This window comes from Bidens hawaiensis, unplaced genomic scaffold, assembly GCF_021521415.1.
Source record: "Bidens hawaiensis isolate Kalapana, Puna unplaced genomic scaffold, B.hawaiensis_p1.1 tig00007801_1, whole genome shotgun sequence".
Taxonomy (NCBI): Eukaryota; Viridiplantae; Streptophyta; class Magnoliopsida; order Asterales; family Asteraceae; genus Bidens; species Bidens hawaiensis.
The window spans coordinates 5819-77907 of NW_027491542.1; the positions used below are offsets into that span (position 1 = coordinate 5819).

Genomic DNA, 72089 nt, shown 5'->3' on the forward strand with positions numbered 1-72089 from the left:
ACCACCGAATCCGAATATATAGCTGCATCAGATGCTGCTAAGGAGGCTGCTTGGAAGAAGAAGTTCATCACCGATCTCGATGTGGTTCCGAGTATTCACAAACCAATCGAGATATTCTATGATAACACAGGTGCTATTGCTCAAGCCAAAGAGCCAAGGTCTCATCACAGAACCAAGCACATTCTAAGGAAGTTCCATCTTGTTCGGGAAATATTGGAACGAGGTGACATCGTGATAAGCAAAGTAGACACAGATCAAAATCTAGCTGATCCGTTCACTAAGTCGATGACTGAAGACAAGCATGATCAACATAGAGATGCTATCGGGCTTAGACTTGCTAGTGATTTATTTTGATTTAGTATTTGGATGTATGGACGTTTAATCAGTTGTACTTCTCTGATCACTTTTGATTTAATGGTTAAATGCAAACATTGAATAATACAACTGTGTTCATTTTAACAAGTTTAATCCGTGAATATTGTATTCTAAATTATCCGTAGTCAGTCAGACTCGTGGGAACGATTCTGAATTAAGAATATTCTGACTTTGGACTCAAGCAGTTGACTTCCAAACTCACAGACCTCATTATGAATGATGTTGGATGTAACTCGCATCAAATCATCTTCATGGATCTTGATCATAAGATGTTTTGATAATAGTATGCTCATTTAGTATCCTTAGACCTGAGATACATATTAGAACTTTCGTTTACCGAGGAATATTCTTTGACCGCTGTTGCGTAACTGCCAGCCATAAAGGCATTGGTTGGGAATGTTCTGGAGTTCAGTGGGAGTTGTATGTAGTCAAGATGGGATTCTGTACTCTTACATTAGAATGTAACAGTTAGACATATTGGCGCCCCCGTTGATTCAAACTGGTAAAGTGTGAGGCCTCACCCAAACTAACTGTGTGTTTGATTGGACCACTTTGACTATATATCGAGAATTACAATAACTGAACATTATATGAGATTGATATGATCCATGTCTCATTGTTCAATTAATGTCTTATACAGAAAGGATAGATGACAACGATTACTATAAATTCATTATCCTGCAATAAGGTATTCCAAAATACTTTGGTTATGAATTTAAAATGTCACATTTGGTTGGGGACAGCTATGTGTAGCTAGAACGCCTTTAGCTGTTAGCGTTGTAATACTTGACCCAAATCCGTCCAAGTGGGAGACGGTTGGATTTAATGGTCGGTTCGGGTCAAGTCAACGTGGACCGACCCCAATGTGACCCGGAATGGGTTACACCGAGGGTAACGAAATGCACCCCACTTAAATGTTAACTGGGCCCGACACAATAATTAATATGATAAGATGGTGGTTAAGGCTTCTTGATCTTTGGGCTTGAAGCCCAATGGGTTTATATTTGGTTAAACCCTATATCACTTACCATATATAGTATACTATATATACTTAATGATAACCTAATACGAAAGAGAAGATAAAACCCTAGCCTCCATCTTCATATTTTCCGGTGCCGTTTTCCGGCCACCGGAAAACCGCCGCTAGTCACCAACCATCACCCACGGCCCATTAGTCACCGGAAATACCACCACCACACTATACAAGCTCAGACGCCATCCAGAACCCCATCGCAAGCTTCAAATAATTTTTCCGGCAAGACTTGGAGATTCCGGTGGACCCGTTTTTCCGTTGACTTAGATTCCGGCGAATAGTGGTCACTGTTGGGTGCTGTTGTTGCTGTCCACCTGCTTGTCGAGCTCTGCCGTCGCCGTCTGCTGTCCAGCCACCGTCACCGTCGCTGTCAGCCACCGCCGTCAGACTCGCCGGAGTTGCTGTTGGTTGTTGTTGTGTCAACGTCTAGCTTCTTTTTCGTTAGCTCGCGGTGTGTCGTCCCGGTTTCGATAACCGAGGTATATCAAAAACTAATCTATGGTTGTTTATTATTGTTTGTCGTACTCGTATTGTTGTAATCGGATCCGGGTTCGGGTTTCCGTTTATGGTTCGTTTAAATCGTTTATATCCGTTGCGTTTTTATAACTCGTTTATATCTTTGATTATTAATATTGATTAATAACTATTAAACGATATCTTTAACTAAAACGGGTTAAAAAGGTTTGTCCGTTTTCGTTCCGAACCACCGTTGAAACCCAACACAAGTTTATAGTGCATTTTGGTATAAGAGGAAGTTTGGTGGCTACTTTATGAGATTTGAAACTAAGGTTAGAGTTGAGGACAAAACACAAAACTATCACCATTCACCAATTCTCACGGCCACTACAGCCATGAATTATGGCCAAACAATATCTTTGCCTTTTTGAACCAACCATTGAAACATCACTAATGTATGAAGTATGAACGTAACCATCAAAGTCATTGTTTGTTGCTTCGTGTACACATTTTAAACGTTTTTATTGCACTAGTATCTATCATTGGATAAAGGTCTTTTGTTTTCGGCTTTGTTCGGTATGTAGTATGAACTCCTTTATAGGTTTTGATTCGTGCTAGTTTTGTTTCACTTTGAACGATATCTATGTTTAGTCTTGAGAGAGATTAATATTATTTTAGTTTGATAATTTATATGTAATGCATATGATAATGGAAATTGATTTAAATACTTGTCGTGTGTTCAATATTAGATTTGTATAAGGATAGTGTAATATTTGATTTCATGTATATGTGATAAATTATGTTAGACGTGTTATGACATATTTGGATATGATGCAATGAGCTTTCATTATGTTTCATGTTGAATATGATGCTCGGGCCTTCCCAACCTATGGGATATCATAGGCACATCATTGTTACATTAAGGGGACAGGCGTCTTCGGGTACCTCCTCATGGGTATGCGTAGCGGAGCGGGTACACCACCACCACCATTGCAGGCATTCATTGAAATGAATGTTTCTAGATTGTGATACCTGTGAAAGTTTGAATGGTGTGTTGTGTATATTTGTAATCTAACACCAAGAAATCAAATCAAATAAATAAACATGGAACTTGTATGCAATTGTAGATGAAGAAATTAAAAAATGAATCATTTTCTGAGTCGTTTAATCACTAACGGATAAACCTATTTGTTTTTTATACACGTACAATGATTTATCGGATTAGACATGGAATATCGATCATGAAATTGAGATTTGATAGGAAATGTGAATGTGTCGATGATTTATGTTGTAACCATCATTTGTTTATACCATTTTTCTCCATCGTTTATCCCGAAAAACTTTTTGGACTTCGGGAGAGCAAGCATAATCCCGAAAAACTTCCTGCCATCACCCCCATTACCCACCACCCTAACACACCACCTCCATCTTCGCCTCACAGCTCCACCGTATCCTTCCCTTTCCGTCTCCGCCTCTCACCCACCACAGCCACTGCCGTTACCCCCCCATCTCCACCTCACTGCTCCACCCTTATTTTGCCACCGTCATCACCCATTCTCGGTTTTTGCTTATTTGGTCTTCTAGCAATTCATTTTCTAGGCGATTTGTTTTGAATGACATTAGTTTAGAGGTTTCGCTAGTAATGCCCGCCAGGTGTTTGATTAAATGCCAACACCAAATTTTATTTTAATTTCCTTTGTTTCCAAAAACAAAAAAAGTTTTAATTTCTTAAGTGATTTATGAGGGCCTGTGGTGGAGAGCCCGGTCCTAGCTCGGGCACGGGGATTTGGTGTTGCCCCTTTAAAAATTTTTATGTTTGCAAAGATGGTATCCCGGGATACAAGGGGTACTCTAGGTTACTCATGCATTTTCAGCGGGATCACTTCAATGTAAAGGAAATGAGAGATCAGTTAAAGGAGCGTCTTGCTTCGGACTTGGAACTCTACAATGACGTTGTCGAAACCTTGCGCTTGCTTAAGAACTGGTTATTCGGGGAGTGCATGGCCCTGCATGCCTTGAATAGGCCTTGTCTGCACGGAAAAGAAGTTGTTAAATGCACCCCACGTGTAGGAGGAGACTTTGATTTTATTGTGGGGATCCCTTAACCCCGCGATTCGCAGGTGGAACTTGGGAGTGGTCAGTCTGAGACGTTTGTGGTAGATGTCGCTCTCCTTGAGCGCGTCCTCGCCATTCCTATTGCCACTGTCAAGAGTATCCCGCCCGCGTGTCGCATGGCTTTTGCCCAGGCTTTGTCAGGGAGGCTCCGTAAAGTGGTGGATGCCCCGAGGTCTATTGAGGCTTGGGTTAAACTTTTGTTGTTGCCTCGTTGCACGTTACGTGTTGTCAAACCGGCTACTAGGCAAGAACGAAGGTCCGGTAACAGGAAATCGCTTCAATGTAGCTCTATTATGCGGGCTTTGGCTGTTTGGAAAGATGGGGGAGGTTTAGAAGAGTTGGTGCTACCGCTCCTTGAACTTCCAGTGATGTGGGATTGCCAACATAAAGAAGAGGGAGGGGGCAATATCAAGCAGTGCCTCCAGAAGGTAGCGGACGGCCATTACACAGCAGCGATCAAAGTCCTGTGTTCATCCGGGGTCGTGTCTGCCGGGGGGGATACTTTGAGAGCATTGATTGATAAACTTCCTGTGGTGGACCCCCCGACCATGCCCTCCGTCGTGCCATCGGAACCAGCCTTGCAGGTGGACGGTGATTGTGTGTTGGAATGTATTAAAACCTTCCCGAAAGGTACATCTTGTGGGAGGGATGGTTTGCGGGCCCAACATATTTTAGACGCTTTCTGTGGCCAGGGGTCTCTGACCGCCTCCGGGCTCTTAAAGGTCATCACTGATGTTGTCAACTTGTGGCTTGGGGGGCTTTGTCCAAAAGTTCTAACGGAGTTCATTGCTTCGGCACTGTTGACTCCCCTGTTGAAGCCTGACAATGGAATTAGACCCATCGCGGTGGGGGCCATTTGGAGAAGATTGGTGTCGAAATTCACTATGCGTAAAATAGGGAAAAATGTGGCTGCTTATCTTGGGGATTTCCAATTCGGGGTTGGGATCCCTAATGGGGCAGAAGCGGTATTGCATAGTGCTAACAGATTTTTGAGCGCGTTTCATTCTGACAGGTCCCTGGCTATGCTCACTGTTGATTTTTCTAACGCCTTCAACGAGGTGGATCGGACGACCCTTCTCAGGGAAGTTAGCTGCATATTCCATCCATCTTCCCATGGGTCCAGTTTTTATATGCCCGCCCGCCCGTTTATATGTGGGGGATACTCATATCGGGGCTTTTACTGGGGTGCAGCAAGGGGACCCCCTTGGCCCTCTTCTTTTTGCGTTGGTCCTTCATCCGCTCATCCTTAGGGTGCAAGGGACCTGTTCCTTGCCCTTCCATGCTTGGTATTTAGACGATGGCACTATTATTGGTAAGGCTGAGGAGGTCGCTAGAGCGTTGGGCATTATTCGCTCAGAGGGGGCGTCTCTAGGGCTTAGGCTTAATATTCGAAAAACAGAGGTTTTTTGGCCGTCATGTGATGATTCGAAGAAAGTGTTGGGTTTATTCCCTGGAGAGATTAGCAGGCCTGCGATGGGAGTTAAACTCTTGGGGGGAGCGGTTAGTCGGGATGAAGGGTTTATTCGGTCTTTGGCAACTAAAAGAGCTTTGAGGGCGGTTGAACTTATGAAACGCCTGCCGGACCTGAGGGACCCCCAAAGTGAGCTCCTTTTGTTACGCTCGTGCATGGGGGTTGCTAAGTTAGTGTTTGGGCTTCGGATCTGTCAACCTGAACATGTCAAAGAGGCTGTGTCAATCTTTGATGCGGGCCTGCGGGGGGCAATTGAAGATATTGTTGTGTGTGGAGGACCGCATTTTGGGGACCTCCAGTGGAGGTTGGCTTCCTTCCCTATGCGTTGCAGAGGCTTAGGAATTTTCTCGGCTGAGGATGTCTCCGCATATGCATTTGTGGCTTCCAGGTCTCAGTCGTGGAAATTGCAGGACCACGTCCTGCGAAACGCTGGTGTTACGGGGGTAGATCCTGACTACTCTTTTGCACTTGGTAATATTGGAACAACTCTCCCGAACCTTGATATATGTGGTTTTACTGATAAGGAGACCGCCCCCAAGAAACCTCAACAAACCTTGGCGAGTGCTCTTTATGGTAAACACGTACATGATTTAGAGGAGCGAGATATGACCCCGAGACAAAAGGCAGTTTTAGCTTGTCTCAAGGGGGCTCATGCCCAGGATTTTTTGACTGTTGTGCCCATTGAAAGTCTTGGGCAACGGATGTCGGCAGTTGAATACAGAGCCATCCTTAAATACCGGCTTATGATTCCCCTTTTCCCTCCAGATGAATTATGCCCCATTTGTAAAAAAGCTTGTTTGGATAGATTCGGTGAGCATGCCCTCCACTGTAAGGAATTGCCGGGATTCAAGTATCGTCATGACTGGGTTAGAGATGTGTTATGGGATGTGCTTAGACGTGCCGGGATCTCAGCCAAGAAAGAGGCACCTGTTAACTTTTTGACTGATCCGCGTGAGGGAAGATCTACCCTGCGTCCTGCGGATGTTCTTGTGTTTGGCTGGGCAGGGGGTAAGCATGCGTGTGTTGACCTCACTGGGGTGTCCCCGTTGGTGGGGCTGAGAGACAGTCGCTTCGTACCGGGACAGGCGGTTTTGAGAGCGGAGTCTAGGAAGGTTGCTAAACATGAGACATCGTGTTTGGAGAATCAGCACGTGTTCATTCCATTTGCCTTCGACACTTTTGGATCCCTAGCTCCCGAGGCGGTTCGCTTCTTGGAGCGGGTGCAAAAGGTGGTCCACAGTGACTCGCAGAGCCCGAGGAACCAAGGATTTATATTTAGCAGAATAGGCTTTGCGATTCAAAAGGGGATAGCGGCGCAGCTTGTTGCTCGCTTACCCATTATCCAGATGTAGTTCGATTTGTGTTATATATAAAATGATCAACGTTTATTCTCACATGAGCCCAAACATTAATTAAAGCTCACTTCACATACCACTTAAATTCAAGTAAATAAATACTCAAACCCAAGTATAAAATACAATCATAAAGCCCAAATGACATTAGAATTAAACTGAGCCCACACTCACGTGTCATCTAACTCGTTTTATCTATAACTTTATTTCCTCGATCGACAAGTTAATCTAATATACTAAAATACATGTCGATAACACTAAAATTCCCAACATTCCTCCCACATATTAGTGATATCCATGATTAACTTAGCCATCCTTACAGAAACATAAACGAAAATATCTTATGTATTGAATTTTCATTTTAGTATCTACGTGATACAATTATTAGAATACAAGGGCGTCACAATGATATGAAAGAAACTTGTAAAAATTTATACAAATAAAAATATATACATTAACATTATATTGTTATCTTCGAATTCTAAAACAACAATTTCAAAAAGCATATTGTAAAAAATTCTCTATGCAAGTGTCCCGTGATTTGCCTACCGATCAATGAGGTTGAAAAGAAGATGATCCTTATGCTTGTTAATTACTCGTAACATTGTTGAACACAACTCGATGACTCGTATACATAACTAAATGTAGAGGTGCATAAAATACCCCGTTCCGGACCCGAACCGGTGTACCTGATCCGAAATCGAAAATACTCGCTCAAAACCCGCCCCGACATGAAACGCGAAAAAAACCGGAAAACCCGGTCAAATACCCGACTATATCTGGAACTGGTTCTTACCCGATTCGGTTTTGACTTTTATCGACCATACCCGATTTTGAATAAAAAAAAAACGATTTATACACCTCTAACAAGACGACTGTGAATGAGGTCGTGAGTTCCGGTCTTCCAGACAGGTGTATCCCAGTTTTAAAATTTTGAACTTGGGCAAATTAAGCCATCATTCACCAAAACCAAAACGACATCGTTTGCCCCCAAATCCAGGTTTTCCCTCGCACATCTTAGCTAGCTGACTCCCATATCTTTCTAGGGTTTATCTACTTCATAATACTCAAATCTTGATTTCACAATTTTATCTCAATCAACCCAGTTTTCCAATCAATTCTTGTAAATTGGGTTAAAGGGTTTTGTTAATTGCAGCAAATAATGGCAGGAATGGTGAAGGCCCAAAGTGGGTTTGTAATCACACCACATAAAGTATCAATCTGCATTCTTCTTCAGGTTTATGCTCCGTCTGGTCAACTGTCCGTACCATTCCCATTTGACTCCATTTCTCAGCATAATCGTCTTGGGCTGTTCTTGATCGCACTTACTAAGGTAAACCCTTTATTAATTTTGCCTAATTTTAAAATATTTTCGGTGTTTAAATTGATGGGTTTTTTGGTTTTTGGAGTAAAACCCTTTATTTATGTTGGTCAAGTTATAATCTTTTTGGTGTATAAGTTGATGTGTTTTATTAGTTTTGATATTGGAGTAATACTTATTGTTCTGATTTCATGGTTATGTTGGGTTGGGCTGGGTTGGAATGATTGGTTTTTAAGAACCGTGTAGAAAAATGCCATAAGTTAATTAATTATAGATGTATAGCTATAAATTGCAACCATTATTTTCAAGATGATGGCAAAAGTGATGTAGATGTTGTGTTAAACAAGCAAACGTACCGGTAAATTCCGGTCATAGTAAGAGACCGATAGGGTTTTGGGAGGGTAGGATGTGGAAAACCTTACTTGTATCGTGGAAGATAGAGAGGCTGCTTTTGCTGAGACCTCGTCTCCCCCCCACCCCCACCCCACCCCCACCCAAAAAAAAAAATAACCTTTTTTTATATGTGAAGTATAGTATCTATATAATATAAGTTATGAATATGAATCAAAACGAAAACAAAACAAAATGTAATAAAAATAATGAGCAAACTATTGATGATGCAAGACGGTGAGAAAACTACATTAGCTATATATAAAAGGGCAATACATGACTACGGTTGATCTCGTGCTAACAAGTACAGCATGTCAAAAATGACTTATTGAATATTGGAAAAAATACTTCTCTATTTGGTAACATGAATTTTCATATATTTCTTTCGGCTTTGATTTCTAAATATTGGAGTTATTTCCCATTGCCTAATCAGTAATAACTAATAATAGATCTTTTCAATTACACCATGTTAGATTCACATAAGAAAGTTCATGGTAGATCGTAGAGAAATTCATTTGGAGACCTTTGTTCATACCTCAGTGTGCTTCTAATATTTGTGGCACGTAAATTGAATAATCAATCTATCAGCTTTATGATTAAGTTCATCGACGACACGTCATTGTTATTCTTTACTTTTCTTCATGTTTTACTTATAACGTCCTTTGATAAACTGGTTTTTCTCAATATTTGAACTTTCTCTGTTTATCTTGAAGTCGTGTGATGATATTTTGGAGCCGACATTGGATGATTTCTTGAAGCTATTAAAGGAATTTGGTGGATTATTATATAACTGGTTGACTGATCATGTAACCGGTAGATTATCTTCAATATCATCGCCAGATGACCTCTTTTCTCTTTTCACTGAGTTACGAGGTGAGAAACTCTTTTATCTATAAATTTAATCTTACTATTTCTTTTATCTTTATATTTTTTCTTTTCTCACTTCATACACGTGGGCCTGTAAACAAACTGAATGTTCAGCAAAAAGTTCATGCATCGTTTTGCGGGAAATTTAATAAACAGACAACATAGACAAAACCTTTTTGTTTATTTAGTTAAATAAACGCGCATGAACACATGTTCAATCAGATTGATATTCAAATTTACTTACAATTGGTGTTTGCTCAATTATGTTCGTTGATAATCGATCATCTATGCTAAGTTATACTTGTTCGTTCATTTTTTGTTTACGTTCGTGAATCATTTATTTATACTATTAACGAACGGGCATAAATGGACATGAAAGTACTCATTTTTCTTAACGAACAAACGCAAACAAGAAAATCATGTTCGTTTAATTGTCTGTCTGCGATCGTTTGTTTGGTTAAAGCTAAACGAATGAACTCGAACATGTTCTGTTCGGTTCATCTACAGGCCCACATACATGCACTATTTTTATCTAGTACATAGTTTATATTTTACATTTTGTAGTCAGTTTGACTCTTTTATTTAACTTTTCCACTCTTCGTTTTTTAGTTTTATGCATTTGTATTTTATTCATTAAATTTTTTTTTTGCAATGCCGAATTGTGCATGTATTATAGGCATTCTTGCGGGCCTAGAAACAAGCATTATTGATGACGATCAAATAAATCTGGATCCAAATAGTAATCTTGGATTGTATCTTCGTCGTTGCTTGCTCTCCTTCAATCATTTGCCATTTGAGGTATCTGTTTTCTTTCAACCTATTGTAAAGTTAATATAAGAAACCTTTTATAGTTCTTACGTATGTTTATAATGGTTCTTTACATATAGGGCATGTGCCATCTTTTAACAAATATAAAAACATATTGTAAAGAAGCATTTTCTTCATACGGAATGTCACATTTGGATGATGCTAGTAATGATCCAGAGGCACCATTAGAATATGAAAACATGGATTTGGAGAATATTGTGCTTCAGAATTTTACAGAAGAACTCGAGTCAAGAAAAAAGTCAACCGAACGGGTTCCTTTTCATAATCATTCATCAAAAGCACTTCTTAGTTTAGTTGAAGGTAAGATTGTTTTTTTATATAATTTTATGAAAATGGACTAATGACCTTAACCTAGTAAGAAATGTTATGTAAATGCAGATATCACTGTTTCTCCTGGTCAAAAAGTCAAAAAGAGTCTTAGAAGGGAAATGCAAACGCAGTCAACAAGTGTTGAATCGTCTGAAGTGACCCTTCAACGCACAAACTGGCAGATACAAGGATTCTTGTCAGAGAAAGCAGAAATGATTGAAAAGCAAGTTTTTTCATATATTTTACTGATATTTAATTACATATAATATATAATCTATTAATAATTGTTTTTATAGGCTTGGAAGCTCTTTTCCTATGAGTGCATTTGAATCTGTTTTAAAGCTTCTTCAGAAACTGGCCCCCGAGTTGCATCGTGTATGTTACTTTGTAATCTGTATTATTCCTGTATGACAATTTTAATTACTAAATTATTTTAACGTTTACAGGTTCACTTTTTACGTTATTTGAATAGTCTTTATCACAATGATTATCCAGCTGCTTTGGAGAATCTTAACCGTTATTTTGATTATAGGTATTATTTCTCATCTTTTACTTCATTTATGCTTGTTTTTATAATAATATGATACCTTCAACTGAAGGTGGCAAATGGGCTGGCTCGGGTTGACCTTAAAACATTTTGTTGTCTATTTTGTATTAATAGTTAATGTTATTGCTGTAAACATTAAATATCACCTTGGGTAACTTTCAATAAGGGTGTGCATTGGTTGGTTTTGGGCTCAAATTGAACCAAAAATCAAATGTTCGATTTTTGGGTTTATTAGAAAATCATTAATTTCGGCTTTTTCAGATTTTGTGTTTCACAATGGGTTCGGTTTTACCATTGAAGCTTGAAAGTTTTGGGCTGAAAAAATGTTCCAAAGTGATGAATCTGTGCTTGACTTTGGGCCTAAGTATTTTTTTGTTAATTTATGATTATTAATATTTCGAACTAAAGTATATGCGCTACACTGTATATTAATTTTTTAGATATTACTTTAAATCGGTCTTTTTTTTGGGGCTCAGTTTGGTTCCAATTGGTTTGGTATGGTTTTTTGGTTTATAGCAACATTGGACAGACAAATCATTTTTTTTTTGAAAAACACAAGCCAAATTGTCGCTTTTTTGTTGCGTTCGGTTACATTGGTTTCATGCACATTCTTAAATTCGTTCAGTTTGGCCCATTTGTGTTTTAGCTAATTTTTGGATTTGACCTGATAAGGATAGGGCCATAATCTAAAGGCAGGCACCACTTTCACCTTTTAACATTTTATGATAACAAATAGAAAATAAGCTTTATTAAGAATCTTTTTAGTTCTCGGTTTTTTTTGGGGGTTATTTTAATTAATTAATACATGGCTATTAATATTGCAGTGCAGGTATGGAGGGATCTGATTTTGTCCCCCCAATAAACTACATGAACAATGGAAGATATGAAATTGCTTTATTATCTCTGGGAATGACACATTTCTATTTTGGTCACCCCAAACTAACTCTAAACGTATGTAATTCAAGGACTTGTATGTTCAGTATTATTAACAGTATCATGCCGGTAAAAAGGCATAGAAATAGTAATCTTTATATTTCTTAATAAGTTTCTTTTTGTTTCAGGTTTTGACTGAAGCAGTCCGTGTCTGTCAGCTGGTATACTTATTATGCTCAATATATTTTATTTAGTAACTAGATGTTTCTCTGATGTTATTTTATATTCGGTTTCATATATATAATTTATTTATATTTTGTTTGTTTACAATTTGTAGCACAGTGATGATACGTGTCTTGCCTACACATTAACCGCCATTTGTAACCTGCTATCTGAAGTTGGCATCTCAAACATAACTGGAATTATGGGAGCATCAGATTCACATGTTTCCACATCATTATCTGTTCAACAACAGTTATTTGTGCTTCTTAGAAGATCTTTAAAACGAGCAGATTCTTTAAAATTAAAGCGCCTTGTGGCTTCCAATCAACTGGCACTAGCTAAATTTGATTTAAAGGTAGTTATTGATAATAGTAACGGTTGCAAAGATGGCTCGCTTAGGTAACAGGTTATACGGCTAGAAGTCAAAATGGTAGTCTTTTGTTCAATAAATTCTATTTTCTTATTAGCATGAGAGTGGCAATTTTTGTCACAACAAAAAAAATATTGAGGTTTTGGGTTGGAATAACTAACCCGTTTAAGAAACACGTCGTGTTTGAGTTGACCTGTTTAATTAAACGAGTCGTGTTCTGGTTGACCTTCTTAACCTTGTTAAGTTAGACAGGTTGACCCAATAACCTGTTTAGCTAAGTAGGTCGCCACCAACCCGTTTGTGACCCGTTTAACCCATTTTTTACAACCCACCAACCTGATGAATACGCTTACAACTTGATTGTTTCCTTCCAGCCCGCCAACCTGTTTGACACGTTTAGATAAATGGGTTAAACGGCCGTGTTTAGGTTACACGGTTTTAAGTGTGTAAGGTTTATGGTTGATTGTTTTTGACACAAATAAAAATATGGGTTGTGTTCTGGTTGAACCCTTCAATCTGCCAACCCAACACGATTGACACCGTCTGCTTTAAACATATAGAGTATCATTTGACTAATTTTTAAATAAGCTACCTATAAAAAAGTTAACATTTTGACCCATTCTGAGATGAAGCATAACCTGATTCAACCTGTACTTTGAATAAAAGTGTCAACATTTTCACCTATACTTTGATTTTAACTATTTAGCATGTTAATGATTATGTTTATTGCTAATGCAGCATGTTCAAAGACCATTAGTATCTTTTGGTCCCAAAGCTTCAATTCAACTTAGAACTAATCCAACTAACGTTTGCAAGGTACTTTGATCTTACATTATTAAACTTACCTTTTACATTATTCTGAATTAAACTATCGATGATACTTTGTTTTTGTTGTTTTAGAAACTTAGATTAAGTTCTCAGTTGTTACACCAATTTGATATTGAAAGCTCAATAGTGACAATTGATGGTGCTTTGAGTACTTCATGGCTTAAGAATCAAAGAGAACCAACAACCACATTGGTTTTTCCTGAAGAAAGTGAGCTCCAGAGCAACCGTGACACGTTTTATTCATGGTTACAATCAAGTTCTGTTCCCGGTTCCGTGTTGCAGCTTGTGGGTTCGTCTTTTTTAGTTAGGTCAACATCTTGGGAGCTATATGGAAGGTACTCTTACATCTTCTAATAGTTTTGACACGTTTGTTTGTTAACGGGTCAAATCGGGTATGTTTTATCCACGCCTGTAAACGAACCGAACAAACATGAACGGAGCATGTTTATGCTCGTTTGTTTAACTTTAACCAGACAAACGCTCGAATACAAACGAATAAATGTTATTGGAACATCAATTTAGAAGAGATGATGGAAGCATGCGTTGTTAAGAATATAAACGAATGGTTCGTGAACGTAAACAAACTGACAAAACTGAGCTAAAACCAATTGAAAATAATGTGATCAATAATGTGTTGGGCCTAGAAAGTTATTAAAACTATACTGAATTGTAATGAGCCTAACAATTTTAAATGAACGTATTAGCAAATAAACTTAAACAAACGTAAACTAACTAACATGAATGAACGTGAACAAACGAATGCAAACGGATTTAAATAAATAAATTTTATTAACATAAATGAACGAATGAGACACGTGTTCATGTTCGTTTGTTTAACTAAATGAACAATTTTTTTTTTCATGTTTGTTTGTTTATTAAAGAAGCAAACTTCCCACCGAACGGTTCACAAACAATTCACTGAACGTGCGGTTCGTTTACAAGCGTAGTATTATCTCTAGTGGGTCGTATGCATAAAATAAAATAAAAAGATTAGCTTGGAAGGAAATGGGTCGTTGAAGTTTTTATTTTTTTCATTTAGTGCTTCTCTTGCTCGGTCAAATGCTCTGGTTTTTGCTACCTGTTTTGCTGACTCTGCAAGGTAATAGCACGTCATTGTAACTGATGTTCTTTTCAATTATGTTTCGTTGCTATTGTGCCCTTGTATTTGATTTTATTCTAAAGCTGTGTTCTTTAATGATTGGTACAGTTCAGCTGATCTTGCATTAGCTTATGGGAAACTCATCCAACATTTAGCTGTGTATAAAGGGTACAAAGGTCAGACTGAATTCTAACATATTTTACTTAATTTAATACTTTGATCAAATCTGCAAGAGCGATACTTTGATGTATTATATTCTATCAACAGAAGCCTTTGCAGCACTTAAGATAGCCGAAGCAAAGTTTTTGTCGGTTTCAAAATCTGGAATCTTGCCAGTTAAGCTGCAGCTACTTCATGAGCGGGCTTTACACAGGTATTGTTGTTATTAATATTATTATTATTTATCAATCTTTGTTATTTCTCATTTTATTGTATATTTATATTCTAATGATTTTGTAGGGGCCATTTGAAACTAGCTCAACAAATATGTGATGAACTTGGAGTTTTGGCTTCTTCTGTAACCGGTGTTGACATGGAGATCAAGACTGAAGCTAGTCTTCGCCGGGCCCGCACATTGCTTGCTGCTAACGAGTTTAACGAGGTCGTTAAATTTTTGCGTTTTTTATATATATAATTATATTAAGAGAATGCTGATGTGGCTGATGATGTGTGCAGGCAGCTTCGGTTGCACATTCTTTATTCTGCGAGTGTTATAAGTTCAATATGCATGTGGAGAATGCAAGTGTTCTTCTTCTCCTTGCTGAAATCCACAAGGTACCAACTACCAACCATGAAGTATAACTGTTTTTTGTTAAATTTAGGCTAAATTAAGGGTTTTTGTTATATATTTATGGGGGTAACTCGCAGATTGTATTATTAACTTCAATAAGTAAAAAAACATCCTTGAGTCCAGTAACTGGGGTTAATCTTTTCTGTTAGTTTTTTTTTATTTCAAAAATGACCATTTTGCCCGTTAACACCAGTTAGTGGAAATGACAAATGTGTCACAACATATGATGTTTTTTGTACTTACTATAGTTAAAGGACACAGTTTGCATGTTACCCCGTACATAAAGGACGCAAACTGTAATTTACCTTTAAATTTTTGTGAAGTTTATATTATCTCTCTCTTTAAATTTGGTATTGCAGAGATCTGGAAATGGTGTTTTGGGAATTCCATATGCTTTAGCGAGCATATCGTTATGTGAATCATTTAATTTGGATCTTTTAAGAGGTGCAGCCACTCTAACACTAGCTGAGCTGTGGTTGTTGCTTGGACCGAGGCATGCTAAACGAGCTTTAAACCTTATTCATAGTGCTTTTCCTATAATACTTGGCCAAGGCGGTCTTGAGCTTCAGTCTAGGGCCCACATTGCCGAAGCTAAATGTTACTTATCCGACTCCAGCATTTCAGGTAGTCCAATCTAATAACCATCTTTTTTATATAATACACATAGTACATACGTGGAGCTCTTAGCTTCAGGACCTAAACGTCTTGGAGCGGGTCATGCATTTTAAAACCAAGAATCTTATTAAATTTTAACATTTTTTGACATTGCTTCGAAATTTAAATTTGTTAAGGTGTTTGGATGCTAATTCTTTTTTCATAAATATTTGTCTTTTCAGTCTCTGAAGATCCGGATATCGTTCTTGATTCGCTAAGGCAAGCTTGCGAAGGACTTGAAGCTTTGGAGGTTAGTTGGTTGATTTCTGTTATAGCAAGATTTGACTAATGACAAAATGTCCAAAATGCCCTCAAATTTTAAGTTACAAGTTTGAAGCAATGAATCGAATATTTCTGATTCAATGTTTTGTTTTGAATGAATTCAGTATCACGAGATGGCAGCAGAAGCGTATTACTTGACGGCTATTGTGCTTGATAAGTCTGGGCAGATGGAAGAGAGAGAAGAAGCCGCTGCTCGGTTTAAGCAACATATTACCGCACTTGAAAATCCCATAAAGCCAGAAGACCCACTTGTCAATCTGTTGTAATCAAACGTATAATAAAATTTTGATCTGATAGTACCTTAACATTAAAGGCAGGCTGAAAAAAATATATGTATTTAAGCATTTTGAATATTGTATTTAAAGAATTAGAGATGGCTGCAGTTGTAACTTTGATATGTTGTATTAGAAGTTAGAACAACTTTAGATATCAGATATTTTGAAGGTATTATGATTCTCATGTGCAAAACATGTTATCTCATTAAAGAAACGTTACGCGTTGTGTTTGTAGACCTAGATTGAATATGTGGATCGATTTGTTGGGATAACTGATTTGTGTTGTACATAGTGTCTCAATATGGGATGTTGAGCTTAAAAGGCTCAACATTAGGCTTTTATTAAAAGAGAATCCTGTTGAGCTTAAAAAGCTTTTTGAAATATATTACTAAGCAAAATATAAATCCTTTTCCATGGCTCATAAATGAGTGTTTGTAAATAGAAGTATAGAACAGTAACAAAGTTTTAGAAGTGTTTTAATCAAGTTATTCAAGTTTAAAAAGTGTTTCAAATAAATCATTCAACTTTGATATTTTTTTAAATTAAAGATTTTAACTTGTTTTTTTTTAGCATTTTTCATATTTATTTCACATAGTAAATCTTTTTATAATTTTTTTTATGTTGACGTTAAGTGGTGATATGGATTTTATTTTTTTATTTTTAAATTTAATATAATTAACTTTTTTATTTTATTTTTTAGATTAACTAAATATATTGCAAATTCCGACCCCACATATTATCCTCCATTTCTTTCTTGATGCCCAAAAAAATCGGTAAGACTTGATTTGAAAATTTAGTAACCCGATTTGGGAAAAATTTGCATAAGTGACCTAATCGAAACACTTTTGAAACTTGGTTAATATTCTATGATATTTTCCTTTAAAAACGCTATATAATTTTGTTTCCATATATATATATATATATTATTGAGTGATTATAATATATAGAATCAAATAGAGCATCAACAATAAGCCGTCTTTGATGATGTGAAGAAGATAGAGATGATAAAAGTTTTGTGTAAGAATGTCTTAAAAAACTATGCAAGGCTAACTCACTCCATTTGTCCATCAACTTATAAATTCACTTGACCTCAATTCAACACAAATTCAGAATCCAATTCTAGCATAAAATCATACTGAAATTTGGGTTTTCAGTTCACACTGTTTGGTAGCCTCTTAGACATTCTTACACAAAATGCTCTTCATCCCTCTCCTTCATGCCATCAAAGATGGCTTATTGTTGCTGCTCTATTCAATTCTACACATTACAATCACTCGATAAAATATATAAATGGAAACAAAACTATAGTATATTTAATGAATAAGTTACAACTATCAAAACCTCATTCACGAGCTAATAAAAGGTTTCTGTTTTGCTTAGTAGTACGTTTTCAAGAAGCCTTTTAAGCTCAACATGTTTCTGTTTTAATTTATAAAAAAGCCAAATGCTCTTTAAATAAGTTAACCTAGACATCCCGTATTGAGAAACTATGCACAACACAAACCAGTTATCCCAACAAATCGATCCACATATTCAATCTAGGTCTACAAACATAACGAAAACGTAATGGGTTTCTTTAATGAGGTTACATGTTTTGCACATGACAATCATAATCTGTCTTGTTTCAACTCCATCGACTTATAAACTTATGTAACCTCACGTCAACCCAATTCTAAAGAAAAAAAAATCAAATTGAAATTCGGGTTCTCGGTTTCACAGTTTTAGTTTTAAATCAAAATGAGATTAGTATAAAATATAATTCCGGTCTCTCAACTTAAACACAATTCAGTTATTTAAAACTAATTCAAAACTAAACAAAATCAAATACTTAACTTTCCAATATGCTTAGGTGATAAACTGCTTATCGAGTCATGCACGATTCGATTTGGTTATTAGCCTCAACCAAATAAACCAACAGACTCGGTTTCGTGATTAGTTATCGCTCCCCATCCAGTGACCCTACCGACCCACATAATTTGACTAACGACGTATCCAATTTGTTTAACGCTTATCCAACCTCACCAGTAGTATTATAGTATACAACCACCACTGAATTAATATCGAAACATGGAAGAAGATTTCAATGTGGTGGTGGTACCGTCGGATCGTTACGGTGTGGATCCACAGCCACTGACAACAACCACCGAAGACACCTGGCACGACTGCCCATCTGATCCTGCATATAACGATGAAGAGTTTCCAGCTCTTGACGCCTTGCAATTCTTCCGTATCGAACCCGCGTCTGATAACTCCGGCAACCGCATAATTCGAGTTATCGGCAGATACTTCCCAGGTATTATTATTATTATTATTATTTTTATTATTATTATTTAGTTTTGTGTTAATTGTAAGGGTTGTATGATTGACTTGGAATTTGGGGGCTATTTATTATACCAATAGTTATAAACCTTAATTGTTTCAATTGAAAGTAGTGTTTACATCGATACAGAAAGTCGTTTAAAAATAATATTCATAATACATTTACATGTTGGACATGACTAAGTAGCTCTGCAGACGTAGGCAGCCGCCAGGGTAAGAAAAAGTGGTTTATAGGTTTTGAAGAAAGCAACTTGATCAAATTACAGTACACAATACCTCATTTTAGATGTTGGTGTTGAGTTTGAGAGTTTCTTAATGAAATTTTACATGAAGAGGTTTACAGGGTTTGATCGATCAATTTACCGTGAAGTGAAGAGTACTTCATTTTAAGATGAAAGGATTGTGGAAACTCTCACATCTCGTCTTGACTGTTGGACATTTCTTTTTTTGAAGGAAATACCATTACTCCGAATCTACTTGAATTAATAAAATTATGGAATTTTTATAAATCTGTGATGAACTTGGTTATCAATCTTGAGAAACCACTTTATCAATTGCTTTTCCCATACCAAAAAAATAACTTAAAAATGATAAAATGTTTTAATAATAATGAGAAATTGTTCAAATTTGACCCTCATTATTCTCAACCTAATCCCTAAAAATATGTGAGAGAAATTTGTAAATTATATGATATGGTTATAAGTGGTTGTGAGTAGAGGAGAGCGAAAATGTTATACGGGAAAGCTAAATTTGGGGTTTCATGGTTCACACCGTATAATATTTTATAATTTTTATAAAGTGGTTGTGAGTGAAGGAGAAAGAAATGATAATGACAATTATTTAATTAAAAAGGAGAGACACTGTAGTGATTTTTAGTGTAATTATATGATATATATGGATATATGGTAGGGAACTGAATGTGAATGCTCTTAAACTAGTTATGTATTTAACTGGTAATTAGATAATCTGCAATGTATCTATGTGTAATATAAACTTATATAGAGAGACCTGATCATATTATATATACAGTCAATATACAATCACTGGTTTATCTTCGTATGAGAGTTAAGTTACTCCTAAACCCTTGCAGAAACATATTCTTCTAACATATAATCAATAACGTCTAGTTCCACTAAAAATTTGATTTATCTTTAGTCGATTGGTCTACTTGGAAATTGTATGAATGCATCTAGGAGAAACAGTCTTTTCTTAGTTTTACTAATCTTTATTCAATGCTAATCAAATGTTGATATATCTTTGTTTAACTGTATTGCATTTATTAATCAATGTTGTAACTAACAAACGAATGGCTGTGTTGCAGCCCCTGTAATTGGGGGAGAATGGCTGAAGAAATACATAGTATACAAAATATCAACCAAGTTGCCAGAAGGCCCGTTTTGCATCGTCTACATGCACTCAACCGTGCAGACAGAATATAACAACCCGGGAATCACCATTCTGAGGTGGATTTATGAACAACTTCCATCAGATTTTAAAGACAGGCTTCAAGTTGTTTATTTTATTCATCCTGGTCTTCGTTCCCGGCTCCTTATTGCTACCCTTGGCCGTTTCTTATTAAGTGGCGGGTAAGTTTCATATTATACAATGTTTTATAATTAAAATCAGATAATTAGTTGTAATATTTCAAGTTGTTTTTTTTGACAGGTTATATTGGAAGGTGAAGTATGTAAGTAGGCTGCAATATCTATGGGAAGATATGAAGAAAGGGTCGGTTGAGATTCCTGATTTTGTAGTTGAACATGATGATGTTCTTGAAAAGAGGCCGCTTACTGACTATGGGATTGAACCTGACTCGCTTCAGTTAACTGGACTCGCTTCTTCAAATTTCGCGTATGGAAGGTATGAAGATAGGTGGGCTAATGGCGAGTTTATGTCATAAATCACGTGTAGAAGTTTGTGACTACGTGTGATGGTTGTTAAGCGTTGTGTAATAGTAAGTTATCGAGTATCCAAGTATGGATGAACTCATGTTTGATATTTCATTATTTATGCTATGTTAGCAGTACTATTTATAATTAGTATGCTAAATACGATTGTATAGATAACATTTACAGTTTTCTGAATTGAGCGCCTTTTTTTGGTAAAAAGGGCTTTGCCTGGTAACGAGAAAAAATGGTACACCAGAGGGCATATCCTAAAAACATCGATTAAGTTCCATTATCATCAATTTGGGGTGTTCATTGGTAACCACTACATATCAAGCGAGTCCCACACAATCGCTGCACAAGCAAAATGAGGGTCATAGATCATCTGTCGGTCTCGCTTTTAATTGGTAAGTACACATGGCCATAACAGTGTACGGGATGACCGTAACACATGATCTTCGATAAGTATTCATTATACTATAAGTACTTAAATCCATTAATTCTTTTAAATGGAGTTTTTAGTGGTTACATGAGCCTGATCATATATAATTTTAATATATTTAACTTGAACCACATTTTTTTAGGTACCACGTTTTCTAACATGGGTTGAAACCCACACCCAACAACAGGCCATTAAAATGAATTCGGGCTGAAACCCGTAGCAGCCGGATCCATCCTTGTAGTTAAAGAGGGTATTTTTTGGTACCTCCTGAAAGCCTAAATCACACCAAAGACTGTAAAAACAAACAATATAAACTAGACAACATAAATAATGTTCCATTAAAATCATACAAAGGTATTGAGCTCAGCATCTCTCTTCTTTGCTTTACATTTTATAGTTTTACTTGCATTTCTCTACGCAGTGAACATACTGCAATTATAAAGAATAACCTAATTCGACTATCTAGTACACCGTACACGTTGCATGATAAGCCGGTAAAATAGACCATTTTTGTCGATTTGTATTCATAAAATAGCAAAATGATCTAAAACAAATACCTGAATTATAAAACAAAATTGTGTTCAATTTTACACACTATATTTTATCGTATGTCTGCGAAGACACCGTTTTAAAACCAAATCCTCTCAACAACTTACATATGACCCGACACAGCATGATTCAAATTTACCAAAACAAATGAAAACAAAAACATTTTGCTTAGAGATGTTTAGCATGCAATGCAACTATACATCTTGATATGTTCAAATCACATGTTCAAATTAACCCTAGAAGATTCTAGATTCATGAGTATACATACACATATATCCATCTCTATGCATAAAAACATAAAGCAGAAGAAACTAAAACTAAGCTGAGAACAAAATAGCATGAAGAGTCAAAAAAAAATATAGCTTAAGTTAATGAGCCTGCGCCTCAAGAAGAATATTAGTGGCAGCATTGATGTCATTTCTTGCATGAACAAGCGCTTGTCTGGCTGAGTTTCTATCAAACCCCATTGAAACCAGTGTTGCAATCGAATCTTCCGGTGGCTCGGAACCCGTTGACATCAACCCACCATAATTACCCTGAATTTAACCAACAATAATTCATCATCCTTTTCACAAAGAGTTTACTTAAAAGAGTTATTGATGTCAATATGAAAACAGATAAAACTTTAGTTACCTCCCCTTGACGGGCTGCAAAGGATGGTGGGTTTCTAGGTGGTGTTGCAGGTGATGTACCGCCCACAGATGGAAAAGAAAGCCTTGAGAAGAGCGACGATATGAACTCTGGGAACTGAATTTATGAAAAAAAAAACAATAATAATAATTATAACTTTTAAAACATCATTAAGCTTTTTAGTAATAAAAACTGAGTTAAATGCTGCAGATAAAATTCAAAACCTGTTTATACAACTCCAGGGTTTAGATAGTTCAACAGAGATCATGGATACTAATCATTCAAGACTATTAACTTTTTCAGAAATAAGTTTAATACTAAATGGGAAGTCCATCACTATATTGAAAAAAAAACAATATTTACTATGCAAGTCATGATTAATGGTTGCGCTTTTATCATTATAATGTTTAAAAAGTTTAGGAATAACATTAGCTTAGGAAACAGAAATCAACTGTTGAAAAATTGAAAGGTGTCAAATCGAAGACCAACAGATATGCTTGTTTAATTTAGGGTGGCAAATTCGGTTTGACTTATGCTTTATATATAATGTGTCAAAACAGGTCAAATCAAAAACTCTAAAAAGAAAACAGACCAATTGACAATATAGTCATCCATCAAGGTTATTTGAAAAAATCCCCTATATCATTTTGTGCAAAAAACTAAATTCTTAATTAAATACTATATTTTTGTGATCATATCTAACACTTCTTTATGAAAACTTAAAGATTAGTAAGAATTATTTCAGATCAATCTGTCTTGTTTCAACTTTCAACCCATACACAAACTATCATTTTGATTTTGATTCAATCCCCCCAGCAGCCCATTTTCCCACAGAAAGTGGCTGCATGACCATTTTTCGAGTTCATAAACAGCATGCACAGCGTGAGGAAAAGAAGCAAAGAATGTATACCTTAACCCTACGGATGCGTAGCACATTTAAACGATATAGAGACCCAGCAAGAATGCCACACAGACCAGGTATTAAGGATCTTTTCCAGGATGACAATAGAAGCTGTGCATATACAAAACAATGGTGACCACAAACAGAACAGAACGTGGTAAACAATAAAATAAATATAAGATTTGGTAGGTAACAATTTAAATTTTACAGCACAAGTTATAAGAACAAATTTCATTACCTGAAGACCAGCTATATAAACAAAAGATTTGTCGGAAAAAGACACGCTAGATACACGGAACCGTGTTGAGACTGGAATGTCAAAAAAGAAGGGTACAAAGGAGGAGAATATGAGACCATAGGGACCGGATGTGAGCCTACTCAAAGCTGGATCTGCATAAATTTAGTTACAAGAACTAAAATTAGGGTTAAAGGATCACAGGATATTTTAACTAGCACCAATAGAAGAAAACATAGTAATCATGTAAAAAACAACAAAAAAAATGAAAAATGATGAACGTTTAGTAGCATACCATTGAGAAATGCCTGAGCTAAAATCTGTAGCAATGACGAAACAATTATAGAGAACGAGACAAATACCTGCAAGACAGTGAGATGTTCATTCCAAATATCGTAATAGATGAACAAACATAATGAATATTTTGAAAATATGCATCAATATATAATTGAAATCAATGATAAAGAAACTGTATCTTAGCTGTCTTTCATATATTATGCATGATGCAATTGACATGATTGTTACATTCAATCACACAGGAGTCACATGACAAATTACTTCAGTGTGTTCAGTTTGGAGAAAAAGCCAAAAACTAAAGAAGGTTAATGGATTGAGAAAACACTCACAGAATACTTGTTGGAACCAATTTGTCTTTCAAACACACGAAAGTAGTACAGAAGATACGCGCCAAACATCAGCTCTGGTGTAGACGAAAATGCAAAAACTGAAACAATCAGTTTCCATAACTGAAACTTCTTCAAGATATCCTGTCATGCAAAATGACTATAGGTCAACAAGCAGCTCCCAAATCGTAAACTTCATTAACATTTAAGAACCTCATTAACCAAGTTTGGATCATGTACACCAGTTTCATGTCCCAAAGACACTATTATAGGAAAGTGATCATGAGAAAACTGAAAAGTATGTGAAAACCAAGAAAACTACTACTACTACTACCAATCGATTTTATTTTTTCATCTCTTTTTATTATAAGGTTAGAAATGTTAAAAAGATTTTAAAAAAAATGCGTACCTCAATAGGTTGCATATATGTAACCACGTGAGCTACATTCGTGAGCTACATACTTTTTCTTCATTTTTATCTATTTTACATTCGTTACCTTATTAATAAAAGAAAAGAAAATGATTAGTTGGTAGTCTTTTTCTCGTAACTTTGTAGCTTTCTCTAGAACCCTCGCCTACTATTATAAGTATAGGTGCACAAACAGGTTTAAAAATTAAAACCGCTTTGGGTTGAAACCTGTTCAGTTTGGTCAACAAAAGTCAAAACCATTTTATGATCGGTTTTGGTTCGGGTTGAAACCGGTTTCTTGACCAGGTTACGATCGGTTTCGGTTTGGTTAACCAGTTTGGAACCAGTTTTGGTGGAGAAAATTACAAACCCGTTCCAAACATATTTCTACATAATCGCTTTCAAACTGGTTCGATTTCGGTTCGATTTTCGGGTCGGTTCGGTAAACCGGTTTATTTTCCCGCCTCTAATTATAAGTCTTATTAGCCTATACAACAATATTAAACCTGTAATAGCTAAAGTACTAAATCCTTTCAATCTGCTCATTCCACTACTAAATAATCAGTTGTATGATAAGTTAGGGTTAGCAATAATCTAATCTACTTCAATTCCACAACAAAATGTGATCAAATTGATTCACAATTTCGAATCATCTCATTAAATCAAAGTCTAACTAGGTCTTCATACACAAAACTAAACAAAAACCTAACCTGATAGGAGAATCCAAGCTTATTCGAACGGCCTTGGATCCCAAAGACGATCGAAAACAGACAGCACGCGATAACAAAGGCTCTAGTGATCGGAGCATTATCTGATCAATCAGCAAACGAATAATAAACAATCGATTCAATATTATTATTAATAAAATGTTAATGAAGGTACGTACTGAAACCGGATGGGCCGCCGTTCATGTTTAGTGGACCAATGACCGTCAGTCAGTTATACGGATCTATTATTATGAATATGATGATGCTGATAATGGTGGGTAATTCGTTGGAACCAGAGAATTTGGTAGGTTAGGGTTTCCTTGTGTAGTAAGCTAGCTAAGCTATTGAGGAACTAATTCAATATTTATTTTGGTTGGTTTTTTTGTTGGATGTTAAATGGTTTGGTTTACGGTTTATTCGGGTTGAGGATTTTTACGGCGAGATTGAAATTGAGGCGAACTGAATTCATGTAGTTTACAACTAGAGGTGGGTAATAATTGAACCGTTAACTGAACTGAACTAAAAATCGACAAAACCGAACCGAAATTAACCGATAATCGAATTAACCAACAAGCGATTGTAGGTTATTTTTTGCCGAACCAAACAATTAGTATGGCCATATTTCAAACTTTTATTCCATGTACACACGTTATACGGATCACGAGTTATAACTTGACCCAAATAATATCGCAATTGGCCCGTTTGGTAAGCTAATTGATGAACCGGACTCGGGACATGGCTTGGTTGCGGGTTCATGATATGGGCAAAAGAAGATTAAGATTATCATTACCTTTTGTTGGGTTTATTTCGATTTAGCATTTAAATTTCAAACTTCTCATTAACTGTGGGTTTTTATCTTTTATTTTTATTGATACTTATCTCTAGAACGAGATTTAGATATCCTAGAGTTCTAATCTTTTTGTTTGATTAATTATTATTGAAGAAGAATTGCTTTGAGTTTATTGTTCTCTCGTGTGCTTTCGTTTACGATCTTAGTCGATTTGTAAACATGTTTTATACCACAATTTTATGCATTTTTATCTTTGTTTCATGAATTAAAACATTCATTTAATGTATTTATGCATCAATTTCATGTGTTTTTAAGTATTTGATTTTGGTTATTAAATGATTCGAACCAAAAACCAAAAAGTTAACCCAATAAACCAAACCGATTAACTGAAAAACCAATTGATTAATTTGGTTGAGACCGTTAACCAAACCATCCACGCCCTTATTTAAAACCAAACAAGAAACTGGATTAGGATATGTTTCTTTTCAGATTAAAATGAGGACTTTTGAAATCATAAAGTGTATGGAATTCAGTTTAGGTTTTAATGGCTTTGATTTGGTTTAGTTTTTGGTTTAGAACGTAATAATAATCAACACACCTAGGTATAAATTTAGGGGTCAAGTTATTCTACAAATGGTAACAAAAATGAGAAGTGTGAGAAGCTATAAATAATTGACATGTGTCAAGTGGGGACCAAAAGAAGAAGGGTACAGAGGTAATTGTACACATTTTCTCTCTCCACATGCAAGACACATGTTAATACCCCCAACATTTTAGAACGTTTATAACTTTTTCGTATGACATTTAAAAAAAAATATCATCATAATAACAAGCGTTTTTTTATCTTTAATATGAGTATGATTTTTGTTATATAAAATTTAAAACAAAAATCACATCATTGTGTCTTTTCGCACACCATTGTGTCTTTTTCCGTCATCGTGATTTTCGCTTATCATTGTGTCTTTTTTCGCACACCATTGCGTCTTTTTTCGTCATTGTGTCTTTTCGCACACCATTGTGTCTTTTCGCTTGTCATTGTGTCTTTTCGCTTATCATTGTGTCTTTTCGCACACCATTGTGTCTTTTCGCTTATCATTGTGTCTTTTTTCGTCATTGTGTCTTTTCGCACACCATTGTGTCTTTTCGCTTATCATTGTATCTTTTTCGTCATTGTGTCTTTTTTCGCACACCATTGTGTTTTTTTTCGCACACCATTGTGTCTTTTCGCACACCATTGTGTCTTTTCGCTTATCATTGTGTCTTTTTTCGTCATTGTGTCTTTTCGCACACCATTGTGTCTTTTCGCTTATCATTGTATCTTTTTCGTCATTGTGTCTTTTTTCGCACACCATTGTGTTTTTTTTCGTCATTGTGTCTTTTCGCACACCATTGTGTCTTTTTTCGTCATTGTGTCTTTCGCACACCATTGTGTCTTTTCGCTTATCATTGTGTCTTTTTTCGTCATTGTGTCTTTTCGCACACCATTGTGTCTTTTTATCTAATACATAAAACACAATGCTTAATACATGTTACACAATAACTTGAAACGTAAAACACAATGGTGAATACGTATAACACAATGATCTAAAACGTAAGACACAATGGTGAATACGTATAACACAATGACTTGAAACGTAAAACACAATGGAAACAACATATTACACAATGACACAATGAACAACAAAAAAAACACAATTAAGAAAACCCATTAATTTTTTTTTTAATTTTTATATAACAATATGATACTCATATTTAAGATAAAAAATGCTTATTATTATGGTGATTTAAAAAAAAAATATTGTCGTATGAAAAAGTTATGGACATTTTAAAATGATGGGGGAATTGACATGTGCCTCGCATGTGGAGAGAGAAAGTCAACAAAGATGAATTATTATCTTTATGTCATTTTCATCAATTTTTATTTATTAAATTAATCTCGGCCATTCAAATCTAAGATCAGTGGACTGGATTTTATTCTCACCCTTCTCATTTTTGTTGTCCTTTGTATTTTAACTTTACCCATAAATTTAGTTATTTTTTTTACCAAATGAGTTTATGTAAATTTATGTTTAGTTTTATTTCTTTAAAAAGTACTTTTAACTTTATTTATCATTTATTTCCTTTTCAAATGATCCGTTTGTTATAATGTAAGTATATATCTACTTTTAGAAGTGCAAAACTTTATCTAAGATAAATAACTTTACTTTTTGGGAAAAAAAACTTATATGTGACGGATTCAAAAACCTCAAGTAAGGGAAAAGTTAGTTAGGCTAAGACGGACCCAATTGCCAAATGAGATGATACAATTAATATTTAGCTTCTAATAATTTCCTAATACGTTCATAAGAAAATACAAACAACAAAAGGTTCAAAATATGATATAGCTTGTACATAAAAAAGTTTTTTCTTTTTTGGTTTACAGGGGCTAGCCCGCCCTAAAGAGATGAATCTACCCTATTTTAACCCCACTGCCAGGGGCGCTGCCCTCGGACCCCCGTTCGTTGTGGGTTTTATAAAGACAGAATTACAATATGAGTAGCAATAGTTAATAGATACATGTAAATATTATACAGTTAGCCGTGCACAACTCAAGAAGGGAATAACTATTAACGGTGAACGTAACCACATTCAGGTGAGTTTCTAGCCCCATTTCCTTGTTATGTTTTCGAGGCTGTGTGCGTACTCGATGTGATAGTTAATACACTTACCTTAAATGGTGAGTGTATGCCTTGTATGATTTATATGATAGATATATGTCATGATTATGAATGAAAGCTTGTCGGTACGTGAACGATCTTCGGATATTGCGCGTATAGACAAGGGAGGTATATATATGAAAGATGAATGTGTATGATATATAAATATATATGTACAACATATGAATATGTATAAATGACTAAATAAAGTATATGTATGTTATGGGCATGTAAAGACAGTATGTACGAAGATGAAGAAAAAGGGATCAGAACCTAATAATATCTGAGATAGAGAAGAAAGGGATCAGACCCTAATAATATCTGAGATAGACAAGAAAGGGATCAGACCCTAAAATATTTGAGATAGACAAAGGAAAGAGGGATCAGACCCTAATAATATCTGAGATAGAATGAACAGTAATTATATAGTATGAAAGTAATATAAAGTATGAACGTATGTATGAAATTATATAATGAAAGTAAATGAGTAAAGAAATTATTATGTATCTTCGGATGCGTAATTGAAGGAAAGTAAATGTATTTCATGATGTATGATTAACTAGAACTCACTCAGCATAGCTGACTTTTAGTATGCACGCAGGCGAGTAGGATGCGACAGCTGGCATGAGCGGGACACATGGCAGAAGGATAGAAGCCTGGCATCTGAAGACCTGTCATGTTTTATAAGTTATGTTTTGATTTTGAAAGACAAGAAGAATGTTTTAAGATATGTTTATGATTTGATATGTAATGTTTTATGAAAGTTTTATGTTCCGCGTAAGGTTTTAATTAACTCTGATATAAAGAACTGTGTTTATGAGTAAATCCAACGTCCAATGTGAGGCGCCGGTAACGGGGCCTTACAAACACCGTGATTTGTTGCGAGGAAAAACCCCTTGATCTTGATTAGATCAAAGGAAAAAAAACCCGAGTGATGACAACTCGTTGATCACCACTTTATTAATATAAAAAAAGGTTACAAATGGTGGAGATATCGATCAGTGTTACAATGGAAACTAAGTGTACGAGCTATAAATGAGAGACTGCTCGAGAGTGTGAGTAATACATGTGTCTTCTAACTGATCATTTATCTCGATTATAAACAAAAAATGATAACTAACTAAATCCCTACTTTCACGCCACCATTCCACTAGCCGTTTCTTCATCATTGACCACATGCGAAAGTCTTCCAGTATCGCAAGATGACTTAGTCCTCCAGCTGTTATATCTAACAAACACAACACCATTCAAATACTGCTATTAGTAAACATATAATACCAAGAATCCTTGATCATTTACAATCCGGAACATATCGTAAGGATAATTGATCCACAAATCGATCAAGGATAGAGGATCCTCAGCATATATTCTATGCCCTAACAATTGTCCCTAAAATGGCGGGTGTTTATGCTTTACAACTGGCATTTTGAAATTTGAAAATCATGCAAAAAGATTAATCGATTAGACAGTTGCCAGAGATAATTATTATCAAACCCTTAAATTTCAACTGTCGCCGCCTATATATGTGATGCTCTCAATCTCTTTATAACCACATATTCTGGCAACTCTTCAGGTATACTTCTTCCTCTCAACCTTTTAATATAATATTCTGAAAAATGTCCGTCGCCTCTTCTTCTTCTTCTTCTTCTTCTTCTTCTCCCTCTAAACGATCCGACGAATTCTCCGATTCCGAGCTATTGGAGATGCAGCCTCAAAACCTGATCACAAATCCCTCTATGGAGATTTGTAAGTTCACTGACCCCAAAATCAATGAGTTCCGACCACTATTTCCACTGGAAACCTTTTTCCGACCATACGACTCGTCGATTCGTTGTGACGTCTACTCACAGACCTGAGTGTGTTTTCCGGCCTGTCCGTTTCTCATCGCTTTCACTTATCCTTTCCCTTCCTTTACCCAAAACTTCTTCAAATCAACCGGCATGTCATACATCCAAGCTATGCCTATGGTTTGGAGAGTCTTGAGCACTATTGAAAGAATCATAGAGGAGAGGAAAATCGAATTTGGCGTCCAAGAGTTGGCTCATCTGTATACCCTAACTACCCACGGCTCAAATCGGTTTTTGTTGAAATCCAAACCTCGTCAACCCAACCCGATTTCAAAAGTAACCTTAAATGATTCCTCCTGGAGGAACCAATTTTTCTTTGTGAATCGTAACTCCATACCCGGTGGGACTGATTTACCTTTGACTTGGGTTAAAAAGGGTAGGATCCTGGATCCTTAGGTAGAGAAATAATCCTTGGAGATTGTTCTAATTCTGAATCTCTCTTTTTCATCTACAGTTGAAAACTTTGCTTCACTGGCTAAGCTACCTGGAACGGAAGAAAGAGCGAAGAAATTTCTTGCCCTGGATACTGAAGTCAGGACTTTTCAAGCAAGATTCGTCGAAGCTTTTCGTGACATCTCATCAGACTCCAACATGTCAAGTAGGATTAAAATAATAAATAGAAATGAATAAAATTAGATAGATGTGACAATCGTCAATTCCAGGTTAACTCCGTTAACTCAACTCCGTCAATTCAAACTTTAAGATCGTTGAATCTATAACGCACACTTCATTACATTTAAACTAGGGTTTAAATGACGCTTAACACTCACTACATGGGTAGTCTTTCGGGATTTGCACCGAAACGCAAACGAGTTGACGCAAACGATTGATAAATAAACGACAAACGTAAAAACAATAATTATATGATTATTATGTGTTAGGATTATGTGCTATGTGATAATACTATGGTCATGTTAACTTATTGTCCAAGTATGATGGAATGTTCTAGAAAAACAACACTTGGAAAGAAGAGGGACTAGAATGTAACTTGATTATTTATAAATATAACTTAAACACTAAACCCTAACTATTTTCCCTAACCCTACAACTTCCGATCGGAAGTCTCTTGTTCCCTCTCCACGGCTGCCGTCCACAAAGATCACACACACACACATCAATCAAGAGATTAATCCAAGAACTAGGTGCTAGGAAGGTATACTTGATCATCCCTTACCTCCTTGTTGTGTAATTTTGATGTTTAATGGGTTGTATGTAAACCCTAAGTAGGCCGATTATATGTATGTATGTGATCAATATGATTCTTGTTAGTTGCATAATAGATTGATAACTAGATTGATGTTGTTGCATGATTCATTGTTGTCTTTGATTTGGATTAGATCACAAACCCTAATCTTGTATGTATGGTGTGATTTATATGCATGGATAGTAGTTATGGTGTCTAGAGGGTTATATGGATGCATGATAGTTCATAGATTGTTATGATGTTGAGTTTTGATGTGAACAGATTCTGGACAGAATATATATACGATGTTTAACTGACTGTAACGAAGTGTAAACGTGAAAATTGATTGAGATTGTGGGTACTGCAGTAAACTAGGTTGAGTCTAGTTTCTATAAAGTATAAATTCGTAATTTTTGGATAAGTGGAAGTATACTTTTATGATTTTACAAAAACGTGATGCAAAGCTGAGCTGTTAGACCTGCTGTTAGGTTATATTGTAAATTCTATATCTCATGAACTACGAGGCCAATTGGGTTGGTTCCACTTCTGGAAGTTGACTCACTGAGTTAGGAACCAAACCCAAGTGGTCTTGCATTTATTGGATTTTTCGTTTACCGGGAATTGCAAATAACATTCTGTTGTGCATGAATCTGACTGATATGAGTTTACTGTAGTGTTTTGATCATTATGAGAAATCTATATGGAATAAAAATAATATAAAATATGTTCTGGAAACCTAAGACATGTATGTTTCAGTGGTGATTTTTGGTGAATTAATTGAGATGATATGATCGGTGAAATAGTACAATCTTTCAAGTAGAAATTCTGTCACAATGAAACTAGCTGCTGAGTTGTGTAGGAATGCATGAAATATGATAGTTTTTATATAATTGTTGTATTTTGACCAAAATACCCTTGCGGGGAATAGTTGCTAGTTTGATTGCCATGAATTGACCAAATTGCCCTTATGGGGAATAATGGTTAGTTAGTCTTTGTTTGTTGACCAAAATGCCCTTACGGGAATAATTGCTTGTAAGTATGTTATTAATACATGACACGAAAGTAATTGCTCACTCGTGTATCGTATCACAATTGTACTTGTTTAAATCACACACGGTTCACAAACGAAACACGAAACATGATACGTGCATAGGTATTATGTGCCGAGTCTAGAGACTCGTTAAACGTTCCGATACTTAGAAAATCTCTTTGTTATTTTAGAACGCTAGAGAGTTTTCTACGACGCGCATCACTCGGTGATCTAATTTGGAATATTCTTCGCAAACAGTGAGTTCACTTACCCCGCTCTTTGAACTGTTTTCAAACGTTTTTCACTTGGGGGAGATAACATACTCCGATAAACGCATTTTTGAGATAAACACATATTTAAGATTTTGTTATAAATTATATATATCACTTGTAGAGGCTAAGCGGCACGTAACCCTTGAAGTCCCACGCATCGAACCGGTTAATATTTGGAATAGCGAGTCACTGTTGAGTAGTACTACTGGGTTTGACAAACCCCACCCGACGCTAAGCTCAACTGGAGGTTGAGTGGGTGTAATTTTGGCTAACACTTACCATGGTCTGGGTTGACCTGGTGACGGGCACTTGATAAACAGTCAGCTTCGGTCTCGAACCACTTAGTAATACTTGTTGTATAGATTAGCTACCTATCGATATATAATTTGACATAACATTATCTGGTAACACTTAAACGCTGTAACGTGGTTACACACTTAAACGCTGTAACGTGGTTACACACTTAAACGCTGTAACGTGGTTACACACTTAAACGCCGTAACGTGGTTACGCAAAACATTTAAACGCCGTAACGTGGTTACGCAAAACTTTTAAACGCCGTAACGTGGTTACGCAAAACACTTAACGAAAACGCTGAACTCAAACGCTAAACGATTTATCTTATATAACTTGTGAACTCACCAACCTCGTGTTGACCCCTTTTAGTATGTTATTCTCAGGTAGCCGAGGCGGGCGCGCGGTTTAGGAGCATGCATTAATGAAAACACTTTTATTCTGCAAACTTAATTTTAACAGTTACATTTGGTTTTAAGTCGTCCTGCGTGACGCAACTTTTGAATTAAGGTTTTACGCTTCCGCATTTACTTTCATTTAAACGTTTTTCTTTGGTTTGGTTATAACTAATGAATCCGATCCTGCCAGTTCACACCCTCTGACGGTAAAACTCCGTTAGTGGATTTTGAGGGTGTGACAGATTGGTATCAGAGCCATTGGTTATAGCGAACTAGAAACTGCATGCATACTAGACTATAACCGCGACGACCCATTAGTTATAATGATACACACTGCATAGGTTTGTGTAGTCTTGAAATCTTATTTCTTTACCTCCTTTACTCATACGCGCGCATATACACGGCTTACCTGTAGAAATGTCGACGCCACCCTCATCATCATCCGATTCGATGACGCATGCTCACGGGAAGGAACCGCAGTTACCTACTGCCTCGCCACCCCACGTAGTCCCGGAACTCGAAGCTCCTGCACCGAAGAGGTACCGCCTATCCGGAGGCTTGTATGACAACGACGTTAGCTGGGAGTGGTACCCCAACATGATCAGACGTATGGTCTACCGTGAACAAGTTCCCCCATTGCCTCACCCGAACCACCCTGCTTACCCTAACACTCTACCACCTATACCCGAACCTGTAGAGCGAGTTCTCGCAGCTGTCGTTTCTTGTTTGGAGCGTGATGTGGGTTACATGCGCTACACTAGAGAAAATGTTGCCAGACTGTTTAAAGATGGAACCGAGACTCAGGAGGAGATTGCCCGCATGGCAGCGGCAACGAAAGAAATGCAAGAGACTAGTGAGCAACAAACCAAGGTTATGATGAAGATGCAAGCCGAGATGATAGACTTGCAAGAGCAACTCCAAGAAGCAAGGACCCGAACCGAAATAGCATTAGAACGTTGCGATATCCTACAAATGCAACTTGCCCAGAACGCAGCAGAACCCGAGGCAGAGCCTGAAGAGGAACCTGAAGAAGATCCCGAAGAGGAGCCTGAGGAGGATCCCGAGGAAGATCCCGAAGAGGAGCCGGAGGAGGAACCGGCTGAGGAGGAGGCACATTCAGAGGTGTCCTCCGATGACGACATCTAGTGATGATGACACTTAGATGGAGGGGTTGTCTCCATCCTAACTATTATTTTTCTATGATTTTAAGGATTGATTGGAAATACTTTGTAGCGAATACAATGGTTTTAATCATGAATTTTTACTTAGACTAATATGTGGTTGTGATGTGATGTTGTTCCTTATTTTTCTTTCTTACCTATTTTTTTTTATTACATGTATGGTGTGTTGCATATGAAAGAAAAATTCATGTTTAACATCTTATACTGTGATTCTAGGAAATGGCCGGAAGAAACGCTGGACGAGGACGTGGTAACATCAGCATGACTGCAGCTGAACTCCAAACCCTGCTGAATGACCATGTTGCTGCCGCTTTAGCTGCACACGTTCAAAATCAAACAGGAGGTCCGAATGGAACATGTACCTTCAAGAACTACCTTGACTGCAAGCCCAGTACGTTTAAGGGCACTGAGGGAGCTATAGGCTTCCTGCGTTGGGCTGAGAAGGCCGAGTCGGCCTTTGAGATGTGTAACTGTCCCCCTGCCAGTAGGGTCAAATTCGCTGCTGGGACACTTGAGGATTCCGCCCTCACTTGGTGGAATTCGAACGTCCAGATCCTTGGATTGGAACTGGCTAACGCGATGAACTGGGAGGAGTTCAAAAGCATGATGCGAGAGGAGTACTGTCCGAGGGAAGAAATTTCGAAGTTAGAATCAGAATTTTGGTCACTAAAGATGGTAGGTTCGGAGATTGAAGCCTACACTACTCGTTCGCACGAGTTGGCTGTGATGTGTCCGCGGATGGTGGATCCGCCGAGCAAGAGAATAGAGATGTACATTGATGGGTTAGCACCACAGATTCAGGGTATGGTGACGTCTTCCAGACCAGCCACGATCCAACAAGCGATCCGTTTGGCTCACAAACTGACGGATCAGGCTGTGACCCAGGGTGCGTTACCACCGAGGGGTTCGACTGTTAAAGTCCGTGACAACCCGAGTAATGACCACGTCAGCAACAGTAACAACAACAGCAACCCGAACAGCGGGAAGAGAAAGTTCGACAACACCAGATCTTCATCCTCGAACCTCCCACCGCAACAACACTACCGTAAACCCGAGTTCACCCGGAGCTTTAACACTCAGAATCACAACAACAACAACTCCAACAACAACGGTAGCGGGCAGGTTTCGAGCGGATATGCTGGGAAGTATCCAAAGTGCAACAGGTGCAACTATCATCATGTTGGCCAGTGTGACCGTGTCAAGTGTCAAAGATGCGGAAAGATAGGTCACCAAGCGAAAGAATGTAGAGGAGACCTTGCGGCAAAGGGTGCTCCTAAGCAACCGATGACTAAGGGATGTTTTGAATGTGGACAGGAAGGTCATTTCCGGAAGGATTGCCCCAAGCTGAAACATAATGACAACAATGGGGGCAATGGAAGTGGCAGTAACGGTGGAGGAAATGGCAAAGGAAGAGCGTTTGTGATTGGATCGGGTCAAGCCCGCAATGATCCGCATGTGGTGTCCGGTAAGTTCCCTGTAAACGATTATTTTGCTTCTATTTTGTTTGACACTGGAGCTGATAGGAGTTTTGTGTCGAAAGCCTTTAGCCAACTTTTAGACCTTACTCCAACCCCGTTAGACGCTAAGTTTCCTGTTGAATTAGCTAATGGTAACTGTAGTAACAACTCATATACTTGCGGGATGTAAGTTGAAACTGTCAGGTCATGTTTTTGACATCGACCTTATTCCTTTTACGCTTAGTAGTTTCGATGTCGTTGTCGGCATGGACTGGTTATCCGAGAACCGAGCGGAGATTATATGCCATGATAAAATAGTCCATATTACCACCCCTTCCGGCGAGATCATTTCGGTCCGAGGCGAGAGAAGCGGCATGACCAACAGCATCATCACCCTTATGAAAGCACAGAAGTATCTACGAAAGGGTCATCCGGCAATTTTGGCGCAGATTGTTGAGAAACCCGCGGAGGAGAAACGAATTGAAGACATACCGGTTGTGCGAGACTTTCCGGAAGTTTTCCCGGAGGATTTGCCCGGACTCCCTCCTATTCGTCAAGTCGAATTCCAAATCGAGTTGACACCCGGTGCAGCACCCATAGCACGAGCCCCGTATCGGCTCGCACCGGCGGAACTTCAGGAGTTGTCCACCCAGTTGCAAGATTTGTTGGATAAAGGTTTTATCCGACCTAGCTCATCGCCATGGGGAGCCCCTGTCTTGTTTGTTCGAAAGAAAGACGGGACTTTCCGAATGTGCATCGACTACCGGGAATTGAACAAGGTGACGGTCAAGAACCGTTATCCTTTACCCCGAATTGATGATTTATTTGACCAGCTTCAGGGATCGAGTTACTACTCGAAGATCGATCTACGATCCGGTTACCACCAGTTGAGAGTGCGCGAAGAAGATATTTCAAAGACGGCTTTCAGAACACGGTATGGTCACTACGAGTTCTCGGTTATGCCTTTTGGCCTAACCAACGCGCCAGCCGTATTTATGGATCTCATGAATCGAGTATGCAAGGCGTACCTCGACAAGTTCGTGATTGTTTTCATCGATGATATTCTTGTCTACTCCAAGAACGAGACTGACCACGAAGAGCACTTAAGGATAATTCTGGAACTACTGAAGAAGGAACAACTGTATGCTAAAGTCTCGAAATGTGAATTTTGGCTTCGCGAGGTTCACTTTTTAGGACATGTGATCAACGAGAATGGTATCCATGTCGATCCCGGTAAGGTAGAGGCCATCAAAAACTGGGAAGCACCTAAGACTCCGACTGAAGTGCGACAATTCCTAGGACTGGCCGGCTACTATCGGCGTTTCATCGAGGGATTTTCAAAGATTGCTCAACCCCTCACCGCTTTGACTCACAAGGGCACTAAGTACAACTGGGGTGACGCGCAAGAATCCGCTTTCCAACTGTTGAAAACCAAGCTTTGTAGCGCCCCTATTTTAGCCCTCCCCGAGGGAACAGAAAATTTTGAGGTACACTGTGACGCATCTATACAAGGTCTCGGTTGTGTGCTGATGCAACTCGAGAAGGTTATAGCCTACGCCTCTAGACAACTACGGGTTCACGAGAAGAACTACACGACCCATGATTTGGAACTCGGAGCTGTGGTGTTTGCTCTTAAGATATGGAGGCATTACTTGTACGGTACCAAGTTTACCATTTACACCGACCACAAGAGTCTCCAACATATCTACGATCAGAAGGAGCTGAACATGCGACAGCGTCGTTGGGTCGAGCTGCTCAAAGATTATGATTGTGCCATCAAGTACCACCCGGGCAAGGCCAATGTGGTGGCCGACGCCCTCAGCAGAAAAGAAACAGATAAACCCAGACGAGTAAGAGCATTGCAACTTACGATTCATGCCAGCTTACCCGATCAGATTCGCGATGCGCAACTGGAAGTTTTGAAAGATGAAAATCTTCCATCGGAACTCATGCGGGGCATGAACAAGCAACTTGAAACCAGATCGGACGGGGTCCGATATTTTGAGAACCGGATTTGGGTTCCACGATACGGAGAGTTGAGAACTCTAGTGATGGACGAAGCTCACAAGTCCCGATATTCTATCCACCCTGGCTCAGATAAAATGTATCATGATTTAATGGCACTTTACTGGTGGCCGAACATGAAAGCCGACATTGCCACCTACGTGAGCAAATGCTTGACTTGTGCCAGAGTCAAGATTGAATACCAGAAACCATCTGGTCTACTGCAACAACCGGAACTCCCAATGTGGAAATGGGAGCACATCTCAATGGATTTTATTACGGGTTTGCCTAAGACACCGACGGGATGCGATACCATCTGGGTGATCGTTGACCGGTTGACTAAATCGGCACATTTCCTAGCGATTAAGGAAACGGACAAAATGGAAAGACTGACTCGAGTATACATGAAAGAAGTGGTGTCTAGACACGGAGTGCCTGTCTCGATCATTTCCGATCGAGATTCTCGTTTTACCTCACACTTTTGGAAGTCGCTGCAAAGCGCACTGGGCACACGTCTCGATATGAGTACAGCATACCATCCTCAGACGGATGGGCAAAGTGAACGGACTATCCAGACCCTGGAGGATATGTTGCGTGAATGCGTCTTAGATTTCGGAAAGAGTTGGGAACCCCACTTACCCTTGGTAGAGTTTTCGTATAATAACAGCTACCACGCAAGTATTAAGGCAGCACCGTTTGAAGCGCTGTACGGACGGAAGTGTCGATCACCACTCTGCTGGGCAGAGGTGGGTGACAGCCAAATCACTGGTCCAGAACTGGTACTCGAAACCTCGGAAAAGATTGTTCAAATCCGAAATCGCATGGCAGCAGCACGGGATCGCCAAAAGAGTTACGCCGACAAGCGCCGAAAACCTCTCGAATTTAAAGTGAACGATCGGGTGTTACTCAAAGTCTCACCTTGGAAAGGTGTAGTTCGCTTTGGTAAGCGAAACAAACTCAACCCACGGTATGTTGGTCCGTACCGGATAACTGAGCGCATTGGTCCGGTGGCGTACCGACTGGACCTACCAACAGAACTCAGTGGCGTACACGATGTATTCCACGTATCAAATTTGAAGAAATGCCTATCTGATGAAACCCAAGTAGTCCCTTTGGAGGAACTGCAAGTTGATGAACAGTTACGGTTCATTGAGGAACCAGTCGAAGTTTTGGATTGGGAAACCAAAACACTCAAACACAGCAAAATTCCAATCGTTAAGGTTCGTTGGAACTCGAGACGTGGACCGGAGTTCACGTGGGAACGCGAGGATCAAATGATGAAAAAGTATCCCCACCTTTTTGAAGGGCTAACCAAACACCGAAAACCGCGAAACCCGGCAAACCGTCAAACATCACCGGAGGTATGAATTAAATTTCGGGACGAAATTTCTTTTTACTAGGGGATGATATGACAAACTGAAATTTTTCTTCTTACTCTTTCAGACTCTCATCACGACTTGACTCAAATTTTCGGGACGAAAATTCTTTAACAAGGGAATGATGTGACAATCGTCAATTCCAGGTTAACTCCGTTTACTCAACTCCGTCAATTCAAACTTTAAGATCGTTGAATCTATAACGCACACTTCATTACATTTAAACTAGGGTTTAAATGACGCTTAACACTCACTACATGGGTAGTCTTTCGGGATTTGCACCGAAACGCAAACGAGTTGACGCAAACGATTGATAAATAAACGACAAACGTAAAAACAATAATTATATGATTATTATGTGTTAGGATTATGTGCTATGTGATAATACTATGGTCATGTTAACTTATTGTCCAAGTATGATGGAATGTTCTAGAAAAACAACACTTGGAAAGAAGAGGGACTAGAATGTAACTTGATTATTTATAAATATAACTTAAACACTAAACCCTAACTATTTTCCCTAACCCTACAACTTCCGATCGGAAGTCTCTTGTTCCCTCTCCACGGCTGCCGTCCACAAAGATCACACACACACACATCAATCAAGAGATTAATCCAAGAACTAGGTGCTAGGAAGGTATACTTGATCATCCCTTACCTCCTTGTTGTGTAATTTTGATGTTTAATGGGTTGTATGTAAACCCTAAGTAGGCCGATTATATGTATGTATGTGATCAATATGATTCTTGTTAGTTGCATAATAGATTGATAACTAGATTGATGTTGTTGCATGATTCATTGTTGTCTTTGATTTGGATTAGATCACAAACCCTAATCTTGTATGTATGGTGTGATTTATATGCATGGATAGTAGTTATGGTGTCTAGAGGGTTATATGGATGCATGATAGTTCATAGATTGTTATGATGTTGAGTTTTGATGTGAACAGATTCTGGACAGAATATATATACGATGTTTAACTGACTGTAACGAAGTGTAAACGTGAAAATTGATTGAGATTGTGGGTACTGCAGTAAACTAGGTTGAGTCTAGTTTCTATAAAGTATAAATTCGTAATTTTTGGATAAGTGGAAGTATACTTTTATGATTTTACAAAAACGTGATGCAAAGCTGAGCTGTTAGACCTGCTGTTAGGTTATATTGTAAATTCTATATCTCATGAACTACGAGGCCAATTGGGTTGGTTCCACTTCTGGAAGTTGACTCACTGAGTTAGGAACCAAACCCAAGTGGTCTTGCATTTATTGGATTTTTCGTTTACCGGGAATTGCAAATAACATTCTGTTGTGCATGAATCTGACTGATATGAGTTTACTGTAGTGTTTTGATCATTATGAGAAATCTATATGGAATAAAAATAATATAAAATATGTTCTGGAAACCTAAGACATGTATGTTTCAGTGGTGATTTTTGGTGAATTAATTGAGATGATATGATCGGTGAAATAGTACAATCTTTCAAGTAGAAATTCTGTCACAATGAAACTAGCTGCTGAGTTGTGTAGGAATGCATGAAATATGATAGTTTTTATATAATTGTTGTATTTTGACCAAAATACCCTTGCGGGGAATAGTTGCTAGTTTGATTGCCATGAATTGACCAAATTGCCCTTATGGGGAATAATGGTTAGTTAGTCTTTGTTTGTTGACCAAAATGCCCTTACGGGAATAATTGCTTGTAAGTATGTTATTAATACATGACACGAAAGTAATTGCTCACTCGTGTATCGTATCACAATTGTACTTGTTTAAATCACACACGGTTCACAAACGAAACACGAAACATGATACGTGCATAGGTATTATGTGCCGAGTCTAGAGACTCGTTAAACGTTCCGATACTTAGAAAATCTCTTTGTTATTTTAGAACGCTAGAGAGTTTTCTACGACGCGCATCACTCGGTGATCTAATTTGGAATATTCTTCGCAAACAGTGAGTTCACTTACCCCGCTCTTTGAACTGTTTTCAAACGTTTTTCACTTGGGGGAGATAACATACTCCGATAAACGCATTTTTGAGATAAACACATATTTAAGATTTTGTTATAAATTATATATATCACTTGTAGAGGCTAAGCGGCACGTAACCCTTGAAGTCCCACGCATCGAACCGGTTAATATTTGGAATAGCGAGTCACTGTTGAGTAGTACTACTGGGTTTGACAAACCCCACCCGACGCTAAGCTCAACTGGAGGTTGAGTGGGTGTAATTTTGGCTAACACTTACCATGGTCTGGGTTGACCTGGTGACGGGCACTTGATAAACAGTCAGCTTCGGTCTCGAACCACTTAGTAATACTTGTTGTATAGATTAGCTACCTATCGATATATAATTTGACATAACATTATCTGGTAACACTTAAACGCTGTAACGTGGTTACACACTTAAACGCTGTAACGTGGTTACACACTTAAACGCTGTAACGTGGTTACACACTTAAACGCCGTAACGTGGTTACGCAAAACATTTAAACGCCGTAACGTGGTTACGCAAAACTTTTAAACGCCGTAACGTGGTTACGCAAAACACTTAACGAAAACGCTGAACTCAAACGCTAAACGATTTATCTTATATAACTTGTGAACTCACCAACCTCGTGTTGACCCCTTTTAGTATGTTATTCTCAGGTAGCCGAGGCGGGGCGCGCGGTTTAGGAGCATGCATTAATGAAAACACTTTTATTCTGCAAACTTAATTTTAACAGTTACATTTGGTTTTAAGTCGTCCTGCGTGACGCAACTTTTGAATTAAGGTTTTACGCTTCCGCATTTACTTTCATTTAAACGTTTTTCTTTGGTTTGGTTATAACTAATGAATCCGATCCTGCCAGTTCACACCCTCTGACGGTAAAACTCCGTTAGTGGATTTTGAGGGTGTGACAGATTGGTATCAGAGCCATTGGTTATAGCGAACTAGAAACTGCATGCATACTAGACTATAACCGCGACGACCCATTAGTTATAATGATACACACTGCATAGGTTTGTGTAGTCTTGAAATCTTATTTCTTTACCTCCTTTACTCATACGCGCGCATATACACGGCTTACCTGTAGAAATGTCGACGCCACCCTCATCATCATCCGATTCGATGACGCATGCTCACGGGAAGGAACCGCAGTTACCTACTGCCTCGCCACCCCACGTAGTCCCGGAACTCGAAGCTCCTGCACCGAAGAGGTACCGCCTATCCGGAGGCTTGTATGACAACGACGTTAGCTGGGAGTGGTACCCCAACATGATCAGACGTATGGTCTACCGTGAACAAGTTCCCCCATTGCCTCACCCGAACCACCCTGCTTACCCTAACACTCTACCACCTATACCCGAACCTGTAGAGCGAGTTCTCGCAGCTGTCGTTTCTTGTTTGGAGCGTGATGTGGGTTACATGCGCTACACTAGAGAAAATGTTGCCAGACTGTTTAAAGATGGAACCGAGACTCAGGAGGAGATTGCCCGCATGGCAGCGGCAACGAAAGAAATGCAAGAGACTAGTGAGCAACAAACCAAGGTTATGATGAAGATGCAAGCCGAGATGATAGACTTGCAAGAGCAACTCCAAGAAGCAAGGACCCGAACCGAAATAGCATTAGAACGTTGCGATATCCTACAAATGCAACTTGCCCAGAACGCAGCAGAACCCGAGGCAGAGCCTGAAGAGGAACCTGAAGAAGATCCCGAAGAGGAGCCTGAGGAGGATCCCGAGGAAGATCCCGAAGAGGAGCCGGAGGAGGAACCGGCTGAGGAGGAGGCACATTCAGAGGTGTCCTCCGATGACGACATCTAGTGATGATGACACTTAGATGGAGGGGTTGTCTCCATCCTAACTATTATTTTTCTATGATTTTAAGGATTGATTGGAAATACTTTGTAGCGAATACAATGGTTTTAATCATGAATTTTTACTTAGACTAATATGTGGTTGTGATGTGATGTTGTTCCTTATTTTTCTTTCTTACCTATTTTTTTTTTATTACATGTATGGTGTGTTGCATATGAAAGAAAAATTCATGTTTAACATCTTATACTGTGATTCTAGGAAATGGCCGGAAGAAACGCTGGACGAGGACGTGGTAACATCAGCATGACTGCAGCTGAACTCCAAACCCTGCTGAATGACCATGTTGCTGCCGCTTTAGCTGCACACGTTCAAAATCAAACAGGAGGTCCGAATGGAACATGTACCTTCAAGAACTACCTTGACTGCAAGCCCAGTACGTTTAAGGGCACTGAGGGAGCTATAGGCTTCCTGCGTTGGGCTGAGAAGGCCGAGTCGGCCTTTGAGATGTGTAACTGTCCCCCCTGCCAGTAGGGTCAAATTCGCTGCTGGGACACTTGAGGATTCCGCCCTCACTTGGTGGAATTCGAACGTCCAGATCCTTGGATTGGAACTGGCTAACGCGATGAACTGGGAGGAGTTCAAAAGCATGATGCGAGAGGAGTACTGTCCGAGGGAAGAAATTTCGAAGTTAGAATCAGAATTTTGGTCACTAAAGATGGTAGGTTCGGAGATTGAAGCCTACACTACTCGTTCGCACGAGTTGGCTGTGATGTGTCCGCGGATGGTGGATCCGCCGAGCAAGAGAATAGAGATGTACATTGATGGGTTAGCACCACAGATTCAGGGTATGGTGACGTCTTCCAGACCAGCCACGATCCAACAAGCGATCCGTTTGGCTCACAAACTGACGGATCAGGCTGTGACCCAGGGTGCGTTACCACCGAGGGGTTCGACTGTTAAAGTCCGTGACAACCCGAGTAATGACCACGTCAGCAACAGTAACAACAACAGCAACCCGAACAGCGGGAAGAGAAAGTTCGACAACACCAGATCTTCATCCTCGAACCTCCCACCGCAACAACACTACCGTAAACCCGAGTTCACCCGGAGCTTTAACACTCAGAATCACAACAACAACAACTCCAACAACAACGGTAGCGGGCAGGTTTCGAGCGGATATGCTGGGAAGTATCCAAAGTGCAACAGGTGCAACTATCATCATGTTGGCCAGTGTGACCGTGTCAAGTGTCAAAGATGCGGAAAGATAGGTCACCAAGCGAAAGAATGTAGAGGAGACCTTGCGGCAAAGGGTGCTCCTAAGCAACCGATGACTAAGGGATGTTTTGAATGTGGACAGGAAGGTCATTTCCGGAAGGATTGCCCCAAGCTGAAACATAATGACAACAATGGGGGCAATGGAAGTGGCAGTAACGGTGGAGGAAATGGCAAAGGAAGAGCGTTTGTGATTGGATCGGGTCAAGCCCGCAATGATCCGCATGTGGTGTCCGGTAAGTTCCCTGTAAACGATTATTTTGCTTCTATTTTGTTTGACACTGGAGCTGATAGGAGTTTTGTGTCGAAAGCCTTTAGCCAACTTTTAGACCTTACTCCAACCCCGTTAGACGCTAAGTTTCCTGTTGAATTAGCTAATGGTAACTGTAGTAACAACTCATATACTTGCGGGATGTAAGTTGAAACTGTCAGGTCATGTTTTTGACATCGACCTTATTCCTTTTACGCTTAGTAGTTTCGATGTCGTTGTCGGCATGGACTGGTTATCCGAGAACCGAGCGGAGATTATATGCCATGATAAAATAGTCCATATTACCACCCCTTCCGGCGAGATCATTTCGGTCCGAGGCGAGAGAAGCGGCATGACCAACAGCATCATCACCCTTATGAAAGCACAGAAGTATCTACGAAAGGGTCATCCGGCAATTTTGGCGCAGATTGTTGAGAAACCCGCGGAGGAGAAACGAATTGAAGACATACCGGTTGTATGTAAACCCTAAGTAGGCCGATTATATGTATGTATGTGATCAATATGATTCTTGTTAGTTGCATAATAGATTGATAACTAGATTGATGTTGTTGCATGATTCATTGTTGTCTTTGATTTGGATTAGATCACAAACCCTAATCTTGTATGTATGGTGTGATTTATATGCATGGATAGTAGTTATGGTGTCTAGAGGGTTATATGGATGCATGATAGTTCATAGATTGTTATGATGTTGAGTTTTGATGTGAACAGATTCTGGACAGAATATATATACGATGTTTAACTGACTGTAACGAAGTGTAAACGTGAAAATTGATTGAGATTGTGGGTACTGCAGTAAACTAGGTTGAGTCTAGTTTCTATAAAGTATAAATTCGTAATTTTTGGATAAGTGGAAGTATACTTTTATGATTTTACAAAAACGTGATGCAAAGCTGAGCTGTTAGACCTGCTGTTAGGTTATATTGTAAATTCTATATCTCATGAACTACGAGGCCAATTGGGTTGGTTCCACTTCTGGAAGTTGACTCACTGAGTTAGGAACCAAACCCAAGTGGTCTTGCATTTATTGGATTTTTCGTTTACCGGGAATTGCAAATAACATTCTGTTGTGCATGAATCTGACTGATATGAGTTTACTGTAGTGTTTTGATCATTATGAGAAATCTATATGGAATAAAAATAATATAAAATATGTTCTGGAAACCTAAGACATGTATGTTTCAGTGGTGATTTTTGGTGAATTAATTGAGATGATATGATCGGTGAAATAGTACAATCTTTCAAGTAGAAATTCTGTCACAATGAAACTAGCTGCTGAGTTGTGTAGGAATGCATGAAATATGATAGTTTTTATATAATTGTTGTATTTTGACCAAAATACCCTTGCGGGGAATAGTTGCTAGTTTGATTGCCATGAATTGACCAAATTGCCCTTATGGGGAATAATGGTTAGTTAGTCTTTGTTTGTTGACCAAAATGCCCTTACGGGAATAATTGCTTGTAAGTATGTTATTAATACATGACACGAAAGTAATTGCTCACTCGTGTATCGTATCACAATTGTACTTGTTTAAATCACACACGGTTCACAAACGAAACACGAAACATGATACGTGCATAGGTATTATGTGCCGAGTCTAGAGACTCGTTAAACGTTCCGATACTTAGAAAATCTCTTTGTTATTTTAGAACGCTAGAGAGTTTTCTACGACGCGCATCACTCGGTGATCTAATTTGGAATATTCTTCGCAAACAGTGAGTTCACTTACCCCGCTCTTTGAACTGTTTTCAAACGTTTTTCACTTGGGGGAGATAACATACTCCGATAAACGCATTTTTGAGATAAACACATATTTAAGATTTTGTTATAAATTATATATATCACTTGTAGAGGCTAAGCGGCACGTAACCCTTGAAGTCCCACGCATCGAACCGGTTAATATTTGGAATAGCGAGTCACTGTTGAGTAGTACTACTGGGTTTGACAAACCCCACCCGACGCTAAGCTCAACTGGAGGTTGAGTGGGTGTAATTTTGGCTAACACTTACCATGGTCTGGGTTGACCTGGTGACGGGCACTTGATAAACAGTCAGCTTCGGTCTCGAACCACTTAGTAATACTTGTTGTATAGATTAGCTACCTATCGATATATAATTTGACATAACATTATCTGGTAACACTTAAACGCTGTAACGTGGTTACACACTTAAACGCTGTAACGTGGTTACACACTTAAACGCTGTAACGTGGTTACACACTTAAACGCCGTAACGTGGTTACGCAAAACATTTAAACGCCGTAACGTGGTTACGCAAAACTTTTAAACGCCGTAACGTGGTTACGCAAAACACTTAACGAAAACGCTGAACTCAAACGCTAAACGATTTATCTTATATAACTTGTGAACTCACCAACCTCGTGTTGACCCCTTTTAGTATGTTATTCTCAGGTAGCCGAGGCGGGCGCGCGGTTTAGGAGCATGCATTAATGAAAACACTTTTATTCTGCAAACTTAATTTTAACAGTTACATTTGGTTTTAAGTCGTCCTGCGTGACGCAACTTTTGAATTAAGGTTTTACGCTTCCGCATTTACTTTCATTTAAACGTTTTTCTTTGGTTTGGTTATAACTAATGAATCCGATCCTGCCAGTTCACACCCTCTGACGGTAAAACTCCGTTAGTGGATTTTGAGGGTGTGACAATAGAATACTTATCTATTATTTGGTTTGTGTAGGTGCTAAAAAATCTCAGAAGTCTGCCAACAAGTTCTCCCTGGAGGATATTAACAACATGATTACTCCCCAAAGTATCAATAAGGAGGCTTTGAAGGCAGCAGCCACTTCCGAGCCAAAGACCACGACTACTAGAGCCAAGTCAGCTGCTTCTAAAAGAAAGAGATCTTCCGAGCCCGAGACCTACTTCGATATGATCCTCACATTAAGCATCCTGTGTCCTGATGTCTTGAATTTTAAGGATCCAATATCCGTCTAACTTTCACTTAACTGTTGGCTACAGGCTGTAAACGCTTGCAAGGATCATTACGAGAAGATTGTGAACCAAATGAGTGAGAAGTTGTCCGTGATGGGAAATGCTGTGGTCACCAAGGACAAAGTCATAACCCAGTTCTCGAAAGACAAGAAGCGGTTGGAGGATCGACTATCCTCAGCAGAAGCCCAACACCAAGAAGAGGTGAAACATGCTACCGAAGAAGCAAAGATGTGGGCTGCTAGGTCAGTGCTGCAGGCAAGGATCAAGATGGCGATGTTATCCTTGAGGACAAGCTTGGATCAATTATCCTTCTGAAGAATTCTTTAGCTGAGACTGGATCGAGGATCCTGAATGATTATTACTATTGATGGATGATTGACGTATGAAAGCCGATGTTTTATAACTGCAACGGCTCCAAGACTTGGTCCACCACTTATTTCGCTACTAGCTTCTATAGCACGTGGTCAAAAGGCACGAAGGAAGAGAGTGGAGAAATGGCGGATTAATAGGAGCTAGTTGTTATTTTCTTTTCTTATTTATATTGAGTTAAGATCAATACTAGGTCACATAAGAACACAAGCATACTCTAGCTGATAGTTCTCTGCAAACACACACACTTAGTATCGTTGTATTCATTGATCAATAACTCCACCTATTGTAACCCTTTTTGAAGATTAATAAATTGGTGATAGACAAGTTGTCGTCACCCGGGGTTTTTTTTCCTTTAATCCGAATAAGATTAAAGGGGTTTTCCTCGCAACAAATCGCGGTGTTCATACTCATTTTGTTCACATATCCGTTGTTATCAAAATAGCACTAAACCTCACTAAACTAATTTGGTTAAAGGATCCTTAGCTGGTTTTTGACCAAAACAATCTGGCGCCCACCGTGGGGCAATTGGTGCTATAATCCAGAAAATATCCTATCAATATTCAATCTTTTCATACCCATATATCACTCTTAATGGCCTCTCAGTCTGCTTCATCAACTATGCCAGTTTCGGTTCTTCTCTCCTCAAGAACTTTGCCACCGATGCCTCCTTCCAATCACGGGGACAACAAGGGCTGCTTCTGCTGGAAAAAAGACGCAATTACTAGTCTTCCAGAGCTCGAAAACTACTGCTGTCACTTCGGTAGTTAATACTAACAATGATGTTTCCAATATGTTTTTGCAGGTCAAAGCATACATGGAGCAGCAAAACAAGACTAACAAGAGGATCCTTTGGGAGTTCGAAGACCTCAAGAGGACTAAGAGGCCAGCAGAGGATCAGACTCCTCTAGTGCCTAGGATGCTGGATTTCACTACTCCAGGATCCTTGGCTCAACATGCACAAGGATCATCCATCCTTCAACCGTGGTCCATGGGTCAGCTAGCTCAAGGATCCTCAACTTTTCCTTAAGGATCATCCATCCTTCAACCGGGGTCCATGGGTCAGCTAGCTCAAGGATCCTTAAACTTTCAAAAAGGATCATCCATCCTTCAACCGGGGTCCATCGGTCAGCTAGCTCAAGGGTCCTCAACTTTCCAGCAAGGACCATTGATCCTTCAACCAGGATCCTACGGATCATATCCTCAAGGATCCTTCAACTCTCAACCACTGGGATCCTTTGTCCATAATTAAGGATCCTTCTTCCAGGATCAAGGATCCTCACGGGTTCAACATCAACGGTCCTCTGAGATCCAAGAAGGAGATATAATCCCCATGCAGGCCATAGCTTCTGGTGGACCAACTTCTGTATCAGACGCTTCTTATCTCAGTCACTCTTCTGGAATGCCGGCAACCTTTACGCAAATAAGAGGTAACTCGTATGATCCTATATCCTTAAATGCTAACCGTGGTTCCATGCAGGATGCAGGTATCAACCAAGCTATGGCTAAGGAACTGCAGAAACTTAAGGATATGATATCCAGTGTACCGGGGGTGATCCGTCCAATCCCCGAGATACCGAAGGGAAGTCACAAATTATCCAGATTTGCTCCACCAATATGTGACGCGGAGATCCCTAAACGCTTTCAAACCCCCAACATGAAAATGTATGACGGGACCACTAATCCTGAAGAGCATGTCGCCCAATACAGGGAAAGGATGGAAATCAATCCAATTCCGGAGAGGCTCAAGGAGGCTTGTCTGTGCAAAGGTTTTGGGGCTACACTCTCAGGATCTGCTTTGAAATGGCTGCTAAGTCTTCCTCCCTTTTCTGTTACTTCTTTCTCTCACGTAGTTAACTTGTTCAACAGTCAATTTTCTTGTAGTAGGAAATTTGAGAAGTTAACTAGTGATTTATACTGAGTTATCCAACCTAGTGATGAATCCCTTAGGGATTTTGTTACAAGGTTTGGCAGGGAAGCTCTAGAAATCCCCAATCTTGACATGACTATTGCTGTTGAAGCATTCAAGATTGGAATTCGGAAGAGCTTCCCCTTTTATGATGATCTTGTGATGACTCCTTGCAGGGCTTTAGATGAAGTAAGGAATAGAGCACTAAGGCTCATATGACTGGAAGATGACAAACGGATCCAGGAACGGTTAGGGGCTCAAACGAAGCAAGAATCCCCTGAAAAGAGTAAAAGATCCTCATACAGAAACAACAATTCGAAGCCATACTCCAAATTCAACAATCAAAACGTTCGAGCTGTTGAAGAAAGAGATGATGATGAGGATTACCCTAGTATATCCGAATATTGCTTCTCCGTAGATACCCATGGCTTGATTTGTGCCATGAAGGATCTAGGGGAGAAGGCAAGGTGGCCCCGAAAGAACGAGAAGTCAACAACCTTCAGAGAAAAATTCAAATGGTGTGCTTTCCATGAGGATTTTGGCCACATGACGGACGATTGCATCGGGTTGAGGAGGGAAATCGGATACCTCCTAAGCAAGGGCCACTTTAAGGAACTGTTGGGAAGAAAGAAATCCAGGATCCTGAAGAGGTTCCTCAAAAAGCAGCTCCGCCCCCACCAGATGCTCAAGTGATCAACTTCATTTTCGGTGGCTCAGACATATGTGGAACTTCCTTCTCCGCATCTAAGAGACTGGCCAAGGAGACCAAGTTGGATAACGGGGAACGACCAGTTATATCCACCACCTTGAAAACAAACAAAAGGATCTTCTTTGATGAAGAAGATAAATCAAGCATCCAGGATCCCCATCATGACGGTTTGATTATTACGTTGTTTATTGCTAACCATTATGTACGCATGATTCTTGTCGATGGTGGAAGCTCGGTCAACATCATCCAACATGATGTTTTTCAAAAGATGAACATACCGGATTCAGAGATCATCCCGAGGACGTCGGTGTTAGTCGGCTTCAGTGGCGAGACCAAGAAGAAATTGGGGGACATCAAACTCCCAGTATACATCGAAGGGTTAAATTCTTACCAAAAATTCTGTGTTATAGATAATCTTTCTTGTTGCAATGTTATTTTAGGCAGACCTTGGCTACATGGGATGAAGGAAGTGGCCTCTATTTACCATCAATGCATCAAACTACCAACTCCTTGGGGAGTAGTAAGGATAGATGGTGGCGAAGTCGAAGCCAAGAACTACTATTATTCATCAATGAAGCCAACAGCTAAACAGATGATAACATAGCAACCACAACAACATCCTAGGGACGTACTGGAAGGTCGGGAAAAAGACATAAAGGAGGTGTCCTTGGATCCTGAGGATCCAGATGTGAAGGTGTTCCTAGGATCCAGTATCCCAAGTGAGATCGAGGAGGATATAATATCCTTCCTAAAATGAAGAAAGTCCACGTTTGCCTTCAAACATTCAGACATGACAGGTATTTCTAAGGAGGTAATTACTCACAAGTTAGGCCTTGATTTATCTGTTAAACCCGTCCATCAGAAGCGAAGGAAATTTGCTCCTGAGAGGAACACGATCATACAAGAAGAAGTTGAAAAACTTCTTAAGGCCAGTATGATCAGAGAGGTCAAGTATCCTCGATGGTTAGCTAATGTGGTTGTTGTTTCTAAAAAGAATGGAAAGTGGAGGGTGTGTGTCGATTTTACTGATTTAAACAAGGATGCTCCAAGGATCCTTTCCCATTATCACATATAGATTCCAGGGTGGATGCAATGGCAGGACATGAGATGCTCACCTTTATGGATGCTTCCTCTGTATTTCAACAAATTCAGATGGAACCATCTGATCAAGAGGATACAACATTCATGACTCCTACCGGCATATACTGTTATATTGCTATGCCGTTCGGACTAAGAAATGCAGGGGTAACATATCAAAGATTGGTCAACATGTTGTTCAAGGATCAGTTAGGCAAAACCATGGAAGTCTACATAGATGACATGGTGGTGAAGTCAAAGAAAGATGAGGATCACCTCAAAGATCTTGAAGAAGCTTTCAATATCCTGGATCAGTACAACATGAAGCTGAATCCTTCAAAGTGCCATTTTGGTGTCAAAGCTGGGAAGTTCTTAGGATATGTGGCACCCGACATTTTCAGGATAACTCTGTTAACTAAACCCAGTTAAATCGACACTCCAATCTGCGTCAACCACAACCTAGGTGCTGATTTCGACAGTGATGAAGATGTGGATCCCCTCAATATCGGGCAATCATAGGTTCTTTAATGTATCTAACTGCATCTAGACCTGACATTATGTTTGCAGTTTATCTTTGTGCTCGTTTTCAGGCAAACCCGAAGGAATCACACATGAAGGGAGTGAAGAGAATCTTGCGATATCTCAAAGGAAAGCCAAAGTTGGGACTATGGTACACGAAAGGGGGAGAACTAGATTTGGTAGCTTACACCGATTCTGACTATGGAGGTTGCAATCAGAACAGGAAGTCAAAAACCGGTGGATGTCAGTTTCTTGGAGGAAGATTGGTGTCGTGGCAGTGCAAGAAGCAGACCTCGGTAGCCATTTCCACCTACGAAGCAGAGTACATGGCAGCATCAAACTGCTGCTCCCAGGTTTTATGGATACAACAACAAATGTGCGACTATGGTATGAATTTCACTCAAACTCCTATTTGCATTGATAACATTGCTGCTATCTCAGTAACTAACAATCCCGTTAAACACAGTAAAACTAAACATATTGACATTCGTCATCATTTTATACGGGATTGTGCTGAGAAGAAATTATTTGTGCTTGAAAAGGTTGATTCACTGGATAATTTTGCCGATCTTTTTACTAAAGCGTTTGACCGATCCTGCTTTCAAAATCTTGTTGAGCTTAATGGTATGATCAATCCCGGGTAACCTTGTTTTCAGTTCTTTAAAAAAAAAAACCATCACTATCGCTTAAAATTATGTCGGTTGCTCAAGTTTGAAGGACATATCCAAGGATATGTTTGGTCCTTACTTCTACGTGTAGATTATAAGGATAGCCATTAACCAGATGACTGAAAGTGACCGGGGCGGTTTATGATGGGTTTTTATTCTATCGCTTAAAAGTTGTCATTCATACTTAGTTAGAAGGACACATACTTGTATGTGGTCGGTCCAGCTGATCCATTGGATCTTCAGGATAGCCGTTTACCTAAAGACTTTGACTTGATCGGGGCGTTAGAATATAAAATTTTTTAGGGAGATGATATAATTTTTCAAGTCTATAACTTCGTAAGAAGTTTCAATACGATGTTTAAAAGAAAATTGATCCAACCTTGGAAAGTGATACATAAACTGATTTTGTGTGCTTAACTGGTGAAGTTATTAGGCCTAAAAAACTCTAGAACAGTCATTGTATGTTACGGTAGCTTTCTATGGTGCATAAAAGTAGAAGTGATACAAACTAAATCTTCTCGATTTAATGTGGAGAATCATTCTGAGTTGTGCATGTCTCCATATACATCTTTCCAAATGATAGGCAGAAAAGTGATTAGCCAGTCATACACGAGCCCGTGAGTGTTCTGATTCCCGCAAAGATAGTGTTAAGTACCTGCAGTGATCCAGATTCGGGACTTGTAGTTGTCTTCAATTTGAAGTTGTATTAGTGTCTTTCCTTAAAAAAAAGGGTGGGGGGGTATTATTGTTAAGCCTTCTGAAGCTTATTTTATTACAAATATCTAAGAGAGAGGCAAGAACAAATATTTCAAAGTATGAAGAACGGGAAGAAGACTCCAAAGATCGACAAGTGCTTATTGATTAATCAGACACTACGGGTTGAAGTCAACTTGGGGTGACTTGGGGAAAGCCAAATAAGCTTTGAGAATAGATAGGAGGCATCACAATCTCTCATGTGATGTCCATCTAAATTTTGAGCTTAATTGAACCTAATCCTTATCACAGAAGCGATGAAAACCATACTAAGTTGTATACCTGCCTACAACCTGCTTCTTTATGTCATAATACCGCTGAACATGCTGCTTAATCAGTATGATTCCTGTTCGGATCTTTTCTAAAACATGCAGGTTCTCGTCAAGACTGAAATTTGATCCCGTTTATTCTATTATTCAATTTTTTTTTTATTTTTGGTATTATGGTTAGACTTTTATTCTTTTGGTTACTTGGTCCTTTGATCTTTAAGTTTAAATCTTTTTCGGAGAACTTTAAGGCGAAGTTGACCTTGGTCAACTTTATATGTTTTTGTTCATAAGTCATAAACGGGCGAAATTATTTTAATGGCGAAGTTAAATGGTGAGCAAAAAAGGCGAAGTTGACCATGCGTTGACTGAGCGAAGTTGATTTTGGGCGAAGTTAGCCCAACTTCACCTCTGGTGTTTCTCTAAACTATATTAAGAAAAGCGGTGGTCAATCTGGTCAATTTATTTTCAAACTCATCCTCGGCGAACTTATCCAACTCAATCATAAACCTCAATAATCTGTTTGTCGTATGTGTTAAAGGTCCGTAGCATCAGTGTGTCTCATAATTTCGTTTTATTGGTTGTTAATCTGGTTTACCATGAACGGTATTGGACTCGTCTTTCTGAAAACCCAATCAACACACGGTTGATCGATTGGAGGATTTGTTAATGATAATAAGTCATCCATCATCTTAAGCGCATGCTTATCCTCCTTCGCTCTTTCTCTGATCTCACCGTGTTTTGATAAATCACTTGTTTGATGTCTTTGTTGAACAGGGGCAATTTTAGGGTTAGGCGAAGTTAATCTTAACTTCGCCCATCTTTTAAGACTTGTGATTTTTGTTCCTTTTGTTCAATATGTGCAACTTTGGTTGGGTAATGTTGAACCTGGTCTATTTGATTTTTTCTGACCCTGCAAAGTTCTTTACCCAGCGAAGTTTTCAACCTCACCACAACATAACTTCGCTACTGGTAACGGCGAAGTTATGACTTGTTGTAGCACTGACCTAACTTGACTCGTTTTGTTGTGCAGATATGGCTGCTGTGGCAGGTGCTGGTGGCGCTGGTGGTGATGAAGGTGTAGATAATAACCGACAGTTCTTTCCGGGTCACAACATGTATATTACTTTGGATCCGGATGCTCATGGTATGGACGACTATCGTGAGATCATTTCATTTCTCGTTCGCTCACGTATTTTTCATGCCATCACAACTACTCTTCCCATTTCACTACCAAATATTGAAGACTTTTGGAGAACAGTTGAATACGACTGTCGGGTTGAACCTCCAGTGATGAGAGCCACTGTCAATGAACGAGTGGTACAGTTCTCGGCAGATTAAGTAAGGGTTGCTTTATAGTTCGGGGGTGAAACTACTAATGATCCCATAGACTTTCTGGCTACATTCAGAGATGGTGCGTTTCTACGCATGGGGTATTCGGGTCCGTTGGGAGACTCTCAGAGGAGAAAAGGATTTTTGTTAGATCAGTGGCGGTTCCTTATGCATGTGATGATAGTGTGTGTATCTGGTCGTAAAGCTGGTACAGATGGTATGGGGGCAACTATGCAGTCTGCGATGACCGCGTTGACTTACAACAAGCCTTACAGGTTTAGTCAGATGATTTTCTACGAGATTGATCGACAGAGACGTGCAGTGGCTCGGGAAAGATTTCTGATGTACCCGAGATTCTTACAAATGATTCTCAATCATGCTGCCCCCAATTTGCCACAACGTCGTCCTATCCGTTTTGTTGACAGTGTGAGTAAGAGAATTTTTGCGCAGTGTAAGTCTTCGAGTGCACGTAGTAAGGAGGAGTTACGCCCTAGGCACACGGCATTGTTTGGGTACTTAGTGAATCCGGCATATGTTGCTCCTCCGGGTGATGAATTTCTTGATCCGGCACCGCAACAGGCAAATGTTCCTCAACCACCTCCTGTGGTTCAACCACCACCCGTGGTACAACAAGCACCGCCTGCTGATCCTGTTGTTGCTCTGGAAGAACAGGTTGATCTTGAAGTTGCCTTTGGAGGGCAAGGGTTCTTTGACATGGATCCAGCTGCTGAAGTTCATGCCTCAATAACAGAGGCATCTGGTGTTCATGTTTCCATGGTCACTACATCTGTGGCGGACTCAGAGAGAACTGACTCTGATTCCTCCACTGACGATTTAGTTGAAGCACAACAGATACTCGCCCGACAAGAAAGAATTCATTGCAAGAGGAAGAAAGACTCGGATGATAGTTAATCAGACTTTGAGCAGGATCTATATCGTATGGTAAGTAGATCAAAGAAGCAAAGGGCTGGTGAAGGTTCAGGAGTTGGTGAAACTTCGAGAGTTGTTCGGTTTTCTCCACCATCTTTATCGGGTATGACTATGTTACCTGCTACTTCAACTGTCACACTGCCGTTATCCTCAAGTGTTCCTTTGGTAACCACGTCATCATCTTTTGGTGTACCTCCAACCTCATTTTAGTTTACGGCTCCAGAGATTGTCTCTCTACCTCCACCTACCATTACTCCATCAGAGGTGGTGGCTATGTTTGCTGTGTCCACACTGGTGGCGACTGCTGGTTTGTCTGTATCGATGCCATCCTCAACTTCTACTCAGCATCCTCCTGTCATTCCCGCAAGCTTGGAGATCCCACTACGGTTTCCTCAAGCTACCTTTCCTCAGGCTACCTCTCCCTTGAATGTTGTCTTTGATTCAAATTTGTCTGATTCGGAGAGGATTGCAGCTCTTGAGAGGGTGGTTACTGAATTGTCACGGGTAAATATTATTCAGTCTGAGACTATTAATCGTCTGGTGGCAAAAAATCAGGTTCAAACTGCACTACTTATGGAGCATGGTAAGATGTTTGATCGGCTTAAAGAGTTCTTAGCATCTCAGGGGGAGTATAGTTGCAAGGGTGATGAACTGAGAACAAAGAAGAGGCAAGACAAAGACGATGATCCCAATGCATCGAAAGGTGCAGGTGGTGAGTTGCCAAGAACTGAACAAACTCTTGGGACTTCCACATCTCAGGGGGAGTCTGCTGGTCCGTCAGGCAGTACAGGTGGTAAGGATGTGGTGGTTGTAGATGATGAGGAAGTTTTGGGAAATGATGATGAGTTAGTCGATGATGTGTTAACGATTGATGAGATTGAAAAGATTGGGGAACAGATAGAGATTGATAGTGAGTTAGAAGAAGGAGAGATTGTTGATGATGGTGTAGAGCATGATATTCCGAATGTTGATAAGGTGAACTTGAGTCAGGATGCAAATGTCTCAGATGAGTCTGAGTGGGAAGAACAACCAAGATGGAAAGAAGGCTGTGCTCAGTGGTTTTTCAAGACAAAGAAGCCCGTGGTTCCAATAATGTTTAAGAAGAGTTACAACATCAAGGGGTACGCTGAGTCCAAGAAAGGTATCATTTGCTGGTTGTATGACGAACATTTGAAGTTTTTGTGATTAAGCGTTATGATGGGATTCAGTACTTTAAGAAGGCTTTGAGATCGTTCAACACCTTGCCTGAGTGTGAGGTGAAAGATTTGGCAAATTTGAGGTTGATTAATCGAAGTGATGACAATTTTGCAAGATGGGTTGGAAAGATTGTGTGAAAGAGAAAAAGTTTGAACTGTTGAAACCTCAGAAAGGAAAATTGGTTGAAGATAAGGAATGGGGAATGCGGGCTGACGGCAAGCCTTGGATGGTGATGAAGTATAAGCCGATTCGTTGTTTAAAAGAGGTGTCAATGAAGATGATGCCCAAGGATGTGCTAAAGGATCTCAAGTGGTGGCACGGTGACTGCAAGACAGCGGAAGCTGTTATGGAAGATGAGGATGAACAGGAGATTCTGAGAGTGTATGATCCCATGCACTTGGTTAACTTGTCTCAAGCTGATCTGCAGGTACTAAATGATAAGAAGATATTCTACATTCCTGCGTGGAAGGATGAAGCCAAGAAGTACTAGAAGGTGGTCTCTGTTTGTGTGAGACAGGGCGTCCATGCTTGAAGACGAGGGGTACGAGATCTTTGGGATTACAAGACACGAGAAAGAAGATAGAGATATGAAGCTACTGCCAAGGGGGAGTCTGTTGGTGCATGATGTCAGTAGTTCAGTATCTTGTGTTTGTCTGTGTCTGTAATCATTTAGTTTGTTTGTTTCGTGTTAAATACTGTTTTTGGTTATGTTCGCTAGTTTTGGGCAAACTTGGGGAAGCGAAGTTATGACAACTTCGCCTAGTATGTTAGGCGAAGTTGTCGAGGTTTATAAATACCTCAACTTCGGCTTTAGTGAAAAAGTTTTTTTTTCGAACGAGTTGTTTTGGTGACCTTTAGTATCACGTGATGGCACTTGCAATATATCAAGTTTTACAGTATAATCTTGTGTGTTTACATATATTCAACGTATTAATCATCTCGACACTCGTATCGTATACGTGGGGATTCCGCACCCTCGTACTACGAGATACTCCTGTGTAGATCCGGCTGGGAACCTACAGTTTTGACCGAAGTAAGACTATCTTGGTTAAGCGCTTTTTCCCTCGTGATCAAACCTTTGTGTTCACCAACATTATGCATATACATTTGTCATTATCGAGTTAGCACCTCACCTCACATAACAGATTTGGATACTTGATCCTTAGCTGATTTTTGTCCAAAACAATTTGGCGCCCACCGTGGGGCAATTGTTGCTATAATCCATATTATTCCTATCATTCTCAACTTTGTCATACCCATATCACTATCAATGGCCTCTCAATCAACCTCTGCTTCATCAACCATGCCGGCTACGGTTCCTTTCTCATCAAGGACTTTGCCACCGATGCCTCCACCAATCACGGGAACGCAACGGCCTACTGCTGTTGGAAGCAAGACGCAACTACCAGTCTTCCAGAGCTCAAAAAATGCTGCTGCCCCGGTGGTTAATACTAACAGTGATGTTTCATCTATGTTTTCGCAGGTTAAAGCATACATGGAGCAGCAGAACAAGTCCAACCAGAGGATCCTTCGTGAGATAGAAGATCTCAAGAAGAACAAGAGGCCAGCAGAGGATCTCACCCCCCTGATGCCAAGGATGCTGGATTTCACCAGTCCAGAATCCATGGCTCAGTTCTCTCAAGGATCATATATCCTTCAACAGGGGTCCATGGGTTAACAGACTCAAGGATCCTCGTTATTTCAGCCAGGATCATCTATCCTTCAACAGGGATCCATGGGTCAGCAGAATCAAGGATCCTCATATTATCGGCAAGGATTGGTCATCCTTCCACAAGGATCCTATAGTACTCAACCTCAAGGATCCTTCACCCCGAATCAAGGATCCTTCTTTCCGAATCAAGGATCCTCGGGCGTCCAATATCAACGATCCTCTGAAGTCCATGAAGGAGATATAATCCCCATGCAGACCATAGCTTCTGGAGGACCTACTCCGATTGCTGACTCCTCTTATCCCAGATACTCGTCTGGAATACCAAACTCCACCCATCAGAGAGTTAACTGGTACGATCCTATATCTTTAGATACTAACCATGTTCCCATGCAGGATTCAGGTATCAACCAGGCCATGGCCAGAGAATTACAGAAGCTAAAGGATATGATATCCAGTGTCCCGGGAGTGATACGTCCAATCCCTGAAATACCGGAGGGCAGTCACAAATTATCCAGATTCGCTCCTCCCATATGTGATACTGAAATCCCGAAGCGGTTTCAAACTCCCAACATGAAGACGTATGATGGGAGCACTGATCCTGAGGAACATGTAGCCCAATATCGGGAGAAAATGGAAATTAATCCTGTTCCTGAGAGACTCAAAGAGGCTTTCCTTTGTAAAGGATTTGGAGCCACACTAACGGGAGCTGCACTAAAATGGCTGCTAAGTCTCCCCCCTTTCTCGATTACATCTTTATCTCATTTAGTTAATTTGTTTAACACTCAATTTTCCTGTAGTCGGAAATTTGAGAGGTTAACTAGAGATTTATATCGTGTTATCCAGCCTAGTGATGAATCCCTTAGGGATTTCGTTACCAGGTTCGGAAAGGAAGCTCTGGAAATCCCAAACCTTGATATGACTACTGCTGTTGAAGCATTCAAGATGGGAATTCAAAAGAGCTCCCCTTTTTATGATGATTTAGTGATGACTCCATGCAGGACATTAAATGAAGTCAGAAGCAGGGCATTAAGATACATCTGCTTAGAAGAAGATAAAAAGATCCAGGATCGTCTCGGGGGACAAACGAAGCAAGAAACTCCTGAAAAGAATAAAGGATCCTGGAATAGGAACAACAATTCAAAGCCGTACGCCAAGCCCAATAATCACCACGTGCGGTGATGTGCGAAACGCGGTCTATTAAAACCTAACCTAACTTAGACACTCTAGTTTTAAATTTATAAATCTAGACTCTCCTAATGCTAGACCACTAGACAGGCAGTGTACCTATCGAATGTAGTAAAGCCTAACGAAGTCCGGATATCGAACCCACAGGACACTAGCGACACCTAAACTAGACTCTGACTAATAACTTAAATAAATTGATTTTTATTGATTTTTGTATTTTTTTAATTATTAAATATAAACTAAATAATACTTACTCTAAAACTAGACACGGACAAATCGGACTGAAACTCAAATAGGGGGAACAACTACCTAGGCAAGGAATCCTACTAGTCAACTCATAAATTCTCGGTAATGGATTAATGAATGGTACCGTATTCTAAAAATATGAAATTTAAGGAATAACTATAGTAAGCTAGACTACCTCCCGGTCTCACCAACAGTACCTAAGAACCCTAAATATCATGTATGCTCAACGGTTTAATGGTTCGGATCACCTCTCTGTCTCACCTTACCTAACTATGCTAAGGTACCCAAAGATTAAATCACCTCCCGGTCTCTCTAATCACAATATACCCTAAGGCGTAAAGGGGTATTTTTATTAAATTTGGTTATAACTCGGATCTGTAAGAATCTAAAGGAATCTAGGGTAACTCACTCCCGTGCAATCACTACCCAAACCCGCAAAAAAACCAAAACTGACGACACTTAATTACCTCCCGGTCTCTCAAGTGACAGAATATAAGGTATCTCTAAACTCTCAATTATCGTTCCTATGGAATACGTTAATAATAAATCATAAACTAGTTACAAACACACAGTAAGCAACCTAATATGCATCCATACATGAAAGACATTCACAAAGACGCATATGGAACAATAAACTAATAATAAATTAATACCAAATACGCATATGCATCACAACCAAATAAAATAAAAACTTTACCAAAACATGAACCAATTAATATATAATCCAAAACTAAAAATAAAACGAGTCTAAAAAGTATTCATCCAAACCCAGGCAGTTTAACAATATTAGCCAACCATAACAATATTCGATGAAACAAAGATATAATAATTATTGCAGTCTATCGAAAAAAGGAATAAAATTAATTGAGCTACTAGCATGTGAGCTTAAATTATTTGAGTTGTGTGCCTGGTAGCTTAAATTAATTCACGTGTTAGCTTGCTTGCTTGTTTCTTTTTGGTCGAGACTTTTGTGAGAGGTACTTGGCTGCCTGCTTGGTTGTCTTGTCTTTCTTCGAACAACAGTAGCCCCAATAGGGGGCAGCCCCACTTCTAATAATTTTTGTCCCATGCCTTGACTTATGTCCCCCTTCCGTAGGTTTTTTTTTTTCATTCTTCTTTTTATAATCCCCTAAACCAAAATAAGTTAACTCCACCGCCAAACCTTCGTTGATTGTCGGCCCAACAACTACAGATTCAGCCCAAACCAAATAATTATGAATGCTTTATTCGATCACATGCATGTACACGTGAAACGTAATTATATATGATGCATTATGTTTACATCATTTATTTAAATATTTTTTTATTATTAAACATGATACATTCATATTTAGTTTATTTAAAACTCACTATTATGATAATCAATAAAATATAATAATATTGTAAATCAAATGATTATGTATAACACAATGATTAAATATGACTTAATAAAATAAATCGTTCAGTAGCGATATACCGAGTTGATTACTTGTTTTAGCTCGTTGTCGCTTGACACATCATGCCGGCAGTTGAAGAAGGAGATGACGATGAAGACTATCCTTGCATCTCCGATTATTGTTTCTCTGTGGACACTCATGGCTTGATCTGTGCCATGAAGGACTTGGGAGAAAAAGCGAGGTGGCCACGAAAGAATGAAAAGGTTGTCGGCTTCAAAGACAATTTTAAGTGGTGCGTTTTTCACGAAGATTTTGGCCACGCGACAGACGAATGCATCGCCTTAAGGAAAGAAATTGGATACCTCCTGAGCAAGGGTCACTTTAAAGAACTCTTGGGAAGGAAGAAATCCAAGATCCAGAATCCTGAAGATCCTCCACAAAAAGCAACACCGCCACCGCCGGATGCTCATGTGATCAACTTTGTCTCTAGAGACTACGAATTGTTTAGAGATTCTTGTGCCGTAGCAGAGAGTCCCGCAGAAGAATTCGAGTTGGATAATGAGAGAAGACCACTCATCCCCACTACTCGAGTGACTGATCAGAGAATCTTTTTTAATTCAAGGATCCAGGATCCTCGACAAGACAAGCCAGATGTGCGAGCAGTTAACTTCATCTCGGGAGGTTCAGACATATGTGGGATTTCTTCTCTGCCGCAAAAAGATTCGCCAAGGAGATCAAGATGGATAACGGAGATCGTCCAATAGTGTCAACCACATTAACAACAGACAAGAGAATCTTTTTCGATGAGGAAGACAAGCTAAACATTCAGGATCCTCATCATGACGGTTTGATTATTACTTTATTTATCTCTAACCATTATGTACGCAGGATCATAGTAGACGGCGGAAGCTCGGTCAACATTATCCAACATGATGTCCTTAAGAAAATGAACATCCCGGATTCAGAAATCATCCCCAGAACATCGGTACTAGTTGGCTTCAGTGGCGAAACCACGAAGACACTGGATGACATCAACCTCCCAATTTATATCGAAGGGTTAAATTCATACCAAAAATTTTGTGTTATAGATAACATTTCCTGTTGCAATGTTGTTTTAGGTAGGCCGTGGCTCCATGGAATGAAGGCTGTAGCCTCAACTTATCACCAGTGCATCAAGCTACCTACTCCTTGGGGAGTTGTAAAGATAGTAGGTGACTAAGAGGAGGCCAAGAACTATTATTCATCATCGATGAAACCAACAGCCAAGCCAACCATAACATAGAAACTACAGCAACATCCTAGGGACGTGATGGAAGCTCAGGAGAAAGACCTTAAAGAAGTATCATTGGACCCTGAGGATCCAGAGATAAAGGTGTTCCTAGGATCCATAATCCCAAGCACTCGGACATGACAGGTATTTCAAAAGAGGTAATCACTCATAAACTCGGTCTTGATTTATCTGTTAAATCCGTCCATCAGAAGCGAAGAAAATTTGCTCCTGAGAGGAACAAGATCATACAAGAAGAAGTTGAAAAACTTCTTAAGGCCGATATGATCAGAGAGGTTCAATATCCTCGATGGCTAGCTAATGTGGTCGTTGTTTCAAAAAAGAATGGAAAGTGGAGGGTATGGTCGATTTTACTGATTTAAACAAGGCATGCCCCAAGGATCCTTTCCCATTACCACATATAGATTCCATGGTGGATGCAACGGCAGGACATGAAATGCTTACCTTTATGGATGCTTCTTATGGATTTCAACAAATTCAGATGGAACCATCTGATCAAGAGGATACAAAATTCATGACTCCTACCGGCATATATTGTTATACTGCTATGCCGTTCGGACTAAGAAATGCAGGGGCAACATACCAAAGATTAGTCAACATGATGTTTAAGGATCAGTTGGGTAAGACTATGGAGGTCTACATAGATGATATGGTGGTGAAATCAAAGAAAGCTGAGGATCACCTTAGAGACCTCGAGGAAGCATTCAATATCCTCGACCAATATAACATGAAATTGAATCCATCAAGATGCCACTTTGGTGTTAAGGCTGGAAAATTTCTGGGATATATGGTGACTAAGAGAGGAATTGAAGCAAGCCCCGAACAAATTAAAGCCATCCTCAATTTGAAATATCCTGCAAACACAAAGGATGTCCAAAGGCTTACAGGAAGAATAGCAACTCTCAACCGATTCATCTCAAGATCCTCCGAGAAATGAAAAGACTTCTACGATGTTCTTAGAAAGAATAAGAAGTTTGAATGGACAGAAAAGCATAAGGCAACACTCAAGTCGTTGAAGGATTACTTATCCTCAGCACCATCCTTAATGAAGCCTGTAGATGGAGAATCCTTATATTTATACCTAGTAGTTTCAGGTAATGCAGTAAGTGTTGTTCTCGTTAAGGATCATGAAGGTGAACAACACCCCGTATTGAGACATTATTTTGAAACTCAGCCTATTATTTTGAGAACTAATTATCCTGTGAAGAATGTTCTTAGAAAACCAGAGTTATCAGGTAGAATGGCCAAGTGGGCTGTGAAATTAAGTGCATTTGATATCCAATATGAGCCAAGAACAGCAATCAAATCTCAAGCATTAGCAAACTTTGTGGCTGATTTCACTAGTGATCTACAAAAAGAAGCTGACTTGGAGGTCCAACAACTGGAAAAGACCAAGGATCCTTGGATACTCTTCACAGATGGAGCATCCAACGTAAGAGGAACAGGATTAGGGATCCTACTGAAATCATCACAGGGGGACATAATACCCCAATCCATATCTTGTGAGTTCCAAGCAACAAATAATGAAGCAGAGTATGAGGCTCTGATCGCATGTTTGCAATTAGCCAAAAGCATGGAGATCAGGTATCTTCAAGTTTATGTAGATTATTTATTGATAACTAACCACTTTAATGGCTCCTATGTTGTTAATGGTGAGAAACTAATGAAATATTTAGATGTTTTGAAGGAGTTATCGAAATCCTTCGAAATATTTAGTATTACACAGGTACCGAGGGAAGAAAACGCTGGGGCAGACGCCTTGGCAAACTTAGCCTCATATCTGAAGATTCCTGAGGATTTGAAAATCCCAATAATCCACATACTCTTGCCATCAATAGGAGAGCAAGAAGTTGGGGAAATAACAAATGATAAGAGATTGTGCTTTGGGATCCATTATCCTCGGACAATCAAGGATCCTGGATCCTCCCGATCAAAAAGTACATACAAACAGGAGAAATTCCAACAACAGAGAATCCTAGATCCTTCAAACTCAAGGTATCACAGTACATTTTATTAAATGATATACTATATAGAAAATCTCTTGCAGGTCCATATTTGAGATGCATTGAGGATCTTGAGATCAAAGAAGTACTCAAGGATTTTCATGAAGGAGATTGAGGCAATCACACAGGTGGAAGAGAATTATTTTCTAGAATACTTAGAACCGGATACTTCTGGCTAACAATGAAGAAGGATGCAGTGGAGTATTCAAGGAAATGTGATGCTTGTCAAAGACATGCAAACATCCTTCATCAGCCAGCGGAGCCTTTATATCCTATATCCTCCTCATAGCCTTTCATGAAATGGGGTATGGATATTGTAGGCAAGTTACCAAAAGCACCCGGTGGAAAAGTCTTTATGCTTGCCATGACTGACTACTTCTCCAAATGGATTGAGGCAGAAGTGTTGGGTCACGATTTTTATACTGAGGATCCTTTATCCTTGACTGTCTTATAGATAGTTTATCCTTGAAATATACATCAGGATATAAAGGATCGACGATCCTTGGTATTGTTTGTTTACTAATAGTTTCGTTTAGTATGGTGATGTGTTAGACAGGAATATCAAATGTAAGACGAACTTGCATCAATTATCCTCACAAGACAACCTTTAGCTAGAGCATGGATCCAGGATCCTAATTCAACATAGCTGATTATGGACGAACTCTCTAGAAGATTGACATTTAAATAATAACAACGGTATCTAGACCCGGTCTACCGCTTTATTCGCTAGTGAATGGCTATCTGTACGTGGTCAAACAGCACGTTGGTGAAGAAAGGATGACTAGCGGATTTATAGGATGAAGTTGTTAAGTTTGTTAATTACTTTTTCTTATATATATACGGGATATGATCGAGCTAGATACACACATGTACTTACACACACTAGAGCAGAACTAAACTCTCTCTCTCTCTCTCTATTCACTAGCTTTCGTTGTAATCTCAATCACAAACTCCACAAACACTTGTAATACCTTTTTTGTTAATCAATAAACTCGACGGTGATAGTTTTCACGGTCCGGGGGTTTTTTGTGCCAGAGACCACGATAATCATATACTCATCGACCAAAGGTCACCTTGTTGATCTTTGATTGGAGTGAATCGACCAAATATTAGCTTATTAATCCTTGACCGACGTCATTTCTTCAAATATTACCTCGATAAGTTTTGACCGAAGTAAGACTATCTTGGTTAAGGGCTTTTTCCCTCGTGATCAAATCATTATGTTCACCAATATTACAATTATACACTTGCTTTTACCGAGTTAGCACCTTACCTCACTTAACAGATTTGGATACGTGATCCTTGAGAGATTTTTGTCCAAAACAATTTGGCGCCCACCGTGGGGCAATTGGTGCTATAATCCATATCATTCCCATCAATCTTCGATTTTTTCATACCCATATCACTATTAATGGCCTCTCAATCATCCTCTGCTTCATCAACCATGCCGGCTACGGTCCCTCTTTCTTCGAGGACTTTGCCACCGATGCCTCCGCCAATCACGGGAGCACCAAGGGCTGCTACTGCTGAAAGCAAGACGCAAATACCAGTCTTCCAGAGCTCAAAAACTGCTGTTGCTGCCCCGGTGGTTTGTACTAACAATGATGTTTCATCTATGTTTACGCAGGTTAAAGCATACATGGAGCAGCAGAACAAGACTAATCAGAGGATCCTATGTGAGATAGAGGATCTCAAGAAGAACAAGAGGCCAGCAGAGGATCTCACCCCCTTGATGCCCAGGATGCTGGATTTCAGCAGTCCAGAATCCATGGCACAGTTCTCGCAGGGATCATCCATCCTTCAACCAGGATCCACGGGTCAGCAGGCTCAAGGATCCTCACTCTTTCAGCAAGGATCCTCTATCCTTCAACAGAGGCCCCTGAGTCAACAAGCTCAAGGGTTCTCGTTAGATCAGCCAATGTCGTCAAACTTCCATCAATGATCCATGGGTCAGCAAAGCCAATGATCCTCATATTATCGACAAGAGTCAACCTTCTTTCCGCCGGGATCTACTGGGACGTATCCTCAGTAAGGATCCTTCTTTCATAATCAAGGATCCTCAGGAGTAAAACAGCAACGATCCTCCGAAGTCCATGAAGGAGATATAATCCTCATGCAAACCATAGCTTCTGGAGGACCTACTCCGATTGCTAACTCCTCTTATCCCATATACTCGTCTGGAATACTAAACTTCACCCAGCAGAGAGGTAACTAGTACGATCCTATATCTTTAGATACTAACCAAGTTCCCATGCAGGACTCAGGTATCAACCAGGCCATGGCCAGAGAATTACAGAAGTTGAAGGATATGATATCCAGTGTCCCGGGAGTGACACGCCCAATCCATGAAATACCGGAGAGGAGTCACAAATTATCCAGATTCGCTCCGCCCATATGTGATGCTGAAATCCCGAAGCAGTTTCAAACTCCCAACATGAAGACGTACGATGGGAGCACCGATCCTGAGGAACATGTTGCCCAATATCGGGAGAGAATGGAAATTAATCCTGTACCTGAGAAACTCAAAGAGTCTTGCCTTTGTAAAGGATTTGGAGCCACATTAACGGGAGCTGCACTAAAATGGCTGCTAAGTCTTCCCCCTTTCTCGGTTACATCTTTCTCTCATTTAGTTAATTTATTTAACACTCAATTTTCCTGTAGTCGGAAATTTGAGAGGTTGACCAGTGATGAATCCCTTAGGGATTTCGTTACGAGGTTCGGAAAGGAAGCTCTAGAAATCCCAAACCTTGATATGACTACTTCTGTTGAAGCATTCAAGATGGGAATTCAAAAGAGCTCCCCTTTTTATGATGATTTAGTGATGACTCCACGCAGGACATTAGATGAAGTCGGAAACAGAGCATTGAGATACATCCGTTTAGACGAAGATAAAAAGATCCAGGATCGTCTCGGTGGACAGACGAAACAAGAAACTCCTGAGAACAATAAAGGATCCTGGAATAGGAACAACAATGCGAAGCCGTATGCCAAGTTCAACAATCAGAACGTACGGGCAGTTGAAGAAGGAGAAGACAGCGAAGACTATCCTTGCATCTCCGACTATTGTTTCTCTGTAGATACTCATGGCTTGATTTATGCCACGAAGGATTTGGGAGAAAATTGCAAGGTGGCCCCGAAAGAATGAAAAGGTTGTCGGCTTCAAGGACAAGTCTAAGTGGTGCGCTTTCCACGAAGATTTTGGCCACGCAACAGACGAGTGCATCGCCTTACGGAAAGAAATTGGGTACCTTCTGAGCAAAGGTCACTTTAAAGAACTCTTGGGAAGAAAGAAATCCAAGATCCAGGATCCTGAAGATCTTCCACAGAAAGCGACACCACCACCACCAGATGCTCATGTGATCAACTTCGTCTCCAGAGACTATGATCTATTTAAAGATTCGTGTACCATCAAAGAGAATTCCGTAGAGAAGTTCGAGTTGGATGATGAAAGAAGACTGCTCATCCCCACTACTCAAGTGACTGATCAGAGAATCTTTTTCAAATCAAGGATCCAGGATCTTCAGCAGGACAAGCTGGATACGCAAGCAGTCAGTTTCATCTCTGGAGGATCAGACATATGTGGAACTTCTTTCTCCGCAGCAAAAAGACTTGCCAAGGAGATCAAAATGGATAACGGGGATCATCTGATAGTGTCAACAACATTAACAACAGACAAAAGAATCTTCTTCAATGAGGAAGATAAGCTAAACATCCAGGATCCTCATCACGACGGTTTGATTATTACTTTATTTATCTCTAACCATTATGTACGCAGGATCCTAGTGGACGGTGGCAGCTCGGTCAACATTATCCAACATGATGTCCTGAAGAAGATGAACATCCCGGATTCAGAAATCGTTCCTAGAACGTCGGTGCTGGTCGGCTTCAGTGGCGAAACTAAAAAGACATTGGGGGACATCAACTTGCCAATCTATATCGATGGGTTAAATTCATACCAAAAATTTTGTGTTATAGATAACCTTTCCTGTTGCAATGTTATTTTAGGTAGGCCCTGGCTTCATGGAATGAAAGTGTTAGCCTCAACATATCACCAATGTATCAAGCTACCTACCCCTTGGGGAGTCGTGAAGATAGTGGGTGATCAAGCGAAGGCCATAAACTACTATTCATCATCAATGAAGCCAACAGCCAAGCCAACCATAGCGTAGAAATTATAGCAACATCCTAGGAAGGTGCTAGAGGCTCGGGAGAAAGACCTTAAATAAGTATCATTGGACCCCGAAGATTCAGAAATAAAGGTGTTCCTAGGATCCAGTATCCCTAGTAAGATCGAGGAAGATATAGTATCCTTCTTATCGCGAAGAAGATCTACTTTTGCCTTCAAGCACTCGGATATGATAGGTATCTCAAAAGAGGTAATCACTCATAAACTTGGCATTGATTTATCTTTAAAACCTGTCCATCAGAAGCGAAGGAAATTCGCTCCTGATAGGAACAAGATCACACAAGAAGAAGTTGAAAAACTTCTTAAGGCCGGTATGATCAGAGAGGTTCAATATCCTCGATGGCTAGCTAATGTGGTCGTTGTTTCAAAAAAGAATGGAAAGTGGAGGGTGTGGTCGATTTTACTGATTTAAACAAGGCATGCCCCAAGGATCCTTTCCCATTACCACATATAGATTCCATGGTAGATGCAACGGCAGGACATGAAATGCTTACCTTTATGGATGCTTCTTCTGGATTTCAACAAATTCAGATGGAACCATCTGATCAAGAGGATACAACATTCATGACTCCTACCGGCATATATTGTTATACTGCTATGCCGTTCGGACTAAGAAATGCAGGGGCAACATACCAAAGATTAGTCAGCATGATGTTTAAGGATCAGTTGGGTAAGACTATGGAGGTCTACATAGATGATATGGTGGTGAAATCAAAGAAAGCTGAGGATCACCTTAGAGACCTCGAGGAAGCATTCAATATCCTCGACCAATATAACATGAAATTGAATCCATCAAGATGCCACTTTGGTGTTAAGGATGGAAAATTTCTGGGATATATGGTGACTAAGAGAGGAATTAAAGCAAGCCCCGAACAAATTGAAGCCATCCTCAATTTGAAATCTCCTGCAAACACAAAGGATGTCCAAAGGCTTACAGGAAGAATAGCTGCTCTCAACCGATTCATCTCAAGATCCTCCGAGAAATGCAAAGACTTCTACGATATTCTTAAAAAGAATAAGAAGTTTGAATGGAAAGAAAAGCATGAGGCAGCATTCAAGTCATTGAAGGATTACTTATCCTCAGCACCATCCTTAATGAAGCCTGTGGATGGAGAATCCTTGTATTTATACTTAGCAGTTTCAGGTAATGCAGTAACTGTTGTTCTCGTTAAGGATCATGAAGGTGAACAACACCCCGTATATTATGTAAGTAAGAGTCTGTTAGATGCAGAAGCCAGGTACTCTCATCTTGAAAAATAATTCTTGCTTTAATTATGGCTTCTACTAAATTGAGACATTATTTTGAAACTCACCCTATTGTTTTGAGAACTAATTATCCTGTGAAGAATGTTCTTAGAAAACCAGAGTTATCAGGTAGAATGGCCAAGTGGGCTGTGAAATTAAGAGCATTTGATATCCAATATGAGCCAAGAACAGCAATCAAATCTCAAGCATTAGCAGACTTTGTGGCTGATTTCACTAGTGATCTACAAAAAGAAGCTGACTTGGAGGTCCAGCAACTGGAAAAGACCAAGGATCCTTGGATACTCTTCACAGATGGAGCATCCAACGTAAGAGACGTATAGGATAAAAGATCCTTAAAAAATAAAGGATGGAGCATCCAACGTAAGAGACGTATAGGATCAAATCTCAAGTATTAGCAGAAAAATAATTTTAAGTAAAAGACGTATAGGATAAAAGATCCTTAAGAAAATCTTTTAGGATAAAATATCCTCAAAAAATAAACAGTAGGAAATCATATCTTTAATAATTGATAAAAATTTCATAAGAGAATTCTTTCAAAGTGTAAATCATAGGATAAAGTATCCTTAAAGCATGTTAACCGATTTTAATTATAAAACAATTTTAAAGGAATAGCTTTCTAAACTGATATGTTTAAAATCACTGAAATAATAAAACACAAAGGTTAATTAATAGAGATCATACCAGAAGGTCTAGATAGACCTAAGTTACCAGAAATGTTGAATTCTCGATGATCCTTGAAGGGATAGTTTTAGGATTTAGGATCCTTATGTGTTTGATCTTTGTAGACAACTTAGTGATTCTGTTACAAATATTTCATAATGTTAATTGGGATCAAACCCATTAAGTTGGGGATAAGCCCAAATAATAAACTGGGGACAAGCCCAACAAATTTTCAGGGACAAGCCCAAAAATAAACTGGGGACAAGCCCAATAAATATTCCGGGGACAAGCCTCAGAAATTAAACTGGTGTTAAACTGGCGACATGGCCCTTGAGAAGAGGTGAAAACCCCTAACACCTTAGAATTAATACCGGCGACAAGGCCCTTGGGAAGAGGTGAAAACCCCCAAAACCTTAGGAAATGGTACATATACAATATATCGTAGGATCCTCCATATAGCCGAAAGCAACGAAATTGTCAGCCACTAAGTGTGTAC

At 39.3% G+C, this 72089-nt stretch overlaps 3 protein-coding genes across 3 annotated transcripts; 2 read left to right on the forward strand and 1 right to left on the reverse strand.

Annotated features, from left to right (window-relative positions):
• The first annotated feature begins 7750 nt into the window (after positions 1-7750).
• LOC143636180 (anaphase-promoting complex subunit 5-like) lies at positions 7751-16601 on the forward strand. The gene is made up of 20 exons (XM_077103837.1): positions 7751-8135; positions 9227-9386; positions 10057-10178; positions 10268-10508; positions 10587-10740; positions 10814-10892; positions 10964-11049; positions 11889-12015; positions 12126-12158; positions 12275-12514; positions 13268-13345; positions 13430-13692; positions 14397-14456; positions 14565-14632; positions 14724-14829; positions 14916-15057; positions 15132-15230; positions 15606-15870; positions 16083-16150; positions 16287-16601. The coding sequence occupies exons 1-20, from the start codon at positions 7965-7967 to the stop codon at positions 16446-16448; spliced, it is 2724 nt and encodes a 907-aa protein (XP_076959952.1). The 5' UTR covers positions 7751-7964; the 3' UTR covers positions 16449-16601.
• Positions 16602-18509: 1908 nt separating this feature from the next.
• Positions 18510-20855, forward strand: LOC143636145 (uncharacterized). Its single transcript, XM_077103812.1, has 3 exons — positions 18510-18750; positions 20098-20362; positions 20442-20855. Exons 1-3 carry the CDS (start codon positions 18525-18527, stop codon positions 20674-20676), a joined length of 726 nt encoding a protein of 241 aa, XP_076959927.1. The 5' UTR covers positions 18510-18524; the 3' UTR covers positions 20677-20855.
• Positions 20856-21801: 946 nt separating this feature from the next.
• LOC143636181 (rhomboid-like protein 20) lies at positions 21802-25382 on the reverse strand. Its single transcript, XM_077103838.1, has 8 exons — positions 25338-25382; positions 25162-25262; positions 24046-24186; positions 23715-23781; positions 23423-23574; positions 23194-23295; positions 22287-22400; positions 21802-22189 (listed from the first exon to the last, which is right to left on the reverse strand). The coding sequence occupies exons 1-8, from the start codon at positions 25360-25362 to the stop codon at positions 22022-22024; spliced, it is 870 nt and encodes a 289-aa protein (XP_076959953.1). The 5' UTR covers positions 25363-25382; the 3' UTR covers positions 21802-22021.
• Between the last annotated feature and the right edge of the window lie 46707 nt (positions 25383-72089).

Coding starts and splice junctions, on each gene's coding strand:
- LOC143636181 (XM_077103838.1), bottom strand. CDS start 25,362: ATGAACGGCGGCCCATCCGGTTTCA. Junction 25,263..25,337: donor CGGCGGCCCATCCGGTTTCA/GTACGTACCTTC, acceptor CTGATTGATCAG/ATAATGCTCCGATCACTAGA. Junction 23,296..23,422: donor TTTATATAGCTGGTCTTCAG/GTAATGAAATTT, acceptor GTATATGCACAG/CTTCTATTGTCATCCTGGAA.
- LOC143636180 (XM_077103837.1), top strand. CDS start 7,965: ATGGCAGGAATGGTGAAGGCCCAAAGTGGGTTTGTAATCACACCACAT. Junction 9,387..10,056: donor TCTTTTCACTGAGTTACGAG/GTGAGAAACTCT, acceptor CATGTATTATAG/GCATTCTTGCGGGCCTAGAA. Junction 15,231..15,605: donor TCCTTGCTGAAATCCACAAG/GTACCAACTACC, acceptor TTGGTATTGCAG/AGATCTGGAAATGGTGTTTT.
- LOC143636145 (XM_077103812.1), top strand. CDS start 18,525: ATGGAAGAAGATTTCAATGTGGTGGTGGTACCGTCGGATCGTTACGGT. Junction 18,751..20,097: donor TATCGGCAGATACTTCCCAG/GTATTATTATTA, acceptor GCTGTGTTGCAG/CCCCTGTAATTGGGGGAGAA. Junction 20,363..20,441: donor CGTTTCTTATTAAGTGGCGG/GTAAGTTTCATA, acceptor TTTTTTTGACAG/GTTATATTGGAAGGTGAAGT.